Source organism: Lolium rigidum, chromosome 6 (genome assembly GCF_022539505.1).
Source record: "Lolium rigidum isolate FL_2022 chromosome 6, APGP_CSIRO_Lrig_0.1, whole genome shotgun sequence".
In the NCBI taxonomy this organism is placed as follows: domain Eukaryota; kingdom Viridiplantae; phylum Streptophyta; class Magnoliopsida; order Poales; family Poaceae; genus Lolium; species Lolium rigidum.
This window is the reverse complement of record NC_061513.1, coordinates 72,257,807-72,329,536: the sequence shown is the minus strand read 5'-3', so window position 1 is coordinate 72,329,536 and position 71,730 is coordinate 72,257,807. Positions and strand designations below refer to the sequence as shown.

Below are 71,730 nucleotides of genomic sequence, written 5' to 3'. Positions count from 1 at the left end.
GCATGTAGCCATATGCGCCGAAATCGGACGGTGCGGTAGAGGTCTACATACCCCAACGAGTGATGCCTTTAGATTCCCTCAGGTAAAGGCTCGTTCTTGTTACAATGTAAATCGGATCACCTCCATCATGTTATTTATCTTGCAGGGTATTGTAGCCCAAATATCATCATCACGTAGAAGTGGTAGCCAAATCAATTAGTTTTACTTCTTAAGGTAGTGAACACCACCATCCAAGTGATGTTGGTCAATTAACATCTTGCTCGATTTCTAAATCTGGAGCTATCAGTGTTGATACTGAAATCTAACATTGCAGATTACATGGTTTTAGGTATTTCTTGTTCTTCCGGCTTCCTCCCGTCAAGATGAAAGGTCGCAGTTTGGCAAGACCCTACTGTTCTTCCTGGTCGTGTTTCTCTAGGCTTCAGCCACAAAGGGTGACTGTGAGGTGCCAGCAACACCCATCGTTTAAGCACATGCATTGAGAGGTGGATACATTCTTAGATTGCTTAATATTGCAACTGAAATTGTTGGGCTGGTTTCATATCCCACATTTATGCGATTTTTCTGTAAACGAGAAGCTGAGAACTACTTTCACTTCAATTCTGAAGATCTAATTCTAAATTGGCAAAAGCCATATCAGTGTTCATTTTCAATATTGTCATCTCAAAGGTATAACTGTACCTCATTTTGATCATCCCATTATCAAGGTTTTTTTTATTTACAGATTTTCGCCATGAATAGCCTATACATATTTGTTATGATATGCCACTTTAAAGATGGGATCGTACTTAATTTACTATTTCTATTTGCATGCGATCCAGGGGAGCTTCGGTCATGGATGCCAACCGTTCATGTATATGTGCATTCATGGGTCTATACTCTATAGTACTATACTGGCATATGCATCATTCTTGGCTGCCGTTGTTCTCTTAAAAACTCGACCATGTCCTTTTGGGCATTATTTGTGCAGTCTTCAGTTGCGTTTTATTTACCTAATACTAACCACACTAATCATTTTCTAACATTTTCTTGTTCCATGACTTCATTCAGAATATCCTGCAGTGGTTTTCGGTATTGTACAAAATCATGGCCCTTCAGCAGAATCAAATAAAAAACGAGAGAATATGCCAGGCACGAATATGGATGCATCATGAAGGTGCTTTGAAAACATGTATAATTTTTTCTATGTGTAATTTTTTATGCATCATTATTGGTCATTTCTTTGTAGGTGTATTTTTTTATTTGTCGTTGTCATTCTCAGTGTGGTTTGTCCCCTACTCTCTTGTGATTACAAATCATTTATTTAGTTGTACTCTTTCATTGACACAGCAATAAAGGTTGCCTCCTTAGTTTTCCTCTGCTGAACGACTGTGCTGAACTGTCAGGGTGTGTGGATGGTTGCAATGAGATTGTCTGGCAGGTGCCTCCGCCTCCATCACATGTATAAGACTATAAGCGTTTGTATTTGTTCACAAAATTGAGGTTATATTCTAAAATTTGAAGGAGCTATCCTCATTTCCATAAATATAAAGATGAATGGTGATGAAAATTAACTTATTTGATGCACGTATTTCTTTGTTTAGGAAGCATGATTAATTTTACATTTTTATTAAATTTCCTTTTAGGATGCTAGAAACTGATGACGATTCAAGCATTAAATTAAAAAGCTGCAGCTGTGCTACTTAGAGCTGTCATATCAGCAATACTGCCTAAAGTATTTATGTACTCAACTTTTTTGGTGGATGTTATATTTATAGAGATCAATGTTATCTTCATGTCACTGCAGTTTTGTCGAGTGTTATATGCACAAGCAGCTGGAGATGTGAGGAACCGGTATTGCGTGGAAAAGAATTGCTTGTGTTGGAGCTTGGGACAAGGAAGATGCACCATGGCCAAGGCTACAATCTGGTCATCATCTTGCCACCTGCAAGGGTCGCTTGACGTCAACATATCTTACCTAGGCCCAGCCGTTTGTAGCAACACACGTGTTGACACATGGGTACACGCCATAGTACATTTTGATCAAATCTATATATATCTTTGTTGTTTGCTTAGCAACATACATGCCTCTTGAGATAGAGGAATTGATGTGTGTGGCTACATGGTGGAAAATGACAGGTGTGCCATGCTTGACATTCATGGTTGCAAAGAGAACAATCTTTACTATTAAATTGCAGTTGGGGATGGTGTCCACTTTGACATCAAACATTCGACAAATCTCAGCCGTTAAATCGCACTGAAAAAATGCCATCAAACATTGGGAGAAAGAGAACCGTCCAATCATCCATCCACTCACGCCATCCTCCTCATGGAAAGCTATCAATCAATCAAGAAATAATATCAGCGAATTACGTAGAAGCAATCACGGATGGTAACGTCAACAAATTTGGAAAGCGATCCTTGCTACTTCCTCCTAATAAACGCTAATATAGCTACCAAATGGTATCTCCCTTCCCTTGTTATGTTAGCTACCAAATCGTCACACATGTGGCCCAAGGCCGCAGCAAACAATATCATCTTTATCTTTACTATTAAATTGCAGTTGGGGATGGTGTCCACTTTGACATCAAACATTCGACAAATCTCAGCCGTTAAATCGCACTGAAAAAATGCCATCAAACATTGGGAGAAAGAGAACCGTCCAATCATCCATCCACTCACGCCATCCTCCTCATGGAAAGCTATCAATCAATCAAGAAATAATATCAGCGAATTACGTAGAAGCAATCACGGATGGTAACGTCAACAAATTTGGAAAGCGATCCTTGCTACTTCCTCCTAATAAACGCTAATATAGCTACCAAATGGTATCTCCCTTCCCTTGTTATGTTAGCTACCAAATCGTCACACATGTGGCCCAAGGCCGCAGCAAACAATATCATCTTTACTATCATCGCCCAAACAATCGATAACCCCGCCGCCCCATGCCGCTTCCCATTCCTCTCCCTCCGCCGCCTCCTCCTCTCCATTTTCCGCCGCCTCCGCGCTGGCAACGGCGCTCCGGCCATGCGGCCGATGCAGGATCTCCTCCAACTTCTCCTGCGGTTGTGGCTCTCGTGGAGGAGGATAACAAAGATGAGGAGTCACGCAGCATCAAGCTGCCGCCTGCCGCCGATACAGACCTCCTCCTCATCCTCCTCCTCCTGGCCGCAGCGGTCCCCGAACATCCGGCATGTAGCCATATGCGCCGAAATCGGACGGTGCAGTAGAGGTCTACATACCCCAACAGTGATGCCTTTAGATTCCCTCAGGTAAAGGCTCGTTCTTGTTACAATGTAAATCGGATCACCTCCATCATGTTATTTATCTTGCAGGGTATTGTAGCCCAAATATCATCATCACGTAGAAGTGGTAGCCAAATCAATTAGTTTTACTTCTTAAGGTAGTGAACACCACCATCCAAGTGATGTTGGTCAATTAACATCTTGCTCGATTTCTAAATCTGGAGCTATCGGTGTTGATACTTGAAATCTAACATTGCAGATTACATGGTTTTAGGTATTTCTTGTTCTTCCGGCTTCCTCCCGTCAAGATGAAAGGTCGCAGTTTGGCAAGACCCTACTGTTCTTCCTGGTCGTGTTTCTCTAGGCTTCAGCCACAAAGGGTGACTGTGAGGTGCCAGACAACACCCATCGTTTAAGCACATGCATTGAGAGGTGGATACATTCTTAGATTGCTTAATATTGCAACTGAAATTGTTGGGCTGGTTTCATATCCCACATTTATGCGATTTTTCTGTAAACGAGAAGCTGAGAACTACTTTCACTTCAATTCTGAAGATCTAATTCTAAATTGGCAAAAGCCATATCAGTGTTCATTTTCAATATTGTCATCTCAAAGGTATAACTGTACCTCATTTTGATCATCCCATTATCAAGGTTTTTTTTATTTACAGATTTTCGCCATGAATAGCCTATACATATTTGTTATGATATGCCACTTTAAAGATGGGATCGTACTTAATTTACTATTTCTATTTGCATGCGATCCAGGGGAGCTTCGGTCATGGATGCCAACCGTTCATGTATATGTGCATTCATGGGTCTATACTCTATAGTACTATACTGGCATATGCATCATTCTTGGCTGCCGTTGTTCTCTTAAAAACTCGACCATGTCCTTTTGGGCATTATTTGTGCGAGTCTTCGGTTGCGTTTTATTTACCTAATACTAACCACACTAATCATTTTCTAACATTTTCTTGTTCCATGACTTCATTCAGAATATCCTGCAGTGGTTTTCGGTATTGTACAAAATCATGGCCCTTCAGCAGAATCAAATAAAAAACGAGAGAATATGCCGTGCACGAATATGGATGCATCATGAAGGTGCTTTGAAAACATGTATAATTTTTTCTATGTGTAATTTTTTATGCATCATTATTGGTCATTTCTTTGTAGGTGTATTTTTTTATTTGTCGTTGTCATTCTCGGTGTGGTTTGTCCCCTACTCTCTTGTGATTACAAATCATTTATTTAGTTGTACTCTTTCATTGACACGAGCAATAAAGGTTGCCTCCTTAGTTTTCCTCTCGCTGAACGACTGTGCTGAACTGTCGGGTGTGTGGATGGTTGCAATGAGATTGTCTGGCAGGTGCCTCCGCCTCCATCACATGTATAAGACTATAAGCGTTTGTATTTGTTCACAAAATTGAGGTTATATTCTAAAATTTGAAGGAGCTATCCTCATTTCCATAAATATAAAGATGAATGGTGATGAAAATTAACTTATTTGATGCACGTATTTCTTTGTTTAGGAAGCATGATTAATTTTACATTTTTATTAAATTTCCTTTTAGGATGCTAGAAACTGATGACGATTCAAGCATTAAATTAAAAAGCTGCAGCTGTGCTACTTAGAGCTGTCATATCAGCAATACTGCCTAAAGTATTTATGTACTCAACTTTTTTGGTGGATGTTATATTTATAGAGATCAATGTTATCTTCATGTCACTGCAGTTTTGTCGAGTGTTATATGCACAAGCAGCTGGAGATGTGAGGAACCGGTATTGCGTGGAAAAGAATTGCTTGTGTTGGAGCTTGGGACAAGGAAGATGCACCATGGCCAAGGCTACAATCTGGTCATCATCTTGCCACCTGCAAGGGTCGCTTGACGTCAACATATCTTACCTAGGCCCAGCCGTTTGTAGCAACACACGTGTTGACACATGGGTACACGCCATAGTACATTTTGATCAAATCTATATATATCTTTGTTGTTTGCTTAGCAACATACATGCCTCTTGAGATAGAGGAATTGATGTGTGTGGCTACATGGTGGAAAATGACAGGTGTGCCATGCTTGACATTCATGGTTGCAAAGAGAACAACTATATGAGTAATTTACCTCTCTATATAATTGTTTTATATAGCTTCTGGTTCCTTGAAGTCATTTTGACCGGCACATCAAAATAGAGATATTCAAGAACATGCGAAATTAAATCAGTAAGCAAGATGAGAGGCTATAAAAAAAATATCAAAGTTCCCTGTCATCTCATCTACCAAAAATCCCAAAAAAATAAAGAGAGTAAAATATAAAAAAGATATAAATTCATGAAAATCCAAAAGTATATTTTTTTTCTTACAGATACTTCACTTAGGAACAAACAACAATGAAGAAGATCAACATCATGCTTCAGTAGTTTGAGTAACCCAAGCGACAATGATGTCCTCCTTGGTTGACTGTGTTGTCGTTAAAATGTTGATTAAAAGGGTGTCTTTGTTTGTAGCTACTCCGTGCCACCATATTTTCACATGGATTCCGTTTACGTGTGCGGTTGCAAAATTAATTTAAGAAGCCGTGGCAACGCACGGGCATTCAACTAGTCTAAAATAAGTGTCGTGATTTTAGTTAGAGTTTAAATTAGAACTATGATATTTACTATGGATCCGGGGGAGTAGAAAAAATGGCCAATGCTTTGCGAGGAAAAGAAGATGTTTAGCAATCCAAGAAACCTCCCCTATTATTAACCAAACCAAAGTAATCCAAATATTTGCACTACAAAGTTTAGTCCCTAAGTTTTTCCTCGAGATACATTTACCAAACAAAAATACCAAATACCATTCATATAGGTACGATGACATGGTGTGTAGATTGTTGTAAACAATAGAAGCTATTTTCAATTTCCATGGACATTTCAGATTTCAGCGATATGGATTTACCAATTTCCAACTTTCTATACTATGGGGTGAATCCTTCAAGGCATGTAAAATTTCGAGCCAGTTTTCACATGACATTGTGAAGTAGTTAGTATTAGTGGCGGTACTAGGAGTTGTCATATAAGAACTTTAAACGTTCAGGTATTGATGCATAATAACAATTGAATGGTTAGTTGGTATTAGTGGTGGTCCTATGAGCTTGGAGTTGTGATGTTGGAACTTTTAAATTTGAAGTAGAAAACACATACAATTTGAAATGCTTATTGGGTATTTGCAACTTCGGTAGTTCAAAGTTTCAACCTATACACAAAAGGTTAACGGTTTTAGAGTTTCGGAACAAAAGTTGTAAGTTTAGTTAACCTCGCGACTTGTGAATACTTGTGCCTCTTATTTATTAGTTTCGCTTATTCTAAGTCAACTAAGAATTAGCTTAATTCCCAGTCAACTCCTAAGCCATTCGATTGCATCGTGATTTGTGCGAGCTATGAGGTGTAATCGTGAGTTGCAAATTTACAAGTGAGCTTAAATACCTTTGGACTGTTGGATTCATGATAGCCATAAGTTGCATCGTTTGTTCCGGCTGAGATAAATGCTCCGGATCATTGGCCTCCTTCTTTATACCTGCCAGTAATGAGTTGCGACATGAGTTGCAACTGAAATTCGACGACGTCGTCTTGAGAAAGCAAACGACCCGGAGATGTTAGAAGTGCAGCATGCATGGAAAGCATGAAGCTTGCAAATAACCTGAACCTGCGTCGAGTGAAACTAGCGAGTGACTGTGGCCAGTTAGTCCGAGAGATGAAGGCGGCCATGCCAGATTGAGGTTATATTTACTCTATAGTAGGTCAGCATGTTTGGTTTCAAAGTCCACCGACACCGACGGTGTTTGTATAAACATTATGAGTTAATCATTAAGGGTGGGATTCTAGAAAAAGAGCCAATCAATGGCAAGGTGCTCTTAATCCTCACTAGTAGAAAAATGACTTTTAGTCCCGGCTCATAATGGGCTTTGGGCTTTAGTTCCGGTTGTGCAACCCGGACCGCTTTAGTCCCGGTTGATTACGAATCAGGACTAAAGGTCCATCCATGTGGGCTGCAAACGTGCGTCTCCCCGGACTAATATTTTTTGTTTATTTTTTCTAATTTTTTTCCATTCCCTTTTTTCTATTTTTATTCAGAATTTCTATTATTTCAGTTATTTGCATAGTTTAGTTTCTAACTACACTTATCTCTAGTCAAATTACTTACTTGTGGTCAACTTCCCGCTCGGTCACCTATCCTCCCACTACTCCAGCACTAGCACGCTTAACTTCTAAGTTTCATCCCGTCTCGCATCCAAGTGCTTCGCGCGCATGTACATGATACTAGTATGATATTAATCCTATTAACATGTTGGTCGATGTCAGATTTCTTTTATTGTTTGAATTTTAAATAATTATTTTAACAAACAAAAGTAATGATGTAATAATAATCTTGAATCAATAAATAAACATTAACTTTTAATTTGTATTATTTTTAATTTTTAATTTTTATCTTTTAAATATATTTTTTGCCAAACCTAAAACCTAAAAATTGGGTAAAAGTAGTAATCTTTATGTAGGATGCAATTATTAATTTTAATTTTTTTAAAATAATAAAATATAAAATCTATAATTTATAGCAAAAACTAAAATCTTCGTGCTTTCATATTTTCATTTGGAATTTTGAGAATCTAAAAATTTGCTAACCGGGTAACCCGAGTGAATTCGGATGTAAATTTTTCCCAGGATGATTTTGATATATTATACGTTTTTTCCGACGTTGTATGCAAAAGTTTATGCGGTTTTACCATTTTACAAACTTTTTTGCAAAAAATTCAAAATTCGAATTTCTTAATTTCGCCGAATAGTAGGTTGCATAACATACAAGAATCTGAAAACTTTTTATTTTTTTGAGTTTTCTAGCATTTTCTTTTATATTTTACAAAGCAAAAAAAGACGATCCACAGGGGGTTGAAGGATGCGTGGGGAGTAAAAAACCCGAAAAAACCTTTAGTCCCGGTTGGGGCCTGCGCCGGTCGCAGCCTGCCATATACCCCTTTAGTCCCGGTTCCCCACCAGAACCGGGACTAAAGATCCGATTAGTCCCGGGCCAAAGTGTTAGGGGACTAATGGGTTGGGATGGAAGGACTCTTTTCTACTAATGCCTCTCCCACACGCAAATTACTTAACGAGGGTCATACAAGTGGATGACTGATGGGGTGAAAACATCTATTAACGTTATAACTTAGTGCTGTACAGGGTAGCTTCTATCGATATTTTGTGCATCATCAATTTAAATACTCCTGTCAAACTCCCATTATCCTCTTGCATACAATATGCAAACACAACACTAGCACACATTGTTTTTACTCTCATTGGACCCACGATTCATCGTACTTGCACTCACAATTGGGGCTTGCCCGGCGTGGCAAGGTGCAGGCGGTTGGGGCCGACGAGGGCAGCCCGCATACCGCGTCGTTCCCCTGCTCGACCTAGGATTTGGGCAGGGCAGGGTCATGGCGATCCCATCGCTGCGTGTCGAGAGAAGGTCGGCAGAGTAGGGAGGGGACGCAGGAGGTCGCCCCCGGGATGAGTTTGTGTCGCTCGAGGAAGAAGAAGCTCGTACCGCTTCAGGAAATAAAGACGTGGATGGGCAAATTCCATGCAAATACAGATGTCACACCCTCCGAATTGCCCCCTGAACGCCTCCCTGCGGGTGCGGCCTGAAATTGCCAACAGTTTCCACACTCTAATTTCATACGCACCCAAACAAGTGAATTGGAGGCTTAAATTTCAATTTCCCAATTCCTGGCCTAATTCAGTGCATCCAAACACGGATGTGTAATCCAAGAATTCTAGAAAAAATGTCAAAAAAGATGTCTAATCCAAGAATCCTGTGATAGAATGGCAGCAAGCTTTTTACGCACTCTTTTTCATACCAAGGTATCGATAGGAACTAGAAGGTTTTTAATGAGGCGGTTTGTTGACCTAATATAGTGTGTGTTTACCTCAAAAAAATCCATAAAAATGTCCAATTCTTTGCGAGGAGAAAAAGATTTCTAATCGAAGAAATCTCCATGTTATTAACCACAAAAAAACCAAATATTTATACTATGGAGTACAAAGTTTAATACACAAGTTTTGTCAAATACTTCGTCGGACAAAACTTAAACACTACCTAGTCAATATCATACACACATTCATATAACATCACATTACATAAAGATGATCTTGATCATGATAGACAGCTGATGCGCGTAGATGTACACGTCCGTTGGGAACCCCAAGAGGAAGGTATGATGCGCACAGCAGCAAGTTTTCCCTCAGAAAGAAACCAAGGTTATCGAACCAGTAGGAGCCAAGAAGCACGTGAAGGTTGTTGGTGGAGGAATGTAGTGCGGCGCAACACCAGTGAAACCGGCGCCAACGTGGAACCTGCACAACACAATCAAAGTACTTTGCCCCAACGTAACAGTGAGGTTGTCAATCTCACCGGCTTGCTGAAAACAAAGGATTAAGCGTATCGAGTGGAAGATGGTGTTTGTTTGCAAAGAACAGTAAAAGCAGTAGAATGTATTCAGATGTAAAAGAATGGACCGGGGTCCACAGTTCACTAGTGGTGTCTATCTAATAAGATAACTAGCATGTTGGGTGAACAAATTACAGGTGGGCAATTGACAAATAAAGATTCAATACATATTAACGATGATTACTATGTGATTTAATGAGGGCATTACGACAAAGTACATAGACCGCTATCCAGCATGCATCTATGCCTAAATAATCTACCTTCAGGTTATCATCCGAACCCCTTCCAGTATTAAGTTGCGAACAACAGATAATTGCATTAAGTATGGTGCGTAATGTAATCAACACAAATATCCTTAGACAAATCATCAATGTTTTATCCCTAGTAGCAACAGCACATCCACAACCTTAGAACCTACTGTCACGATCTCAGATTCAATGGAGGCATGAACCCACTATCGAGCATAATTACTCCCTCTTGGAGTTACAAGTATCAACTTGGCCAGAGCCTCTACTAGCAACGAAGAGCATGCAAGAACATAAACAACACATATATGATAGATTGATAATCAACTTAACATAGTATTCTCTATTCATCGGATCTCACCAAACACAACATGTAGCATTACAAATAGATGATCTTGATCATGTTAGGCAGCTCACAAGATCTATAACAATGAAAGCACAAGCGGAGAAGACAACCATCTAGCTACTGCTATGGACCCATAGTCCAAGGATGAACTACTCACGCATCAATCCGGAGGTGGGCATGATGATGTAGAGCCCCTCCGGTGATGATTCCCCTCTCCGGCAGGTGCCGGAGGCGATCTCCCGAATCCCCCGAGATGGGATTCGCGGCGGCGGCCTCTCAGTAATGTTTTCCGTATCGTGGCTCTCGGTACAGGGGGTTTCGCGACGGAGGCTTTAAGTAGGCGGAAGGGTAGGTCAAAGGGCGTCACGAGGTGGAGACACCACAGGGCCGCGCCGCCCTGGTGTCTGGCCACCTCGTGGCCCCACTTCGTCTCCTCTTCGGACTTCTGGAAGCTTCGTGCAAAAATAGGACCCTGGGCGTTGATTTCGTCCAATTCCGAGGATATTTCCTTACTAGGATTTCTGAAACCAAAAACAGCAGAAAAACAGCAACTGACACTTCGACATCTTGTTAATAGGTTAGTGCCGGAAAATGTAAAATAACGCTGTAAAGTGTGTATAAATCACTCAAGTATTGTAATAAAAGTAGCATGGAACATAAGAAATTATAGATACGTTTGCGACGTATCAAGCATCCCCAAGCTTAGTTCCTACTCGTCCTCGAGTAGGTAAACGATAACACAAATAATTTCTGAAGTGACATGCTACCAACATAATCTTGATCAACATTATTGTAAAGCATATAAGATGAATGGAGTGATCTGAACAAAAGATTGCTAACAAAGATAATGACTAAGCAAATGAATCATATAGCAAAACTTTTCATGAATAGTACTTTCAAGACAAGTATCAATAAGACTTGCATAAGAGATAACTCATAAGCAATAAATTCATAGTAGAATGCATTGAAGCAACACAAAGGATGATTAAGTTTCAGCAATTGCTTTCAACTTGTAACATGTATATCTCATGGATATTTGTCACCATAGAGTAATATAACAGGTGCAATAAGTAAACATGTAAGAATCAATGCACACGAGTTAACACAAGTGTTTGCTTCTAAGATAGAAGGGAATGGGTAAACTGACTCAACAATAAAGTAAAAGATTGGCCCTTCGCGGAGGGAAGCATTGATTACTATTTTTGTGCTAGAGCTTTTTGTTTTGAAAACATAGAAACAATTTTGTCAACGGTAGTAATAATTCATATGTGCTATGCATAATACTTCCTACAAGTTGCATGCCTCATGCATAGAGTACCAATAGTGCTCGCACCTTGTCTGATGTAGCCCCGCTCACCAACGACACTACATCAAGGCCAACAAGTCCCCCAAGTGGACCAATGACAAGGGCTCGAGTTAAAGCTCTACATGAGAAGGTGAATTCGCTCCTCTCTACCTCTACCTTTGACACCCCCTTGGATGGCTTGCTACTTCATGCAAATACACTATGTTCAATCAGGTACATCGGTCAAGACACAAGCCATGGAGTCCAAGCTAATGGAGGGAGAGCTGGAAATGATGAAGATGGAGATCCAGCGCGCAGGCCGGAACTTCCGCCCTCCAGGGCCGGAACTTCCGCCCAACAGGACCGGAACTTCCGCCCTCCAGGACCGGAACTTCCGCCCAGATGCTGCCCAGATACCGTTCAGCGCCCAGAGAAGTGGAGCCAGCCGGAACTTCCGCCCCGAGGGACCGGAACTTCCGCCCACCCGGAACTTCCGCTCAAGTTCCGCCCAAGTTCCGAAAGTCCGTCAAAACGCCCCTGGATGTTACTGCAAGGAAACGGGCTAATTTCGGAACTTGACCGGAACTTGGCCGGAACTTCCGGCCGGGCCGGAACTTCCGCCCTCCAGGGCCGGAACTTCCGCCCCTGACCGGAACTTCCGCCCAAGTCGGCCGGAACTTCCGCCACCGCGATTTCAGCACAAAGCACTACTTTTCAGCCGTGTAACTTACCTATTCGCCCACCCGACTATAAATAGGCTAGTTGGCTCAGATCTGAGACTAGACTTGTTTAGAACTCAAACCTAACTTTGAGCTTAGTCTCCCTTGGGTATCATCCTCCGTAATCAAGGCACCTTGGTTGTTGACTTTGAATTTGTGGGGTGAGATTCTAGTACTTGTTACTCTCTCTCCCTCCCCAAGTTCATCCTCTCCAATCCCAATCTCTCTCCGGAATTCTCGCCTCGTGCCTCTTCCACGGAGATTCTATTGGCGTGGTCCATCGAGCCACGGAGGTAAGCATCGGGTGTATCGGGTTGGTGTGCGTGCGTGAGTCTCGGAGTTCATCGTGTTCTTCATCCCCTCGCGTTTTCCCATCTCACCCGCTTGGTTTCGAAGTCAATCCGCAAGATCGGGCCACACACGGGGTCTTAGACCACATCATATGGTATCAGCAGCCTTTGGTTTCCGCGGATTTGACCCTCCACCCACCCAATTTCGTCTCTAAAAAAAAAATTTCCAAAAAAAAAAAAAAAATTCCCCAAAAATAGCCCCAAATTGCCTTTGGACGGATCTGTGATTTGGTTGAGTTTTGAGTGGTTTTGGTCCAATAGAAACTTGTCTTTGGTGTTGATCTGCAATTCCCCCACCTTCCCACAGCTTCTAGTGCCAAATTTTCCACGAATTCGAAGATTTTCGGCCCGGATTTCCGCCCAAATCGAAGAACAGCCCGCAGATCTGATTGCGACCGGAAGTTCCGGCCGGCAGGACCGGAAGTTCCGCCCCCGGACCGGAAGTTCCGCCCCTCAGGACCGGAACTTCCGCCTGGCCGAATTTTTCACAGCTAACTTCGTTTTTCGTTTTGGCACTAACCCCTTGTGTTTGGACTTCGTAGTGTGTGCCATTTCAGATAACTCCGCAACATCAACTACGACGACGGCACCCCGAGGATCCAAGCGGTTCATTTGACACTTTCCACCATAGCAAGTTCAAGTTCGTCGGCCACCGTCATAAAGTGGTATAACTTGCACCTAACTTGTAGCCTTAGCTTCCTTTGCGTACCTTTCCTATCGAGAGTGGCTATCTAGTGTTGCGAAGCATTGCGCAAGCGTCCCGACCGTGAGGGTGTGCGTGTGTTGAGCAAAGCTACGAAGCAAGCTCGTGTGAAAAGATAGGCAAAAGAAGTGTGACATACTTACATAGATAGTGAGAAAAAGAAAGCTTCTAAGCATACAAAAAAAAAAGAGTGAAAAAAAAAAGGAGAAAAAGAAAAAGAAAAGAGTGTGAGTGACACCTATACACAAAAGAGTCCAAAGCTTATAAGCAAAAGAGAGAAAAGAGAAGAGAGGCGTCTTGCGCAAATCTTGTTGCTTCTCAATTTTGCAACCAAGCCACGGTCTCTCTTGCGTTAGCGTGACACCGAGCTAGTAGTCTTCGTTAGGACCATTTTTGTTCGTGCTCATTTTCCGTCGCGCTAACCCCATTTTGTCCCACGCGTGCGTTCCACATTGTGAATGCCTTTTGTGATCACCGCTTTTGACTTGTGACTTTTGCATCTTACCCACTTTTAACAACATACTTGATCTTGGATTTGTCTTTTGGTTTTCCACAACACTCGCCTAACACCATATTTGCTAGCTTTTGCGTGTGGTTTTGCGTGTGTCCCCGATACACTTGATCTTACTTTCGGCTTGGTTGATTGCCTCAATACTATCTTACCTTGGTAAGAGTGCGAGGTAGTCTCCTTCCACTAACATACACAACATAGTTCTTGTTCTTCCATCATGGATAGGAGCGGAGATGAAACAAGGGATGGAGAAGTCCTTCGGAACACCGAGAGGTTGGCTACTCAACACAACCTATGGACTCAACGCCAAGAGTTCAAGGAGCAACTATCACTCTTCGAGACCCGCATCGACGAGCAATATGAAGAAGTGGCTCACAACTTCTCCACGGTGAACCAAGACTTGGCTCTCCTCCGTGAAGCTACGGACAACTTGAATGGCCAAATGGCGGCCAATGATGCGAACATGGAGCGACGCATGGATAGCCTCGAGCGCGCCATCACCAACTTGGGTCGTCATCGCCGACACCGCTCTATTTCCTCATCATCAAGCTCGTCACAAGATTACTATTCTCATGGCCACCGTTCGTCATCAAGCTCCTCCTCAAGGCATGAAGACCATCCTCGTCCTCATCGACCACATGCTCGTCAAGAAGACTCTCGCTCTAACTCAAGGAGAGGTGAATTCCATCGCCATGCTCGTCCTCATGAACGACCTCCACAAGAACAAGTTCCTCACCAAGATCGTCATCAAGCGGCTCGCCATGCCCACCATGGGCATGACGACCAACCCCACGACAACGTCTTCCACAACATGGCGCCACATGGTGATGCTCCCGCCCAAGGTCGTCAAGAGCAACCAAGGCGTGATCTCCGGAATCATCCTCGCCATGACCAAAGGGGCCGAGGGCAACCACAACATGATCAAGATGAGAGGGCCATAATTGGGCAACGCCAACAACCTCGCCAAGACCCGCAACAACATCCTCAACATGAGCCAAGTGAAGCTAGTGTTCACCTACAACGCCAACCCAATGCTATGGTTGGTCGTGGAAGACCTCCTCCACCTCCTCAAGTCGCAAGAGATGAAGGCATCCGTCCTCGCCGCCGCAACATGGAAGATGAAGAGAATATGTATGGAAAGCTCAAGTTCAATATGCCCAAGTTCAAGGGTGAAGACGATGCCGAGGCCTACCTCTCATGGGCACTCAAGGTTGACAAGATCTTCCGCATCCACAACTACTCCGGTGCCAAGAAAGTAGCCATGGCCTCCCTCGAGTTTGAAGATTATGCCAACACTTGGTGGGAACAAGTTGTCACCCTTAGGGAAGAAAAGGGTGATCCTCCAATTGATACTTGGGAAGACATGAAGGAGGAGATGCAAGCCCGCTTTGTCCCTACACACTACAAGACCGATCTCTTCAACAAGCTACAAAAGTTGAAGCAAGGCACCAAGACCGTTGAGGAATTCTTCAAGGAGATGGAGTTAACCATGATGAGAGCAAACATCCAAGAGTCCAAGAACCAAACCATCGCTAGGTTCTTCAATGGCCTCAACTACCCCATCAAGAAGATTGTGGAGTTCCAACAATACTCCAACATGGTTGAGTTGGTTCACCAAGCTTCCAAGGCCGAGCGTCAAGTGAATGAGGACATCAAGTACTCCAAGTCCAAGCAATACTTCGCCTCCAAGCTTGCTACATCAACTCCTACAACAAGTGTCAAGCCATCCGCATCCTCTACACCTTCCAAGCAACCTTCCATACAAAGTCGCATGAAGCAAACGGTATCCTCCACCACCTCCTCTAAGGCCTCTACGGGACCCTCCAATGTCACTTGCTTCAAGTGTGGCACCCAAGGCCACAAATCCTTTGAGTGCAAGAACACCAAGGTCATGATCACTATGGAGAATGGTGACATAGAGACTCTAAGTGAAGGTGAATATGAAGCCCTAGTGCAAGCCGCGGTTGCTAATGAGGAAGACTATGATGAAGAAAGTGGAGAAGACCCTCTCTTATGCACACATGATCCAAGCCCTTCTCTTGTGGTCACTCGAGTGCTCACCACTCAACCCCAAGCTATGGAAGACCAAAGATGCAACATCTTCCAAACGCGTGCCGGCATTGGTGGCAAGTCTATCAAGGTCATCATCGATGGTGGGAGTTGCCACAACTTGGCAAGCACCGAGCTATGTGAGAAGCTCAACCTCACGCTTCGCAAGCATCCTCATCCATACCATGTCCAATGGTTGAGTGACAAGGGCAATGTCAAGATTCAACACACCGTCACCGTCAACTTCAAGATAGGACCCTATGAAGACACCGTCGAGTGTGACGTGGTGCCTATGACCGTGTGCCACATGTTGCTTGGCCGCCCATGGCAATTTGACAAGAAGGCCATACATGATGGTTTCTCTAATGCATACACCTTCAAGGTCAAGGACAAGAAGTTCGAGCTTCGCCCAATGACTCCTAGCCAAATCATCGCCGACAATGCGAAGGCTTTAGCGAGGGCACAACACCACATCCACCATAGTGAGTTGAGAGGAGAGGGAGCGACCCACCAAAAAGAGAGTGAGCGCCACCACCCACATATGAGTGAGAGAAAGAGTGTCCTCCTAACCACCAAAAGCGAGTGGAGAGAAGTGAAAGACAACCCATCCACCACCATACACTACGTGCTCATTTGCAAGGGCCTCTCGGCGGAGACTAACGACTTAACCAACATTCCTTCATCTTTGTTGTCTCTTTTGAAGGAGTTCCAAGACGTCTTCCCCGACGAGCTACCACATGGACTACCACCGCTTCGGGGCATCGAGCATCGCATCGACCTCATACCCGGCGCTCCACTACCAAACCGCGCCGCCTACCGCACCAACCCCGAGGACACCAAGGAGATCCAACGCCAAATTCAAGACCTCCTCGCTAAAGGGTATGTCCGAGAAAGCCTTAGCCCTTGTGCCGTTCCCGTCATTCTTGTGCCTAAACCGGATGAGACGCAACGGATGTGTATGGATTGCCGCCCTATCAATGCCATTACCGTCCGTTATCGACATCCCATTCCGCGTTTAGATGATATGTTGGATGAATTGAGTGGTGCCACGATTTTCTCTAAGATTGATTTGCGTAGTGGCTACCACCAAATTCGCATGGCAATTGGTGATGAATGGAAGACGGCATTCAAGACCAAGCTTGGTCTCTATGAATGGCTCGTCATGCCGTTTGGTCTTTCCAATGCTCCTTCCACTTTTATGCGTCTTATGAATCACATCTTGCGACCTCTCATTGGCAAGAGTGTGGTTGTCTACTTTGATGATATCCTCATCTATAGCAAAAATCTCGAGGACCATGTTCAACATGTGAGAGAAGTCCTATGCATCTTGCGCCACGAGAAGCTTTTTGCCAACCTCCCTAAATGCCATTTCGCTCAAAACAAATTGGTTTTTCTTGGTTTTGTGGTTTCCGCCAATGGGATAGAAGTTGATTCTTCCAAAGTTGAGGCCATCCACAATTGGCCCACTCCCACAAATGTTGGCCAAGTGAGAAGCTTCCATGGTCTTGCCGGATTTTACCGCCGTTTTGTGAAAGATTTCAGCACCATTGCTTGCCCTTTAAACGAACTTACAAAAAAGAATGTTCCGTTCGTTTGGGGCAAAGCACAACAAAAAGCTTTTGATGAATTGAAAAAGAGACTCACCGAGGCACCATTACTTGCTCTTCCCGATTTTTCCAAAACATTTGAGATCGAATGCGATGCGAGTGGACTTGGAATCGGTGGTGTCCTCATGCAAAATGGAAAACCCGTGGCATACTATAGTGAGAAGTTGGATGGCGCACGCCTCAACTATCCTATATATGACAAGGAGCTTTATGCTTTAGTTCGTGTTCTTGAAGTTTGGCAACATTACCTTTGGCCAAAAGAGTTTGTCATCCACTCGGATCATGAGTCCTTGAAGTATTTGAAAAGTCAACACAATTTGAACAAGCGACATGCTAAGTGGGTTGAGTTCATAGAGTCCTTCCCTTATGTAATCAAATACAAAAAGGGCAAGGAAAATGTGGTTGCGGATGCACTTTCCCGCAAGATTACTCTTCTACTCACCCGCTTGGAGTTTCACATTTTGGGTCTTGAAGAGATCAAGGAACTTTACCCGTCCGACGCTTTCTTTGGTCCAATCTTTGCCAAGTGTTCCGTTGACCATGGTTTTGATGATTTCTACTTGCATGATGGCTACTTGTTTAAAGCTAACAAAGTTTGCATACCCGAGTCTTCTCTTCGTAAGTTGCTTTTGCAAGAGTCACATGGAGGTGGCCTCATGGGTCATTTTGGACGCGACAAGACTCTTTCGATGCTATCCACACACTACTATTGGCCACGCATGAAGCGAGACGTGGAGCGCCTTTGCAACCGTTGCACCACTTGTTTACAAGCTAAGTCAACATCCAACCCCCATGGTCTTTACATGCCTTTACCCATTCCATATGCACCTTGGTCGGATATAAGCATGGACTTTGTACTTGGCTTACCACGCACAAAACATGGTCATGACTCAATATTTGTGGTAGTGGATAGGTTCTCAAAAATGGCACATTTCATTCCATGTCATAAGAGCGATGATGCTTCACACATTGCTTCGTTGTTTTTCAGGGAAGTGGTTCGCCTACATGGGATACCGGCAAGCATTGTGTCGGATCGAGACGTCAAGTTCATGAGTTATCTTTGGAAGTCGCTAATGGCCAAGTTTGGAGTCAAGCTTTTGTTCTCATCATCCTCGCACCCTCAAACCGATGGACAAACCGAAGTGGTCAATCGAAGCCTCTCCACACTCCTCCGCACACTTGTGAAGAAAAACTTGAAGTCATGGGAAGATTGCATCCCCCACGCGGAGTTCGCCTACAATCGAGCAAAACACTCCACAACATTACGGAGTCCCTTCATGGTCGTCTATGGTTTCGAACCTCCAACGGCACTCGACATCCTTCCACTCCCTCTTCACCAACGGACCAACATGGACTTCGACGAGCGCACCACCGCCATGAAGAAACTACATGAAGAAACAAGAGCAACCATACAAGACCATGTCCTTCGCCAAGCTAACCGCCTCAATGCCAAGAAGAAAGAACGAGTGTTTGAAGAAGGAGACCTTGTTTGGGTTCACCTAAGGAAAGAAAGGTTCCCTCAAGAACGCAACTCCAAGCTCAAGCCAAGAGGAGATGGGCCTTTCAAGGTACTCAAGCGCATCAACAACAACGCCTACGTCATCGACATACCAACATCCAAGTACTTGGTGAGCAACACTTTCAACATCTCGGACCTCTCCCCACATCATGGAGATGAGGAGGAACAAGAGTCGAGGACGACTCTCTCCCAAGGGGGGGGAGATGATGTAGCCCCGCTCACCAACGACACTACATCAAGGCCAACAAGTCCCCCAAGTGGACCAATGACAAGGGCTCGAGTTAAAGCTCTACATGAGAAGGTGAATTCGCTCCTCTCTACCTCTACCTTTGACACCCCCTTGGATGGCTTGCTACTTCATGCAAATACACTATGTTCAATCAGGTACATCGGTCAAGACACAAGCCATGGAGTCCAAGCTAATGGAGGGAGAGCTGGAAATGATGAAGATGGAGATCCAGCGCAGCAGCCGGAACTTCCGCCCTCCGGGGCCGGAACTTCCGCCCAACGGGACCGGAACTTCCGCCCTCCAGGACCGGAACTTCCGCCCAGATGCTGCCCAGATACCGTTCAGCGCCCAGAGAAGTGGAGCCAGCCGGAACTTCCGCCCCGAGGGACCGGAACTTCCGCCCACCCGGAACTTCCGCTCAAGTTCCGCCCAAGTTCCGAAAGTCCGTCAAAACGCCCCTGGATGTTACTGCAAGGAAATGGGCTAATTTCGGAACTTGAACGGAACTTGGCCGGAACTTCCGGCTGGGCCGGAACTTCCGCCTTCCAGGGCCGGAACTTCCGCCCCTGACCGGAACTTCCGCCCAAGTCGGCCGGAACTTCCGCCACCGCGATTTCAGCACAGCACTACTTTTCAGCGTGTAACTTACCTATTCGCCCACCCGACTATAAATAGCCTAGTTGGCTCAGATCTGAGATTAGACTTGTTTAGAACTCAAACCTAACTTTGAGCTTAGTCTCCCTTGGGTATCATCCCTCTGTAATCAAGGCACCTTGGTTGTTGACTTTGAATTTGTGGGGTGAGATTCTAGTACTTGTTACTCTCTCTCCCTCCCCAAGTTCATCCTCTCCAATCCCAATCTCTCTCCGGGAATTCTGCCTCGTGCCTCTTCCACGGAGATTCTATTGGCGTGGTCCATCGAGCCACGGAGGTAAGCATCGGGTGTATCGGGTTGGTGTGCGTGCGTGAGTCTCGGAGTTCATCGTGTTCTTCATCCCCTCGCGTTTTCCCATCTCACCCGCTTGGTTTCGAAGTCAATCCGCAAGATCGGGCCACACACGGGGTCTTAGACCACATCATTGTCCTACTATCTCGGAAAACACGGATTCTCATCGCATAACATATGCTTCAACCAAGTGTCACAAAGGGGTACCTCTATGCCGCCTGTACAAGTGTCTAAGGAGAAAGCACGCATTGGATTTCTCGCTTTTGATTATTCTCAACTTAGACATCCATACCGGGACAACATAGACAACAGATAATGGACTCCTCTTTTTAATGCTTAAGCATTCAACAATAGTTAATATTCTCATAAGAGATTGAGGTTGTATGTCCAAACTGAAACTTCCACCATGATACATGGCTTTAGTTAGCGGCCCAATGTTCTTCTCTAACATATGCATACTCAAACCATTTGATCATGAAATCCACTACTTCAGACAAGACGAACATGCATAGCATCTCACATGATATCCAACAAAGATAAAGTTGATGGCGTCCCCGGAAAACATGGTTACCGCTCAACAAGCAACTTATAAAAATTAAGACACATAACTACATATTCATCACCACAATAGTTTTTAAGCTATTTGTCCCATGAGCTATATATTGTAAAGGTAGAGGAATGAAATTTAAAGGTAGCACTCAAGTAATTTACTTTGGAATGGCAGAAAAATACCACATAATAGGTAGATATGGTGGACACAAATGGCATGAAGTTTGGCTCAAGGTATTTGGATGCACGAGAAGCATTTCCTCCAGTACAAGGTTTGGGCTAGCAAGGTTGTTTGAAGCAAACACAAGTATGAACAGGTACAACAAAACTCACACAAGAACATATTGCAAGCATTATAAGGCTCTACACTGTCTTCCTTGTTGTTCAAACACTTTACCCGAAAATATCTAGACTTAGAGAGATCAATCATGCAAACCAAATTAAACAAGCTCTACAGTAGTTCTTCATTAATGGATTAAACTACATGATGCAAGAGCTTAAACATGATCTAAGAGAGGTCAAACAATTGCCAAATTGTCAAACCATATGCATCATTTTCCAATTCCAACCAAATAGCAATCTAACGAAGCAATTAGCTTTCGTCATGAACATTAAAGCACAATTAAGAACACAAGTGTTCCATAAGAAAAAGCGGAGCGTAATATCTCCAATATAAGGATGGAGAGATCCAACTTTATTCAAAACAAAACAAAAATAAAAACAAACCGACGCTCCAAGTAAAGAACATAAGGATGTGACGGAATAAAAATATAGTTTCACTAGAAGTGACCTGATAATGTTGTCGATGAAGAAGGGGATGCCTTGGGCATCCCCAAGCTTAGATGCTTGAGTCTTCTTAAAATATGCAGGGATGAACCACCGGGGCATCCCCAAGCTTAGACCTTTCACTCTTCTTGATCATAGTATATCATCCTCTTCTCTTGACCCTTGAAAACTTCCTTCACACAAACTTCAAGCAAACTCATGAGAGGGTTAGTGCTTAACCACAAATTCACATATTCAGAGGTGACACAATCATTCTTAACACTTCTGGACATTGCACAAAGCTTCGAAAGTTAATGGAACAAAGAAACTCATTCAACATAGCAAAAGCGGCAATGCGAAATAAAAGACAGAATCTGTCAAAAACGAACGATCCGTAAAGATGCTTCCGGACTCGGGCACTTAACTTGCTCAAATGGAAAAAACTCAAAACTAATGAAATTTGCGTACATATCCGAGGATCACGCTCGTAAATTTGCAGATTTTTTAGATTTTTTTACGGAGACTTATGCCAGAATTCGTGACGGACAGGCAATGATGTTTCGCGCAGCCGATCCCAAATATAACATCAACTTTAGCATAGAAACTTTACTTGGCACAAAAACATGATAAGGAGAGGTTGCTACAGTAGTAAACAACTTCCAAGACTCAACAAAACAAAAATTGCTGTAGTAAAATAAACACATGGGTTATCTCCCAAGAAGTGCTTTTCTTTAACGCCTTTCAGCTAGGCGCGTAAAGTGCAAATCAAGTAACATCAAGAGATGGAGCATTAACATTATTACCTTGGGAGCTGGGAGTTTTCTCAACAATGCATTGTATCCGGTCTATATAAGTAACTCCTCTCTCATTGCTCCTAGGCTTACTATTCTCATCAAACAAATTTTCGAGAACAAGCCAAGCATAGTTATTTTCCAAAGCTTCATGCATCCCTAGTAGTTTACTAGGTATTGGCGCTTTAATTTCCCTACCATCATTAACATTATTAGTATACTTAATTCTATCCATATCCATCTTTTCAAGTATTTGTTTAAAATTAGGAAAGAAACCAAGCCTCTTATGCTTAATAAAAACTTTTCTAGCTTCTTTAACTATATCCTCAAATTCTCTAACAAGGACTTTTAAAACAAAATTTCTCTTTTCTCCCATCTCCATATCCGAAAGTGTAAGAAACATATGTTGTATTATGGGATTGAGATTAACAAATCTAGTTTCTAACATGTGTATCAAGCGAGCAGAAGCATCTTTCATAAGTAGGAGCAGTTTTTAATAATGGTATATCTTCAAAATCTGCATCCATACTAACATGGGTGAAAAATTCTTCTATATTATCTCTTCCAATGATACACCCTCGTCCTACCGGTATCTTTTCCAAAGTAAACTTAGGATTAAGCATGATGAAATAAACAAAAAGTAAACTAGGCAAATAAAGTAAAGACAAGTAACTAATTTTTTTGTGTTTTTGATATAGAGAACAAGACAGTAAATAAAGTAAAGCTAGCAACTAATTTTTTTGTGTTTTGTTTAAGTGCAGCAAACAAAGTAGTAAAATAAAAATAAGCAAGACAAAAACAAAGTAAAGAGATTGAAAGTGGAGACTCCCCTTGCAGTGTGTATTGATCTCCCCGGCAACGGCGCCAGAAAAAGTGCTGCTGGCGTGCAGTTGACGTGGGAGATAGATATTTTTGTGGTGTAACTTTTCTTCAGATCCCCGGCAACGGCGCCGTAAAAGTGCTTGATGCGCGTAGATGTACACGTCCGTTGGGAACCCCAAGAGGAAGGTATGATGCGCACGAGCAGCAAGTTTTCCCTCGGAAAGAAACCAAGGTTATCGAACCGAGTAGGAGCCAAGAAGCACGTGAAGGTTGTTGGTGGAGGAATGTAGTGCGGCGCAACACCGGTGAAACCGGCGCCAACGTGGAACCTACACAACACAATCAAAGTACTTTGCCCCAACGTAACGGTGAGGTTGTCAATCTCACCGGCTTGCTGAAAACAAAGGATTAAGCGTATCGAGTGGAAGATGGTGTTTGTTTGCAAAGAACAGTAAAAGCAGTAGAATGTATTCAGATGTAAAAGAATGGACCGGGATCCACAGTTCACTAGTGGTGTCTTGATGTCTACGTTCCCCCTCCTTTCCTGTAGACAGTGTTGGGCCTCCAAGAGTAGAGGTTTGTAGAACAACAGCAAGTTTCCCTTAAGTGGATCACCCAAGGTTTATCGAACTCAGGGAGGAAGAGGTCAAAGATATCCCTCTCATGCAACCCCGCAACCACAAAGCAAGAAGTCTCTTGTGTCCCCAACACACCAAATAGGTGCACTAGTTCGGCGAAGAGATAGTGAAATACAGGTGGTATGAATATATATGAGCAAGTAGCAACTGTGCCGTGAAAATAGCTTGCTGGCGTGTAGTTGATGGTGGTAGTATTGCAGCAGTAGTAACACGATAGAAACAAGAAACAAGCAGCGATAGCGATATTTAGGAACAAGGCCTAGGGATTACACTTTCACTAGTGGACACTCTCAACATTGATCACATAACAGAATAGATAAATGCATACTCTACACTTTTGTTGGATGATGAACACATTGCGTAGGATTACACGAACCCTCAATGCCGGAGTTAACAAGCTCCACAATAATGCTCATATTCTAGTAACCTTTAGTGTAAGATAGATCAAAAGACTAAACCAAGTACTAGCATAGCATGCACACTCGTCACCTTCATGCATATGTAGGAGGAATAGATCACATCAATATTATCATAGCAATAGTTAACTTCGCAATCTACAAGAGATCATGATCATAGCATAAACCAAGTACTAACACGGTGCACACACTTGTCACCTTTACACACGTGCAGGAGGAATAGAACTACTTTAATAACTTTGCTAGAGTAGCACATAGATAGTAGTGATACAAAACTCATATGAATCTCAATCATGTAAAGCAGCTCATGAGATCATTGTATTGAAGTACATAGTAGAGAGATTAACCACATAGCTACCGGTACAGCCCCGAGCCTCGATAGAGAACTACTCCCTCCTCATGGGAGCAGCAACGGTGATGAAGATGGCGGTGGAGATGGCAGCGGTGTCGATGGAGAAGCCTTCCGGGGCACTTCCCCGCTCCGGCAGGGTGCCGGAACGAGACTCCTGTCCCCCAGATCTTGGCTTCGCGATGGCGGCGGCTCTGGAACTTTTCTCGTATCGTGGCCTTCTCTGTAAGGGTTTTCGATGCAGGGGCTTTAAATAGGCGAAGAGGCGGCGCAGGAGGGTCAAAGGGGCGACCACACCATAGGGTGGCGCGGGCCCAGCCCTGGCCGCGCCACCATGTCATCTGGGGCCCACAGGGCCCCTCCGGCGGCTCTCGGGTGTTCCGGATGCTTCCGGGCAAAATAGGAACCTGGGCGTTGATTTCGTCCAATTCCGAGAATATTTCGTTACTAGGATTTCTGAAACCAAAAACAGCAGAAAACAGGAACTGGCACTTCGGCATCTTGTTAATAGGTTAGTTCCAGAAAATGCATCAAAACGATATAAAGTGTGCATAAAACATGTAGGTATCATCAATAAAGTAGCATGGAACATAAGAAATTATCGATACGTTGGAGACGTATCAGCATCCCCAAGCTTAGTTCTGCTCGTCCCGAGCAGGTAAAACGATAACAAAGATAATTTCTGAAGTGACATGCCATCATAATCTTGATCATACTATTTGTAAACATATGTAATGAATGCATCGATCAAAACAAAGGTAATGTCATGAGTAAACAACTGAATCATAAAGCAAAGACTTTTCATGAATAGTACTTCAAGACAAGCATCAATAAGTCTTGCATAAGAGTTAACTCATAAAGCAATAAATCAAAGTAAAGGCGTTGAAGCAACACATAGGAAGATTAAGTTTCAGCGGTTGCTTTCAACTTATAACATGTATATCTCATGGATATTGTCAACATAAAGTAATATAACAAGTGCAATATGCAAGTATGTAGGAATCAATGCACAGTTCACACAAGTGTTTGCTTCTAAGATAGAAAGAATAGGTAAACTGACTCAACAATAAGGTAAAAGAATGGTCCTTCAAAGAGGAAAGCATCGATTGCTATATTTGTGCTAGAGCTTTGATTTTGAAAACATATAGAGAGCATAAAAGTAAAGTTTTGAGAGGTGTTTGTTGTTGTCAACGAATGGTAATGGGCACTCTAACCCCCTTGCCAGGCAAACCTTCAAAGAGCGGCTCCCATTTTATTTTGTTTTTGGGTGGCACTCCTTCCAACCTTTCTTTCACAAACCATGGCTAACCGAATCCTCGGGTGCCCGCCAACAATCTCATACCATGAAGGAGTGCCTTTTTATTTTAGTTTTATTATGATGACACTCCTCCCCACCTTTGCTTTCTCAAGCCATGGCTAACCGAATCCTTCGGGTGCCGTCCAACAATCACATACCATGGAGGAGTGTCTATTTTTGTTAATTAATTTGGGACTGGGAATCCCATTGCCAACTCTTTCGCAAAATTATTGGATAAGCGGATGAAGCCACTAGTCCATTGGTGAAAGTTGCCCAACAAGATTGAAAGATAAACACCACATACTTCCTCATGAGCTATAAAACATTGACACAAATCAGAGGTGATAAATTTTGAATGGTTTAAAGGTAGCACTCAAGCAATTTACTTTGGAATGGCGGAGAAATACCATGTAGTAGGTAGGTATGGTGGACACAAATGGCATGAATATTGGCTCAAGGATTTTGGATGCATGAGAAGTAATTCCTCTCGATACAAGGTTTAGGCTAGCAAGGTTATTTGAAACAAACACAAGGATGAACCGGTGCAGCAAAACTCACATAAAAGACATATTGTAAACATTATAAGACTCTACACCGTCTTCCTTGTTGTTCAAACTCAATACTAGAAATTATCTAGACCTTAGAGAGACCAATTATGCAAACCAAATTTTAGCAAGCTCTATGTATTTCTTCATTAATAGGTGCAAAGTATATGATGCAAGAGCTTAAACATGAACACAACAATTGCCAAGTATCACATTACCCAAGACATTTTAGAATTACTACATGTAGCATTTTCCAATTCCAACCATATAACAATTTAACGAAGAAGAAACTTCGCCATGAATATTATGAGCTAAGAACACATGTGTTCATACGAACCAGCGGAGCGTGTCTCTCTCCCACACAAGGATGAACTTATTCAGAGAACTAAGATAACAAAACAAAAACAAAAATAAAAGCACACAGACGCTCCAAGTAAAATACATAGGATGTGATGGAATAAAAATATAGTTTCACTAGAAGAAACCTGATAAGTTGTCGATGAAGAAGGGGATGCATTGGGCATCCCCAAGCTTAGATGCTTGAGTCTTCTTGAAATATGCAGGGATGAACCACCGGGGCATCCCCAAGCTTAGACCTTTCACTCTTCTCGATCACATTATATCACCCTCTTCTATTGACCCTTGAAAACTTCCTTCACACCAAACTTCAAGCAAACTCGTTAGAGGGTTAGTGCATAATAAAAAATTCACATGTTCAGAGGTGACACAATCATTCTTAACACTTCTGGACATTGCACAAAACTTCTGAAAGTTAATGGAACAAAGAAACTCATTCAACTTAACAAAAGCGGCAATGCGAAATAAAAGGCAGAATCTGTCAAAAATAGAACAGTCCGTAAAGACGAATTTTAAGATGGCACCAGACTTGCTCAAATGGAAAAACTCAAAACTAATGAAAGTTGCGTACATATCTGAGGATCACGCTCGTAAATTGGCAGATTGTTTCGAATTTTCTACAGAGAACTGTGCCCAGATTCGTGACAGACAGCAATGCTGTTTCTGCGCAGCGATCCCAAATATAACATCAACTTTGACATAGAAACTTTACTTGGCACAAAAACATGATAAGGAGAGGTTGCTACAGTAGTAAACAACTTCCAAGACTTAACAAAACAAAAATTGCTGTAGTAAAATAAACACATGGGTTATCTCCCAAGAAGTTCTTTCTTTATAGCCATTAAGATGGGCTCAGCAATTTTGGTGATGCACCCGCAAGAAATAGTATTTGAAGCAAAAGAGAGCTTCAAGAGGCAAATTCAAAACACATTTAAGTCTAACATGCTTCCTATGCATAGGAATCTTGTAAATAAACAAGTTCATGAAGAGCAAAGTAACAAGCATAGGAAGATAAAACAAGTGTAGCTTCAAAAATTTCAAGCACATAGAGAGGTGTTTTAGTAACATGAAAATTTCTACAACCATATTTTCCTCTCTCATAATAACTTTCAGTAGCATCATGAGCAAACTCAACAATATAACTATCACATAAAGCATTCTTATCATGAGTCTCATGCATAAAATAATTACTACTCCCAACATAAGCATAATCAATTTTATTAGTTGTAGTGGGAGCAAATTCAACAAAGTAGCTATCAAATATAGGAGGTATATTGTAATCATAATCAAATTTATCCTCCATAACAGGTGGTAACAAAAGACTACTATCATTATAATCATCATAAATAGGAGGCAAAGTATCATCAAAGTAAATTTTCTCCTCAATGCTTGGGGGACTAAAAATATCATGCTCATCAAAGCCGGCTTCCCCAAGCTTAGAATTTTCCATAGCATTAGCAACAATGGTGTTCAAAACATTCATACTAATAACATTCCCATTATCATGCATATAAAGTTCCATGGGTTTTTTAATTCTCTCTTCAAACACATCATGTCCTAATTCAAGATAAAGTTCATAAAGATCTCTCATATTTTTGTTGTTTTCCATTATGCCTAACTAGTGTAAACAAGAAACCAAATGTCGCAATTGCAGAGTCTAAAGGAAATAGCTTCGAGTACTTACAATGGCGCCGGGAAAATAGCTTAGTAGCCGAGATCCGGAGTGTGAGTACCTTTTACCTTTCCTCCCCGCAACGGCGCCAGAAATTAGCTTGATGTCTACGTTCCCCCTCCTTTCCTGTAGACAGTGTTGGGCCTCCAAGAGTAGAGGTTTGTAGAACAGCAGCAAGTTTCCCTTAAGTGGATCACCCAAGGTTTATCGAACTCAGGGAGGAAGAGGTCAAAGATATCCCTCTCATGCAACCCCGCAACCACAAAGCAAGAAGTCTCTTGTGTCCCCAACACACCAAATAGGTGCACTAGTTCGGCGAAGAGATAGTGAAATACAGGTGGTATGAATATATATGAGCAGTAGCAACTGTGCCGTAAAATAGCTTGCTGGCGTGTAGTTGATGGTGGTAGTATTGCAGCGAGTAGTAACACGATAGAAACAAGAAACAAGCAGACGATAGCGATATTTAGGAACAAGGCCTAGGGATTACACTTTCACTAGTGGACACTCTCAACATTGATCACATAACGGAATAGATAAATGCATACTCTACACTTTTGTTGGATGATGAACACATTGCGTAGGATTACACGAACCCTCAATGCCGGAGTTAACAAGCTCCACAATAATGCTCATATTCTAGTAACCTTTAGTGTAAGATAGATCAAAAGACTAAACCAAGTACTAGCATAGCATGCACACCGTCACCTTCATGCATATGTAGGAGGAATAGATCACATCAATATTATCATAGCAATAGTTAACTTCGCAATCTACAAGAGATCATGATCATAGCATAAACAAAGTACTAACACGGTGCACACACTGTCACCTTTACACACGTGCAGGAGGAATAGAACTACTTTAATAACTTTGCTAGAGTAGCACATAGATAGTAGTGATACAAAACTCATATGAATCTCAATCATGTAAAGCAGCTCATGAGATCATTGTATTGAAGTACATAGTAGAGAGATTAACCACATAGCTACCGGTACAGCCCCGAGCCTCGATGGAGAACTACTCCCTCCTCATGGGAGCAGCAGCGGTGATGAAGATGGCGGTGGAGATGGCAGCGGTGTCGATGGAGAAGCCTTCCGGGGCACTTCCCCGCTCCGGCAGGGTGCCGGAACAGAGACTCCTGTCCCCCAGATCTTGGCTTCGCGATGGCGGCGGCTCTGGAACTTTTCTCGTATCGTGGCCTTCTCCGTAAGGGTTTTCGATGCAGGGGCTTTAAATAGGCGAAGAGGCGGCGCAGGAGGGTCAAAGGGGCGACCACACCATAGGGTGGCGCGGGCCCAGCCCGGCCGCGCCACCATGTCATCCAGGGCCCACAGGGCCCCCTCCGGCGGCTCTCGGGTGTTCCGGATGCTTCCGGGCAAAATAGGAACCCGGGCGTTGATTTCGTCCAATTCCGAGAATATTTCGTTACTAGGATTTCGAAACCAAAAACAGCAGAAAACAGGAACTGGCACTTCGGCATCTTGTTAATAGGTTAGTTCCAGAAAATGCATCAAAATGATATAAAGTGTGCATAAAACATGTAGGTATCATCAATAAAGTAGCATGGAACATAAGAAATTATCGATACGTTGGAGACGTATCATGTCTCTCCAATAAGATAACTAGCATGCTGGGTGAACAAATTACAGGTGAGCAATTGACAAATAAAGATTCAATACATATCAACGATGATTACTATGTGATTTAATCAGGGCATTACGACAAAGTACATAGACCGCTATCCAAGCATGCATCTATGCCTAAATAATCCACCTTCGAAGTTATCATCCGAACCCCTTCCGGTATTAAGTTGCGAACAACGAGATAATTGCATTAAGTATGGTGCGTAATGTAATCAACACAAATATCCTTAGACAAAGCATCAATGTTTTATCCCTAGTAGCAACAAAGCACATCCACAACCTTAGAACCTACTGTCACGATCCCAGATTCAATGGAGGCATGAACCCACTATCGAGCATAATTACTCCCTCTTGGAGTTACAAGTATCAACTTGGCCAGAGCCTCTACTAGCAACGAAGAGCATACAAGAACATAAACAACACATATATGATAGATTGATAATCAACTTAACATAGTATTCTCTATTCATCGGATCTCACCAAACACAACATGTAGCATTACAAATAGATGATCTTGATCATGTTAGGCAGCTCACAAGATCTATAACAATGAAAGCACAAGCGGAGAAGACAACCATCTAGCTACTCGCTATGGACCCATAGTCCAAGGATGAACTACTCACGCATCAATCCGGAGGCGGGCATGATGATTTAGAGCCCCTCCGGTGATGATTCCCCTCTCCGGCAGGGTGCCGGAGGCGATCTCCTGAATCCCCCGAGATGGGATTCGCGGCGGCGGCCTCTCAGTAATGTTTTCCGTATCGTGGCTCTCGGTACAGGGGTTTCGCGACGGAGGCTTTAAGTAGGCGGAAGGGTAGGTCAAAGGGCGTCACGAGGTGGCGACACCACAGGGCCGCGCGGCCCAGGCCCAGGCCGCGCCGCCCTGGTGTCTGGCCGCCTCGTGGCCCCACTTCGTCTCCTCTTCGGACTTCTGGAAGCTTCGTGCAAAAATAGGACCCTGGGCGTTGATTTCGTCCAATTCCGAGAATATTTCCTTACTAGGATTTCTGAAACCAAAAACAGCAGAAAAACAAGAATCGGCACTTCGGCATCTTGTTAATAGGTTAGTGCCGGAAAATGTAAAATAACGCTGTAAAGTGTGTATAAATCACTCAAGTATTGTAATAAAAGTAGCATGGAACATAAGAAATTATAGATACGTTTGCGACGTATCAACATCTCACAAGATCTAAACATGAAGTATATGGAGGAGAAGACAACCATCTAGCTACTGCTATGGACTCGTAGTTCAGAGATGAACTACTCACGCATCACTTCGGAGATGGGCATGGTGATGAAGTGGCCTCCGATGATGATCTCCCTCTCTTGCGAGGTGCCGGGAAGAGCTTTAGAAACCTCCCGAACTAGGGTCGACGATGGCGGCGGCTTCGGAACTTTTTGTGGATGGAGGCTCGGGTTTTTAGGTTTTTCTCGAGGATGTGAATTTATAGGCGAAAGGGCGAGGTCGGTGGGCGCCCGAGGGGCCCACACCATACCTAGGCGCGGCCAGGGGGTGGGCCGCGCCTAGGGGTGGTGTGGCCACCTCTTGGCTCTTCTCCGTCTCCCCTTTGGACTCCGTCTTCGTGACAGTAAAATAGGGACTTCGGTTTTTATTTTGTCCAATTTCGAGAATATTTCCTATACAACTTTTTTGAAATACAAAAACATTAGAAACAGAAACTGGCACTGTGGCATCTTGTTAATAGGTTAGGTCCAGAAAATGCATAATAATGTCACGAAGTGTAAACAAAACATATGGTAATTGGTGTAAAACAAGCATGGAGCATGAAAAATTATAGATACGTTTGCAACGTATCAGTGGGAAAGAACTGCCATGCCTAGCAGCTCTAGTTCCTCACCGACGGACGGCCATGAGGAGGAGTGGGAGGCCGACGACGGCCAGGAGGAGGAGGGGGAGGCCGTCGCCGACGACGGCCATAAGGAGGAGGAAGAAGAGGAAGAGGATGGAGATTTCCAGGTGGAGACGGCTGGAGACGGCTGAGGAGGCGGCGGCAAAGAAGGAGGCAAGGGCCCGGGCGAAGGCGGCTGAGGAGGCGAGCACCGACAACGACGAATACAACAAGGAGTACTCGTCGGAGGGGGACACAAGCTCCTTGGATGCGTCGAACGCCACTACCTCTTTGGAAAAGGTGACGAGCAGGAAGCGCCTCTGTGAGGACGACGAGGCGGGGCCATAAAAAAGTAGTTTAAAAATTAGTTTGAACATATTTTTTCGCAATTTTAATGTTTAATTTGTTTCAGTATGTTGAACTACTTTGAAAATCTCGATTGTACCTACAAATCCATTCTCTATATTGAAATGAAAATGCAAAAAATGAGTTATTTTAATGTTTGGGGGGCGCGTTTGGGAGCCGCGGCTGGCAGCGATGCGCCCGAACGCGGCACGAAGCGGAGGTGTCGCCCAAACGCTTGATCCGACGCTGTTTGGGGACGCGACCGGAGATGCTCTTAGTCTCCAAATCATATACGTCTATATATAACCCTTAAGGTAGTACATACATAAATTAGGAATTCATGTACTTTGATAGGAGGTAGTACATCCATTGTTGTGCCCTTCATAAATGAAAACTCGTGCGTCGCCCCGGACTAGGCCTCGACCTGAACCACTCATTCGCCTCGACATAGTCGGCGATGCGTAGGGCACCAGTCTTCTTTGGCGAAGACTCCGACGCAGGCAGCAACAACACTGGTCACAATTTGTTTGGCAACGATGGCTGATATGGCGATGAAGACTCGAATGGCTAGCCGGTTTTCGAGGATATGCCTTGCTCTCAGCACACCGCTGATGAGGTATTATTTAGCTCAAAAATGATGTCTTTCACATTGGATTGTATGCAAATGGCGGGCATGTGCTAGATTGGGTTCACTTGGCCATCATACTACATTCCAAAATGATGTCTTTTCCATTAAACAAGGTCACACAAAAGATCAATCTCGAGGAGGCTAAGGTTGAAGCCGCCAAAGTCACTGCCCAAGCCCCCCTCATCCTTCCCATGAACGAGTCGCCGCAAGCCACAATGACCAAGATGAAGGAGCATCCTAAGACCTTGAAGGCCGACACTTCCACCATAGATGATGATACCAAGGCGTGGTACAAGATGGCCCATTGGCCCGTGCTCGTATCTTGAAGTAGATTATGGCAACATCTACGGCAGAGTAGGCCACACCATCGATGCAGCAACCACCATCGACAAAAGTTCTACCTCCAACGCATGAGGAGCCAACACCAGTTGTCATCGACGAACCACCGGCCTCCTCCATTTGATTCCCTCTACCCGGTTTGTAATATGATGTGCCAGACTTGTTGATGTTTTGGTAGCCAGCGCGTGGCCAATGAATTTGATTTGAGACCTTTGATTTGAATATGTGCGCCTTCGTGGCGTAATTTAAACTATGATTTGGTTTTCCTATTTTTTTGAGGCTTGATCTTTAGAGGGTCAATTTGAGGGATGCCGGTGGGGGGAGCTGACCTCCAAACCGCGACAACTTTGCAGGGCGCTCCTGAAATGCTCTATATGGTGCTTTTGCCGGCCTTTATTTGGAGAACATGGTGGGATGCTCAAACAAAATCTTAGTGGCCACGTAGGGTGAAGAATGCTACAATGTGCCCATCATAAATGAAAACTAGAGTGGAAGATCACCCTGACAAGCATGTTATCTTTCCAAATTTTGGAAAAGATATGCTATTTTTTTTTGAAAAAAGGAGTATTTTGAAATGCTTAAAATTCATTCACAATCGTCAGCTTCACTCCCGCTGCTATTGAGGAGGAATGTTACACTACATGTATCGTTAGAAATAGACTACAACCTTCTTGTATCCTAAGTCTTTAGACATCTTAGCCTCCAAGTCATATACATCTATATATACCCCTTGACGTAGTAAACACAAAAATTAGGAATTCATCTACTTTGATATGAGGTAGTACATTCGTTGTCGTGCCCTTCATAAATGAAAACTTGAGTGGAAGATCGCCTTGACACGCCTACTCTCTTTGCAATTTCAGAAAAAGCATGCTGATCCATTTTTAAAAGCATGAGTACTTTGGAATGCTCATATTGCGGTATGCTAATTATCGTGAATTGATGTTCCTTTTGTAAATTAGGTTCTCAATTCGACTCCTCTAAAAGATAAATTTGCAATTCAACGCAATGAGAAAGGGTGATAAAGGGGTGCCAGGCGCAAAATTAATTAGTTTATCACCGACGTGACACAAAAAGCACCCTGATGTCAGTCATCAACGATTATGAGCATTTGTTAATTAGCTGCATTACTGAATAAAGCATGCCCGCTAGTTGATGGTGACATCACCATGGCAAAATATTCTAAAACCCTACAATGAGTACATACTCCTGCGGCCCTACTAATCCTGATCTAATCTAAGTACATCCTGTCAACAAAGATGAAACAACATCCCTAGGAAAACAAAAATGAAACAGCAGATGATGCCTGCCCCTCGTTGGAAAATCACGTGGTCTCATCAAGGACTTATCCGGAATTAGCTCCCAGAAGTGGAAGCACGTCGCCATGATTTGTTCTCCAAAAAAGTTTATCTACTCGGGTCACCGTCGGCAACTGCTCCAATCCGCCTCGTCCATGCTGTTGCACGAGCGAATCCAGGGGCTGACACTGCCACGTGGGCCGCACGCGTCAAGACCCACATCCTGCTATATTTAACAACGTGGGCCCCGCCCCCGACCCTAATCCCAATTATTAAGAAAATTAAGGACTATTCCACCTACGAAAAAATTAACACTACGAAAAAGCATAGTTTGGATCTTAAAGTTCCAGATAAATTACAAGTGAGTCCATACCAGACCAGACGCCGGGCCCGCGGACCAGAGAGGAGTAATTCCTGCGCCAGAGGCCGCAATAATAAAAGTCATAAAACCCTAGAGGGTTCTGCGAGCGCGGACGATCTCGTCCGCCGATTGCCCCATCGGACGGCTGCGCTTGCCGGCAGAGCTCGTGCTTATCACTCCGCCGTCTCCTTCCTCGGGCTCCGTTCCTGACTGTGCTGCTGCTGCTGCTTTACTGTGCGCTCTCTCCCCCCATCCCCTTCTCGTCGTGAAGCTTCCCAAAATGGCGAAATCGCCGGCCGATCGGAGCCCAATCTGAGCCTGGTCACCCCGCAACAGCGCCTTTCTGGCCCGATCTCCCGAATCCCCAAAAGCGCCCGAGCTGAAAATGGCCGCCACTGTCCCGATCGGGCTCGCGACGCGCGATTCGGCGGTGCTTTGGCCCGGGGGCTGCAGGTTTTGCGAACACTGAGCCGTGCTTACTCTGGTGCGTGCTCTGGTGTCCCGCAGAGAGAGCTGCGTCCTCTGGGTAATCGGCGGTGCGTCTTTTGTAGTACGAGCTTTCCATTTCTGTTATGTTGCTTATTTTGCGTGATTTGGTGGGTTGTCTTTCCAGGGTTGGTGGCGATGCACGAGGAGATGGGCGGCGTGGGAGAGGACGACGAGTTTGAGGCGCTGCTCCGCGGCGGCGGCGGCGGCGGCGGAGCGCGTCGGCGAGGCGAGGAGGCCAGCGTTCCGGAGCGGGGGCTCAGCATGTTCCGGAGCGGGTCGGCGCCGCCGACCATAGAGGGTTCGCTGAACGCCATCAGCGGCCTTCGCCTCGGCGGCGGCGAGGCGACCCGGGCCGCCGCCGCCGCCGTTCCTGATGCCGAGGAGTTGAACGGGCATGGTGGACTCCTGTCGGAGGAGGAGCTCCGGGCTGACCCTGCCTACCTGTCGTACTACTACTCGCACGCCAATCTTAACCCCAGGCTGCCGCCGCCGGTCCTAACGAAGGAGGACTGGCGGTCAACACAGCGGCTCAAGGCAGGGGTGGTCGGTGGGATTGGGGACCGGAGGAAGACGGTGCAGGAGGAGGCTGCACCGGGGATGTCGCTGTTCCCGCAGAATCCTGGTTTTGATCGGGATGGCGATGCGAGGAAGGCTGCCGGCGGTGCTGGAGAGTGGGTGGATAGAGGAGGTGATGGGCTCATTGGCATATCATTAGGACGGCAACGCAGCTTTGCTGACATGCTTCAGGTTAGTCACGGTTGGTTCTGCTAAGGTTGCTATTTGTTGTCATAGATTCATAGTTGAGGTTTATCTACTAGGTTAGTGGTATGAAGCTTACTGGTCTTTGGTCTATGTTGTCTGCTTACTGTATATCCTATAATTTTGGGATTTAGATTCCCTCCCTTTGTTCCAGTAGACAGGCCCTAGCCATTCCCAGCACTGTATCCAGTTAGAAGCTGGATTGTCTTGATAAAGGGGTGATAAGTTCATTGTCTGGCGAGGAGTTTGTGTTCCTTCCCTGCCCAAGTTTGGGCACCTGTGAGGGCATGTTGGATGGACAAGCTAGGTGGTACAGATCCCATAACAGAAAGTGGTGTGGATTTGTGGTTTGCACAATCATGCGAAATTTAGTTTATGTACTCGATAGAACGGTATCCTCAAGATATATGCAACTTGTAACTAATGGAGTTTCTCCGTGAATCAACTGTCAAGAAGTTCCCTACCTGGTGTCGACAAAATTCCTTTTTGCATCACTAGTGAGGATGAATGGCCATTTGGTTGGTTATGCTTTGCTTGAACTTTAACAACTTGCGCATTTAAGGAGTGGGCTTTGATCTGACACAGTTTCTAATACCGTCACCTTTCCCCCAAAATTGTGGTAGAAAAAAAGCATTTTCTTCGAAGAAAGCGTGCGCTGAATAAGTCTTAAGAGTTGCAACTTCAAGACAACTGTGTTCCATTTTCATTTTCTGCTGTAAGCAAGATCTTATTTCCTCTTGGTAGCTGATACTCCAGCAGTTTAATTTATCCTTACATCAGTTACATTTTTTCTTCATATTTTAGAACCTTAATTTACTGATTTCTTGTGCCGTTCTATGTTTCCATGGATAAATGATTTAGTGTACTTTGCGTAATTTCAGGATAACCTTGGTCACAGAACACCTACTTCAGAGCACCCCTCTCGTGCAACCAGTCGCAGTTCATTTCTTGACAACCAGGAGCCACTTAATTATTCGGAGAACCAATACTCTATGCATAATGACACTTTGGATGCACGTCACTCTGTTGGAAATGCGCAAAGTGTCAGTGGCTTTTCCAATATTAATGCATCTGCATCTCAAACTTTTGCTTCTGTTCTGGGTTCATCGGCTTCAAGGAATGCTACACCAGATCCTCATTATGTCCCTAGGGTTCCTAGCCCTGGCCTTCCACCTGTTGGTGTTAGGGTTGGTTCTAATGACAAGAGACTGAATGGCTCGTCATCATCGTTCAACACAGTTTCCTCAAAAGCGCTTGAGCCTGATGATATCTTAACTGCACTATCTAGCATGAACTTATCTAAAGGTGGTACTCTGAATGACAATAACAACATTAGCCAACCAACGTTTCAGAGAGAGATAAGCGATCACCGTAATTTTTCTCTTGCCCCGCAAGTTGCTCAAGTCAACAATAGGCAACATTCTGTTATGTTGGAAGCGGGGGCTGAATATTTGGGTATACCATCAATTTCACAACCATCAAATTCTTCATTTGCTGATGTTAATACTAATGCCACTAATCTAGCAGACTTAAGAAATCCCACTGACACACAATTTGATGGACATGGGGAGATGCAGAGGTCTTCTACTCTTTCTGCTCGCTCATATCAGAAGTCACCACCATCTTCTAATGCAACTCCAGGTGGTTCTCCTGCTCAACATCAGAATCTTGATGGAATGAATCCAGCATTTTTGAACTATGGGCTTGGTGGATATCCACTCAATCCGGGTTTCAACTCTGCGATGATGAATTATATGGGTTCAGGTAGCATGTCTCCTGTGTTTGAAAGTGCTGCTGCTGCATCTGCTATAGGCTCACTTGGGCCAGATTCAAGAAACTTTGGTAACAATATTCTATCGCCACCTACCTTAAGTCTATCAGATCTGCATAACATTGGTAGATCCAATAATCAAACTGTCAGTGGTCTTCAGTCGCCTCTCTCTGATCCGTTTTATGCACAGTACTTGAAGGCAGCTCAATATACAGCGCAGGGAGCAGCCAGCTTCAGTGATCCTTCCTTGGAAAGAGGTTTCATGGCTAGTTCATATGCTGATCTAACACCAGTTCAGAAAGCCTATGTTGAAGCTTTACTTCAGCAGAAGCAATATGGAATGCCAGTTCTAGGTAAATCAGCAGTCTCAAATCAGGGTTATTATGGCAATTCGGCTTTTGGCATGGGCATGACGTACCCTGGAAGCCCTTTGGGAAGTCCTGTTGCTTCCCCATCAGGTCCTGGTAGTCCATTTAGGCTTGGTGAGCGGAACCCGAGGTTTCCTACTAACATGAGAAGCTTGAGTGGTTGGAACGCTGATCCTAGTGGCTACATGAATGACAACTTTCCTTCTTCTCTTTTGGATGAATTCAAAAGCAATAAGGCCAGAAGTTTTGACCTTGCTGAGATTGCTGGGAATGTGGTTGAGTTCAGGTATACTTGGTCATTTCATACATTTGCAATACCGATGTTTGCTTTAATCGATAACTAATAGGTATGATCCATAATATGGCCATCTATAAAGCATCACTTTACAAAATAACCCCTCCATCCTATGTCATGATTTTACCACTTGGTTCCTTTTACCAGTTTATATCTTGCCCTCTTAAAGAAAGCTGAGTGTTTCTTCACTCTATAATCTCAGACCCTGCCCACATGGCAACATGGTTTTGCCTCTCATCCTATTGTTCTTAATTTTCTCTTCTAACCTCTTCTCATCACCCTTGACCATGGAGAGTGGCCACAAGTGGTTCTTTGTGCTCACACTTGCTTCCCATGACGTAGCTCCACCTCTGTCACACCGAGCACCGCTATAGCAAGCAGGAGCCTCATTTCAGGGTGTTGCGCCTAGACTTGATTACTGGCTGGAGATGCATCTACGGTACTTGCACATATGGTGTGGATCCTTCTGTCCAAAATGCACGAGGTAGAGGGAGTCGCTCGGTGGTATGGCATGGACCGGGCTTCACTATCCTCATGAGATGATTTGAGGAAGTAGCTGCTGGTCTCGGTGAAAAGAATCATGGGTTGGGGGAATATATGCTAGCCTGGTGTCATCTTTCTTTATTGTCATCTGAGCACTCAAATATTAGAAAGATAGTAAACATCTACACTAGCACAACAAGTAGAGCTTGAAATCGTGGATGACAAATTGAAGGAGCTCAGCTCTAGTGACATTCTGTAGAGGGGCTTATAAATGGATAGTCCCTATATAGTACGATCTTTCAAAGCAGTCTGCCACCTTATTCTCTGCAGTAGTTGATGTGTTAAGGAAAAAGACTGAACGTGAAGAGCACTACTGCACCTTTTGTGTTTGAGAGCTCTTGTGTTTCCACAATATTGTATTCAATTGTAATGCACTGAACTCGTCATGCGAGTTCATAATTCATCTAACATCTTGTTTGTGCCCCAATCCTTCGCAGTAATGATGGTACTTCTCTTACTAATAGTTTAGTTAGTGACACATTCTAAATTCTCATGTGATGTTTGCTTCAATTGTGCAGTGCTGACCAATATGGAAGTCGTTTCATACAGCAGAAACTGGAAACTGCGACAGTTGAGGAAAAGAACATGGTTTTTGAGGAGATCATGCCTCATGCTCTCTCATTGATGACTGATGTCTTTGGGAACTATGTAGTGCAGAAGGTATTCATTAGTGAGACCCTGGTGCTGCTCACTTGAGATTGGGGACACTAAATTATTTGTTCAATTTCTAGCATCTTCTAAATTTTATTTTGGTAACAATGCCATGACTTACTTCTATTTTTTAATTCAGTTTTTTGAGCATGGGAGCTCCTCACAACGCAGGGAGTTGGCTGATCAACTGTTCGGACATGTACTAGCTCTCAGCCTTCAGATGTATGGCTGTCGAGTTATCCAAAAGGTAATACATAGTACATATTTTTTCCCAAGTTCCATAAGTTCTTTTATTTCAAAAAGATCTTAGGATTGCTGACTAAGTCTTATATGTGTATGCACATCACTGAAGGCAATAGAGGTGGTTGACCTAGACCAGAAGACAAAAATGGTTACTGAGCTTGATGGTCATATCATGAGATGCGTGCGTGATCAAAATGGAAACCATGTTATCCAGAAATGTATTGAATGTATACCAGAAGATTCGGTTCAGTTTATTATCTCGACATTCTACGGTCAAGTTGTTCCACTGTCCACTCACCCCTATGGCTGCAGAGTCATACAGGTTGATCTTTTAATTCTGAACTAATCAATTCTTCTACTCCTAATTTTATCTTTAGAAAATTAGCCCAGTTCCATCTTAGTTAAACTCATGATTTATTTCTTTACTCAGAGAGTGCTGGAGCATTGCACTGATCCAAAAACACAGCAAATTGTAATGGATGAAATATTGCAATCTGTATGCATGTTAGCACAAGACCAATATGGAAATTATGTTGTCCAGGTTTGTTACATCTTATGGATTGATGTGGCATTCTGATATAATGTTTTTCAGCAGTTTTGTTACAGCTACATTGACCTTGTATGAATTGAGATCTATCTATATATCACTTCTACGATAATTGACCGTAGTTCGGATCTGAAACATACATATAATCCTATATAGTATGATTTGATGCCAGAATGTGGAAACTCAACCATTGACTCTCTTGGAATTAGAGATGCAAGTGGGTCACTATTAGGGTACCCTTTGCCCTCTTTAGTGCAAAAAATGAACTAACTTCTCCAAAGTGTGATGTCATCAGAGAAGTCAATTGATTTGTTGAACTAAAGAGGGTAGATGGTACCCTAAGATCGGCCCACTTGCATCTGTACTTGGAATTGAAGATAATGAAATTTAAAGGCAGTTGAGGTATGCCATTAAAGAATAATCCATCTAATCTTGCCCAAATTGACTTGTAAAATAAAAAGTACATGGTGTATGCTGTCCAAGAAAGTACTCCCTCCGTTCCATATTAGTTGTCACTGATTTGGATGCATCTAATCACATTTTGTGTATGGCTACATCCGAATCTGTGACAACTAATATGTAACGGAGAAAGTAATTTATTGGCTGTAATAAAGTAATTTTTGTCTGTAACAAAATTGGACAGCTTAGCCCATGCATGTGCTGACAATTTTGATTGGTTACATAATGATGAGTGCTTGTGTATCACCTTTTCTCGTGAAGATCTTGATCAAGTGAGGCATGTATAACCATACATGTGATACAACTGCTTGTGCTGGACCATGTCTCTGAGTTCACATTTGTGCCTGATCATGTTACTGTAATGTTCTGAATGATTATTTAAGTGGACTTTTTGTGTTATTCATACCTAATAACTTTTGACGACTAGTGAAGTGCTGTTATTCAGGATGTCATGCGATGATGGCAAAACACACATCTGCACTAATCCATCCTGTTGAACTGAAATATGATGATATCACGCTAATTTGGGAAGAATAAAACTCGCAATTGTTTCTGTTGATGTTGCAAGTAAAGAATATAATGTTACTTGATTACAGACTGAAGGAATGAATTAATATGGAAAATTCTACCAAGTACGGAGTAATTCATTAATCATGGTGTCTTTTCAACATCAACTTCCTGTTGCAACTCCTGTACTACAACTGCTTGAAGTCGAGGCAAAATGGTGCTGTCCATTTGCGACTTTAATTACCAAGGGCCTTTTCTACAACTATATTAGTATTAGTACCGAAATGCTTTAAACGGGAAATAGCTAATGTAGAATTTATCTGATCTATAAGTGCTCTACATGGCCGGATCAAAGCTCTCACTCCGTCCCATGAAACATGTCTTACATGCATCCAAATTTAGACACATACATCCAAGTTTAGACAAATCTAAGACATCTTTCATGGTACAAAGGAGTATATTTTGTATTTCCTTTGCAATTATGTTAACAGAGCTGATATCTATTATTCTTGTGCAGCATGTTATGCAGCACGGGAAGCCTGATGAGCGATCTTTCATTATTGAAAAATTAGCTGGACAGATCATTCAAATGAGCCAACAGAAATTTGCCTCAAATGTTATTGAGAAGTGTTTAACATTCGGAGGCCCTTCAGAGCGGGAGGTTATCATAAACGAAATGCTTGGAACTACTGATGAAAATGAACCTCTCCAGGTTTTCCTTATGATCTCTTTGTTCGATTTCATACAATTTTATGTAGTTTACACTTTTTAAATAGGAGCGATAGGGGAAATCATTCCACATTTGAAGTTAATGTATTTTAGCATATACTCCCTCTGTTTGCAGCTTTTTCTAGATACAGATGTATCTACATATTAAAATGTGGCTAGAAAATCTCATGGGCTGAATTTATTGGGGCCAGCAGTTTTCAAGATTTTATCTGAGTGGTCACTATGAAAATCAATCTTTTTCAAGAAAGCCATAATATATTAGAGTACAATGAAAAATTTGAAATAAAAACACTATTTAGATAGAACATTGTAATTTACGACTGGTTAGAGGTGTGCTACTGTGCTTGCAACAGGCTTTTAGATCGGTTAGAAAGGAAACACATTATTTACGTTGTAGACATACTTGTGAGTTTAGGATATATACACATTTGTAGCGGTTGATCTTGAACTACGGTTTACCTTTGCGAGAAGATTTATGGACTTCCCTTGATATTTTCTTTGTGCTGAACGGTATGACAGATTTTCCCAGTTACACATAATATCATACATTCATTTTGACATATATGCTGTAGGTTTGATATATTTCTGTGTTTGCTACATGCGAGAACTTGTCTTCTACTACCTCTGTCCATAAAAGGCTGTCGCAAGTTTGTCTAAATTTAGATGTATCTAGACACTCTTTAGTGTATTTAGTGTATAAATACAGCAGAATTTTTGACAAATCTCTGACATCCTTATGTGGACGGAGGGAGTATTTTTTTCTATTAAAGAGTGGTTTGTGAACATCTCTCTAGCTTCTTTACTTTACTTAATAAGTAATGGTTAGTTAATCTAACAGCTACATTTAGAGGAACATGCCAGTTTTTACTTAGTATACTACACAAAATACATTCGTTTCATAATTCATAAAGTGTAACATTTGGTACTCAGTACCTTGAAAACTGTGGTTAGAAATGCTTTAGTGGCCAAATGGATGATAATTGCATTTTAAAAGCTTCAAAGCTTCAAAATTTCCAAAACATCTTACATGTATATGCGAGAATACACTATAAATCTGCAAGTTTCATGAGAAAATGTTTTTATTATTGGCTGCATAAAGAAAAAGTTGTGATATAACGAATACGAGTATACGACTATGACACAGTTTTATCTATTCATTGTGTATCACAGTTTATTTATTGTGAATGCACATTTTTAGCTGTGCCAAATTTATAGCTTATTCTCTAAATTGTCTTATCAAGAAGAGCCGTTCAACTATCTGACCTCTCTACCTTGAATCTGTGCAGGCCATGATGAAGGATCAGTTTGGTAACTATGTTGTACAGAAAGTACTAGAGACTTGTGATGATCAGCAGAGAGAGTTGATTCTTTCACGAATAAAAGTTCACCTAAATGCGCTGAAGAAATATACATATGGGAAGCACATCGTTGCTCGAGTAGAAAAACTTGTTGCTGCTGGTGGTAAGCTTCAATGTTCATCTTCTGTCCTGTATCTGAATAATTAAGTTGGTGGCATTTCTACCGATTAATCTCCCTTCTTCTGGACCTTTTCTAACGTGTTTTATGTATACTCCACATCCAGAGAGGAGGATTGGACTTCAGTCACAGTATCCTTCGTAGTGGCATAGAAATGACCTTGTACAGCTAACCATGGCTGCCCAGATCTACCTTCTGCTGCTTGCTTTGGGCTGCTGCAAGCCAAGTTGAAAAAATAAATAAACATGTTGTACTCAGAACTTTGTACATTTTGTAGTTTGAGCATATTAGTAGTGCAAGGGTTTGGCTCAGAGTTTGTTTACCTGATGCCGCTGCAGAGAAGATAGGCATCCTGTACAAGTTATTTAGGTGTACAAAAAGGAGGAAAGGCTATTTTGCGAGACTGTACAAATCTGCGATCCTGAGAAATCTACCGGCTGTTTATTTAGGATAAAGTTTTATTGCTGTCCCATGTTCGTAAGAATGCTGTCACAACTGATGTAATGGTTCCAGCTTATCCAGTTAGTTTTCTCTGTTTCTCCCTTTGATGTCTACTGCTCTTGTTGTCTCAACATTTGGGCAGCCCTTTATTATCAAATATTCAAAAATCATATTTTAAAGTTTCAAAAAAATTTGAAAAAAAATCATAGAGGTAGCCAATGATGTATACTACAGAGGCATAAAACCTTAATACGGATTTCTTTATGTTCTAGGGTATATAATTCGTCAGATTTTGTGTAGACTAGAAAGCAAGTAGTTTGTACTCAGATTTCACAGTTTGTTGCATACATTATTTTTTTCAGAATTTTTTGAACTTCAAAATATAATTGCTAAACCTTTGAAAATAAAGGGCTACTTGTAGCCACATTCATATTTGAGTTTCGGCTCAACATCCCCTTTATGTCGCTGTGACCAAAGTTATTTAGCCTTTGGAACAACATAATTGACTTTATTTCATGATATTTGAATGTTATGGAGCACTGCGTCATCAACAAATGGAATGCTGTTAATCTGGGATGGGGCAAAAGAAGTTATTGGCTTGGAACTGCTCACATGTGGTAATCGGGGATTCACGTGTTGCGCGTTCCTGCCACGAGTCCGTGACGTGCTGCACACATCCAACGACCGTGGGCTACCGTTCTCACGTGAAGCATCGGCGTTTTTCGTGTGACCACTCTGGTGTACACGTTTCTCGGTCCAATTGCTGCTGAGTGCTGAGATCTTGTTTGATTTACATGGCTGAAACATTAGAATATGAAAAGTAGAAACATGACATAAATACAACGCAAAACAGATGAGGAAATGCTAAGTTGTTTTGCAGACAAACTAATGGAAAATTATAACGAGAGAGAACATTTGGATTTTAGTCTCCTGGAGCGGACGACTTCCCATCCGTCTAATTATTTTAGCGAACCATGTATGATAACTGCCACTAAAATAATTAGTAAAAATAAGTTGCCTCGTGGCAATATCTGGTTGTCCAAAACCATTAGCTCTGAAAAACAGCTGCACAATGTTGACGTCCCTACTAATTTAGAGTCAAGCCCTAGACTAATGTCCCCAACATAGGTACTGTATTTCATGCGCGCGATTTTTTTTCTTCAACAAACAAATACATTGCCCAAGAGGGCGGAGGACTGATCTAAAATATCATCCATGTTGGCTAAAAACATTCTTAGCCAAGTGCTGCAAGTGCATACACACCACCGGAAATAGCTGGCAATATTAGCTGTAGCGGTTCAGAGGTTACACTTGTCAAGAATTGTAATTCTATCTGTACAATGTTTATGAGTTGAATGAAAATTAAGGTGCTCGACGCCCTAGCTAGCAATATTCCGGCTGCTTCCGGCTGCCAATGAACTGACCACGAGTTGAACCAATGTGTACACTGGTAAATAGCATGCATAAGATGCATGATTGTCTCGTACATAAGGGTAAATTGGAATCATAGAACTGCTAACCAAGAAAAAAAATAGGGATCCATTTCTCAGCACCATTTGAATCAAATTAACGTGCAGAATTACCAAAGTGATGTTATATGTGTACTAGGTATTACTCAGGTTATTTGCTGTCTTGTGTGCCTCGCTTAGACTAGTACCCGTGTATTGGGTACACACTCATGTGAGATTTTAATATTTTGGTGTCTTCATTCATTCCTATATTTCAAAGAATTGACGAGGTGGTTGGCACAGGTGGGATAGTTATACTTCCATCACATCATGAATGAAATATCAGGTTTAACGATTTGCATGTCTCGTTAAAATGGTGTATTTTTTTAGGGATGCGAAGTCCTCCTTGAAACGAGAAATTTGTCACCCCTTCCTCAATATTTAAACTCTACGAGTTAAGCATTAAGGCGGCATCGATCTCTAGCACGCATCTCCTATTAGAGTGCTTCTCACCTTGCATGCCTCCCTCTTGTTTGTTCGCCATCCACTTCCTACTAGATAACTACTCGTTCTAAGGGCCTTCCTCCTGCCCGCCTCCTTATCATCATCTACTCTTCCTTGTGCTGCGATCATCCTCCGCCTAGATGGTGGCCAAAAGATGTTACGTACGTCATGGACATCCTATCGCCAGGTCGAGCTCTAGTTTGTGCTACCCAACTCTGGCATAAATGGGCCTATGATTGCCTGTCTTAGCTTAGACAAGGCTATGAAGAATCCAATTAGGGGGACGTCCTGTTCATCAAACGTTGGTAGTGAGAGGTTAACGTACTTGTGATGTTCTATTGTTTAGTATGTTGTTCCGGCATATTGTTTCTTATTTATTGCATACACGCTTTCCATATGTTATATGATTTCTCTCGTAAATGTCGCATTTATAGGGCACTATCGTTTTCACGATGTTGCATACATTGGGTTTCTATGTTAAATATCTCGCAATCAGTTTTCTCAACAATTTGTTGCATGTATAATTATGTTATGGGTGTGTCTACAATGTTGCAACATTTTTGCACTTTTTTATAGATCATGTAAAAAAAGATTGTGACAATGTTGCATTCATGCAAAAAGTATCACACACAGGAATTTGATGTTGCCAGACATAGTGATGAGTCTTCGGACGAAAGCTCGTCCTCGTAGTCGGACATGACCAATGACGGCAACACCCGTGGGCGCCATATGCTTCTTGAAGTCGTCGTCGTGGCAGTGCTCTCGCTCCTCCACCTTGGATCTCCGAGGGAAACCCTAGATCCCACGCGGTTGGGCGGGGGCGGCACTCTGGTGTCGTTTGCCTCTTGGGGCCTCGCCTTGGATCTCCACCGGCCGGAGGGAGTAGTGGAGTGTGTTGGTGGTTGACGATGACGATTTTGCGTCTTTGGCTAGGCGGTGCGCGACCTTGGGACGGTGTGGATGCGGGAGCGATGGCTCTTGTCTATCGCCTCCGCCGTGTTGCATTGAGGTGTTAGAGTGTTGGCCTTGATCATTTTTGGGCGACTTGGTCATCGACTCGTGGGGGTGTGTGGCCTCGGGACTGGCGTCAATGTTACAATGGCGGCTCTGGATGTTCGCATCCGGCGTCGGCTTTTGTTGTTTGGGTGATTTGGTCGTCTCCCGAATTTTTGGCCGGTTTTTCTTATGAACTGTCCACCTCTTTTTCATTATAACACCATTGCTAGGTTGGAAAAACAAACAAACATAGTGATGAGCTGAGTCAGTGTGGCAGCCCGACTGACTCGCTCCACGCCCCTGACCGGAGCAAGTGAGGAGCAGCCCAGCCCAGCCACGCAAACCCTCCCCGCGACGCCCGCCCACGGATCACCGGAGCTTCACTCGCGTCGTCAGAAATCCAATCCGAAAAATATCCAGACCTCCTTCTCTCCTTCCAGCTGAAAGCTGATCCAGGGCAGGGACCCACCCCGTCCTCACAAACCTGACCCCGCCGGGAAAGAGCAGTTGCCATGCTATCCCCTCGCATCATCCGGCCCCAGCCGCGCCACGGCACGGCCTCCGCCGGCTCCTCCTCGTCGCGGCGCCACATGGTGGACGCCGCCAGCGCGCGCGGCGGCGGCGTGCCCGAGTGGGAGGTCGGCCTCCCCTCGGCCGCCGAGCTGACGCCGGTCTCGCAGCCGCTCATCCCGCCGTTGCTCGCCGCGGCCTTCGGGATCGGCCCCGCGGACGCGTTCACGCTCCCACCCCCACTCGACGCCCGCTTTCTCCACGACTCCCCGACTTCCCACCTCTCCTCCTCCCGGTTCGACGACGACGCCTACCACGACAACTCCTCCGACGACGAGGAGGGGGAGGGCGAGACCGAGGACGCCGCCGCCGCCGGCGGCGGCCGCGGCGAGAAGAAGGCGCGGATGGTGTGGACGCCCTCGCTGCACCACCGCTTCGTCGAGGCCGTCGACCGCCTCGGCGAGAAGGGCGCCGTGCCCAAGGCCATCGTGCGCCTCATGAACGTCGACGGCCTCACCCGGGAGAACGTCGCCAGCCACCTCCAGAAGTACCGCCTCTACCTCAAGCGCTCGCGCGCCCACGGCGGCGTCGCCACCGCCACCGCCACGCAGCCGCCTCAGATGCCCCCGCCGTCGCCGCCCTACTTCCCGCGCTTCGCCGCGCAACCGCCTCGGGACGGTTACTGCCCATTTGTTTCGTACGAGAAGATCGGGTGCGATTAAGCAGTAAGCTCAATGCTCTGCGATTTTTTTTTGCCTTTCGAAGAAATCGTATTGAATTTTGTTTGAGTACATAAGGTGAGAACAACTCCACTGTAACATAGTATTCAAAATTTTGAACGCAACATCTCGTTGGTCTAAACAATGGAAATTCTCAACTGAACCCAAAATATAAAGCTGTTAGGCTGTGCTTGTTGATTAGTTTACACTTTTTCTTTGCCAACTGTTTTGGTTACACTTCTGATACTCTGTGGGCAATTTGTTTACTAGATTATTATAAAGAATCGGACACATGACTCATTATTGTTGGAGTCAGAAGTTCTTATGAATACATGGCAAAATTTAGTAGAAACTATGTTCAGTAATGTGGTTGCGCTAACACCTTATGCACATAGCATCTTACTCTTTAGAACATTTCAGTTCAATGAGGGAACTTCTGCTGACTTGTTGCAATAATTAGCTGTGATTGGTTGTTGGAGTATTCTAGATTTTGCTTTGCTGGAGTACAGTATTTGAATGTATGGTTTGGTACCTGACTACCTGAGAGGAGTACTTGGCCGTTGCCAACTTTGTACTACCAGTTTTTTCTTGAAATGAATTGGTCATTTTGTTGGGGAATTGACTATCTGTGAAGCGGTCAATCCTTGACGGGGAATTGATTCATCTTTACAATGATGTACGCTCTTTCACTGAATTAACATGCATAGACTGTGGTTTGTGACTAAATCTGAATCTAGTTCTATTATATTCCTCATTCAGGGACTCTTTGGTTCAAAGGATATTGGAAATTTTTTGTAGGATTCCAATCCATAGGAATTTTTCCTATATAGTCCATTTGGTTTAAAAGAATGAACCTTCTAAAATTCCTATGAATTTCTTTCCAACACCATAATCCCATAGGACACAAGCGCCTCAGGACACATCAAGCAGGAACGGTTACCGCACATTTATGCCCTACGAGTAGCTCGGATGCAATTAATAAGTAAGTTCATTTTTTCCAGTTGCAGATCGTATCAAATTTTTTTTCCCATAGAAAAGATGAGAATCACTTTACAACAGATTCAAAATTTTCAACGTGATCCCTCGTTCGGAAAAAAGAAGGAAAAATGGAATTTTCAATACATGTGCCGTGAAAAGGCAGCTGGGTGGAAACATTCCAGGAATAGGTACACTTCAGTTTGATACAACATCAAACCAACTGAATCCTAAACATAAAGCTGTTAGGCTATGCTTGCTGATTAGTTTACACTTCTAATACTGCACTTCTGTTGGCACTTTGTTTACTAGATTTTATTCTAAAGAAACAGACAACTTTGATGTCAATATGTCATGCTTATGTATGTGTTAGCTACTTTTCATGTTTCCCACACATGATTCATTGTTATTGGAATCAAAAGATTTACACGTATACATGGAATTTTTTTAGTAGAAACTATTTTCAGTGTGCAGCTGGGCTGATAACGGAAGCGACTTTATGTCCAGAGCATCTTACTCTTAGAGCATTTTTAAGGGACTCTTTGAGCATTTCAATTCTTTGAGGGAACTTCTGTATTGCTGCAATAATTAGCTGTGATTGGTTGTTGGAGTATTTCGGATTTTCCTTTGCTGAAGTAGATTATTTGGATGTATGGCCAGTACCTGGTAGGAGCACTTGGTTGTTGCCACCTCTGTACCAATTTTTGTTAAACAAATTGATCATTTATATGAGGAATTTGACTCTTTCTGAACCTTGCCAATTTGGAATTAATTGCTCTTTACAATGGTGTACACACTTTCACTGAATTAACATGCATAGACTGTGGCTTGAGGTTTGTGACTAAATCTGAATCTGGTAGTACTATTTTCCACATTCATGGTGGTAGGGAAGGCATGACGTCTAACCTTAATTGTTCTCCAGCAGTTTAGTACCTTAAATTTCCCCTAATTTTTGTTGCCACTTAGCTACTGGATACTGGGAGAAAATTCTAAGGTGCAGAACTAAGTAAAAAAAGATGAATCTTCTGTCATGAAAATAAATCACCTGTTCTCCAAACTTTCACTAGGATCACATGATGTGCTTTCGATGGATTATGGTTGCTCATGGAAGACTTTCGAAACATAACAAATAAAGTACTATGACAATGCTTCTTAAACCCAAGAATCACTTGGGTTGCCTTCATATTTCAAGTGTTCGTGTGAGTTCCAGACATTTAAAGACCGTTCTCTAAATGTAATTATGATTTTAAAAGATAGGTAGCTAGTAAAATTCTGTAGCAAAGGAATTGTAATTTGTTCTCCGATAGATTAGTTGACGCAGCTCATAGGATGATACTCAGTCTGGTTAATCTACTGTAATTTCCTACATGTTAACAACTATCGTCCTCTGAATTTGAGTAATGTACCCACAGACTGGTTGACATACTGGACAGTTTGCAGCCCTGAAAGTCTGGTGATTGGAACTGAATACAGTGAGGGGAGACTAAGAAACCATACTGTATCAGTCAGGACGAACTTGAGGAGGATAAGCTATCTATAAATTTGAGCCGTACGTGGAAGAGTACAACTAGTATCAGCTGTCTACAAGCTACAGTAGTCAAGGCGAATGTGAGGAGCAATTGATTCTTTAGGATCCGAAAGTGTGCTACTGATGATGACTTTCGGTTCACGTAAGTACAAATTACTTATGGTGAGGTGGTTACAACTGTGTGGCATTGTTGGCATATTTATATGAACATGGCTCTCCTTTTTTCAGTCTCTAATGTGTTCAAAGCACTTTTTTTCAATGGAGGCAAAAGATTTTTTTTTTTTTTTTTTGAAAGAAAGGCAAAAGATTTGCCTTAATTCATTAAATAAGGAGAAATCATGGAACACAGTTTTAGAGTTACAACCACACCGAGGAAAAAAAGTCTATTCTCCCGCAATCAGAAGACCCAAATGTTTCGCACCGGCTAGAACCCAAGTTCTAGCTTCCGTCTTTTTTTTTTTTTTTTTTTTTTGAAAGAAAGGCAAAAGATTTATCTCATCCATTAATTAAGAAGATGTTCGGCTAATTAGCAAAAAAGTGGATGAAATGAACCCTTCAAAATTCGTATGGACTGCTTTCCTACACTACAATCTCATAGGACACAAGCGCCTCAGGACACATTAAACTGGAACGGTTACCGCACATTTATGCCCTACGAGTACCTCAGATGCTATTAAACAGTAAGTTCAATGTTGTGCAATTTTTCCCCATTGGAGATCGTATAGAATTTTGTTTCCCGTAGAGAAGGTGAGAACCACTCTACTGTAACATCTCCAAAATTTTCAACGCAATCTCTCGTCCAGAAAAAAAGGAAAAAGGGAATTCTCAATACATGTGCTGTGAAAAGGCAGCTGGCAGGAAACATTCCAGGAATAGGTACCACTAGCAAGCAAAGGCGCGGCGTCACGCCGCGCCCATCGAGGCTATGAAGTGAGAATTCAGGAGGCATGGCATTGTAACATGCAAGACTATTCGGTTGTGACGCGGCCTAGAAGCTTAGTGCATCGTCTCCTCTATTTTTGGCGGTTAGCTATAGCAGGTAGTGTTGTTAACCATGTGGCGTTGCGTTTGTACCGTGGTACTTGTGTGGCGTTGTGTTGTATCGTGGTGCCCAGGCCATCTTGGTCCTTCTTCTATGCGATTGATACACCTTCCAAGGTGTATCCTCGAAAAAAAACCTGCTACACCATTTTTCATCTATTGCAAGTATCTTTTAGCTCTTTCTCGGTACATATCAATAGAGAAAGTCATCTCGATACTAAAGGTTAAGCTCAATACATTTCCCTTTCTTTGTAGGAGGAAGTCATTCAAATATGTAGTTTAGATAACCAAATAAATTGTGGATTCGAAGACTAATATGGCAAAGCAGAGCTAACTACACCGAGGGAGTAAAATGCAAAAAAATTAAAGAATACTTTGATGCACAAATCTGAAAGTTATTAATTCTGTTAGCAAGAAATTCGAGAATGCAATTCCAACTGTCATAGTGTACTAAGAGACATTCAAAGAGTGGTATCACAACCAAATGAGAAGTGCAAAATTTTGCATATAGAAGATATCAACTAACACCAAACAACAGATCAAGAACATCAGGTATGTAAAAATGTGATGGCCTGAAAATGACAAACTGATCAACCAAACAACAGTTAGGTCAACTTCCTTGAGCACTGGCAACAATTTTCAGAAAGTAACACAATATATGTCCATAACTTTCCTTAATTTTACCACCAATACTTGAGAACTTTACTTTCTGAAGTCTACAATTGTCAAAGTAAGGATTTTTTTGTGCTAGATCTGACGATTATTTTTGTCTCGCTAAGAGAATATCTTCAACTTGCTAACAAAATCAAAATGTGTTTTTCTTTTGGTTGGAAGTGAGAACACAGTTTTAAGTTCAGAACTACCACTTATACCTCTAAAATCTAAGAGCACACAGTTCTTGCTCTATCTTGGTGGTTTTTGCAGAAGATCTTTTTGGACACCACAAGGCTGGTCGCAAAATACATAGATAATCTACTCGTTGGGCTCTGGAATTACATAAAGATGGAAAGCTTGTTTTGCTCCTGGCTGCTGAAGAACATATCCGCATGGGAACTTCCTGCAAGAAAAAAGGAAATAGTAAATCGGATGGGTTTCCTACTATCTGTGAACGTATTCTCGACAACAATATTACCTTACAGTTGGGAAAAGGCCAAAACAGAATAGAACAGGAACAAGTGGATGCAAAGATAAAATTTAATCATAAGGCAATGATGCTTGCTCGTGTCATTTTAAAAGCTGCTGAAGACCTTGATTCATACATTCAAAATTATCTAGAGGTATCACATTGTTTGTAGTTCCAGTTACAGTGCCTCTATTTACTAAATTTGCATGCACTGACATAAACTAATCCCTGTGTTAAAAAAAACTAATCACTGTTTTTTTGGTAATTTATGAATTAGCCTGATCGATATAAAAAATGCTATAAATACTGTCACTTATTGAGATAAATAACAACATGTGTAATCTATCCAGAACAGGTTAGCATCTGAAATTAAATGTTATATGTGTAGTTCAGTTTACTCAAATTTGGGAGTAGCGATAGCTCACCATTCGGAACCATTCTGTGTGTAGGCTTTCTTGTTCAGTTAAATAGCGTGAAAGATCAAAACATAAATGGGAGATTTGATTACAGTTTCAATGCACTATGATCTGTTTATCTTTGTTAGATTGGTTTCAGGCTTTGAGCTAGAACTCAGTATATTATTCCCGTAAATAGGAGAAGGGAAAGAAAAGTTCAGTGGTTGAATATCTATGTTAATCTTATACAATGTTTAAAAACTATAACCATTGTACACCTCTGAAGAGAATATCAGAATATAAAGTAGTAAAAGTTAGAACCAGTGTGATTCTTTGTATTTCAGCTGTTCAGGAATTACGGATGTCTGGTAAGATAAGATGTTCAATGAATCGGGGGAATCATGTTACACTTTAAACTTATACTTTTTCAATAGTCTATCGTGCAATGGTCATGACAACAAATATATAAGATAACAATATGGTAATTACATACCATGTGAAAAAAAAAGACACCAGGGTACATGTCCGTGTCTATCATTAAGTCTGAACCTAACAGTACTACATGAATCTATCTCAATCAAAATTATCCAACCATATGTATCATGAAATTAATCTTGAATTCTTGAAAAAAATCTTGCGTGCTTGTTCCACACACAAAACTCCAGTACACCAAAGCACCATTTTGTATAAAATTTCATCAATTAGCCAGCGAAATAAAAAATTGTGGGTTGATTTGCCAATAATTTTTTACCACAATGAGCAATAACACGGAATCTCTAAAACAACCATTTAAGCCAACCTAAATGGTCCCTTGTTCATTTTTCTATCTATGATAGATAACAGGGGCATATAACTATAAGTACGGACAAGTAAAAGTAGTGCAAATATGTACTTATTCCTCTCCAAAGTTGTAAAGAACATAGAGTTAAACATATAAGATTATTGCATCAAACATAAAAGAATATAGAAATATACTGTAGCGCAATTAAATTGCCAGTTAGCTAGGCAAATTCCCTCTTTTGAGAGTCCATATCAATTGTTAGTAGTGCGCCATGGCCATGAAGGTCTATCATGCAGACCAAAAGAGGACACAATGTGCCCATCCAGATGAACATTGACTAATAGCACGAAATAAGAGGATCACCATTCCACCAACAGTAACACTGGATGTACATCTTCCAAATGGTGATGGAGAAGTTAACATTGACAGTAGCACGAAATAAGAGGACCACCATTCACTAACATCACTGGATATCTCTTTGGCAATTGGTTTGAATAAAAGGCAGGACTGACGGGCCTGCATGGTTACTTCTGCCTGCACAATTTTTTCCCATTTGAGCAATGTCTTTATTTTCCTCAAAGAAAATAGCAATGTCTCATTTCTGTAGGTTGTTCGTTTTGTATCTCAGTGAAACGATGAAAATAAGAAAGAGGAAAGAGAGAACACCGGAGCTCTGATATCAGGGCAGTCGCGGGAGCAGACGCGGAGGCGAGCAGAGTCCTCTCCTGCGGCGGCGGTCTGCGGTGGCTGATGTGGCTGGCCGGAGCCCTTTCCTGCACCGCGCCACGGCGGTAATTCGGCCAACATCAGTTGTGCTCGCGGGAGCAGACGCAGGCGGAGTCCTCTCCTACGACGGCGGTTGGCAGTGGCTGGTGTGGGCGGCGGAGCCGTCTCCTGCACCAGGGCGTCGTGTTGGTTCAAGGTGGAGTCCTTTCCTACGGCGGCGGTTGGTGTTGGCTGCAGGCGGCTGGAGCCGTCTCCTACGTCGGGGCATGGTGACGTGGTGGTGGTTCAGGTCCTGCCACTCGGCCCTTAGCACCGGCAGCGGCGGTGCGAACAGGCGTATTAGGGAGGGGCAAGATGGGGCGCCACCGAGAGAAGGAAGGAAACCGGTCAGCGGAAAGTACTTCCGGCGGACCTTGAGTACCCAGGAGTACATCAAATCCGATATGCAACTAATCGAGTAATCGGTAGTTCGGTACGTTCTTCTTTCTTGGGTCACTGAAAACGATTTTTCGTATGTGCTACTACTGCTATCTAGTTAGTCCAGCTAGCTTGGATTTTGTCCTTTTCAATTAGAGAGAGAAAATCTTTGCACTTTGAGTTCTATCTTCAGTTGATTAAACACAGTTCCAAGTTCTCTCTGCACAATAAGCTAAGGCCAATGTAGATTTAGAGCACAGACCTGGGAGTACAACTTCCTTGAGGCTTGAGAGAGATGGTAGCTCCGAAAGCGACTGGCTGTTGATTTCTACAGAACAAAACTTCAAGAGCTCGAACGGCGTACCCCTTCATACTTCAACGACAACACAGCATTTACATTCTCCATCTCGATCCAGAGCCTAACACCACGGTGTAGAACGTTAGCAGCCGAGGAACACTATTTCTGACACTGCAATGAAATGCCATCCCGTGGACCATCAATCATATGATCAGGTCTGTCCATGAACAATAACAATCAAAGGAAGAAAAAAGTAGACGCAACAGGACATATAATCCATGTATTTTCATCACAAATGAGCATATCCATTGGGTGCAGCACCATACACACGTAGAATTGGATTGAAATACGATGATACATTGGTGATACTAAACATAGTACAGACGCGTATAACTGAATTGAAATACAGTGTTACATTGGTGATACTAAACATGGTAGAGGCGGGAAGCAATTCAGATAAGTTGGTCAAGCGTGTGGTGTCCTAACAATGGATCTGCACGACCTAAATAATGAACCAGTATGAATAAATTGAAGCTTCATTCTTCTGGCATGCCCGACGATGGGAATCTGCTGCAAAGCAAGATCTAGTTCTTCAGGGGCATGGATACCATATGAACAGAGCATAGCTTGATATGGTAAGAACTTTGTTCTCTCAAACGAAATGGTGAAGACTAATATGTCTTTGGCTTGATGCGGGCACTGTCAAAAATGGTAGCAAGCAAGATTTCAAGTCTGTGTGCAAAGTTTGAATTAAATCAACAGAGCCTATACCTCAAAATTAAATCTCCTCTATTCCGGCGACTTCCTTTGGGAGCTATTCCATGTCCCTGATGAAATCTAGCAGCCTGGATTTCACCACCAATATGTAGAAAGCTTCTCAAATTCCTAGAGAAGGAATAGCGAATTGATTTATGTTATCATCATAACTGACTCCCACTTCTGATGAATAAAATACAAAAACAGATTCCCTTAATTCATTGCTATAGATACCTATATGATCATTCCCTTGAAAAATGCAGTATTGTATTTCTCTTTCCAATACCATAAGTAAACTTCAAACATCAGTACATAAGCACCAAGATAAATGCCGCACGGCTCATGAATCTCTCTGCTAGAAATTCCTATAATTGCAGAACTTCACCCTATAAATTTGTCATGTGTCTATAAACATCCAGAAAGTTGTCTAGCAAACATTGTCGTTATCATGACAACAAAATAATATGGTGGAAATTCAATCGAATTAATTCAATTTACACAAGAAACATAAGATCTCCAGGGAACCAAAAATAACAACTACTTTTCTGTCCAAGGTGCTACGGCGTGAAAAACGCTGGCATGAACAAAAAAAAACTACACACATTAAATTTCACCTGAACATTAGAGTAAATAAGAAAATATTTAATCTCCAGCTATCAAAATCCAAGTATGCAGCTATCTCCACCAACTCCCCAAAGCCCCAAACAGCAGTTGCAAGTATTGTAAAAAAGAGAAGGCAAAGTCAATCATTAATGAGTTCTTATTATCACTTTTGCAAACAACATAAAAGTGGAGAATGCGCTATAAAAGACCTAAACATTACATATCCATTGTTTTCCTTCAAACCCTTCCTACCAATAATCAACCGAGAAGATCAATTTTTTTTAGAGTTCGTGTCAAACTAAATGGAGAAAGATGGAAACAAAAAGTATTTATAAATCAGAGAACCAAGCAAAAGAACAGCATAAACAGGATCACCATTGATAAACTGCAATAGAAGCCCCAGGTGAACTTTTTTAGGCTTCATAGACATATGATCGAACAGTTTTGCATGCACAAATTTATGTACATCAGGGAGAGAGGAGCAGCAACACCTGCCATGTGTGTGAGAGAGGAACAAACAACAACACATGTGCTAGAGGGAGGGGACACCATCTGCAGCTATATGGTGCAGCACATACACAAAAGAGAGAGTAGCTGCCACATAACGCGCGCAAGAAAAAGCAGCAGCACCGGGTGAAGATAGCAATGTAGGAGCTTGCTGAAATAGTTTCCTGTGTAGTGTCAAGTGGTTCAGTTGATCAGTGGGCTGAAAAAACTTCAGTTTCGTCTAACGAATATATATACTATTCATGTATTTTTGTTCATGTACAAAATGTCACCTTGAGGAGTGGCTCTCTTTCTATAGAGTATCTGGAGCAGGATTATGACCCAATGCTTCATCCAGCGCGTCGATCATCAAGGTGGCTTTCCAGGAGCACAATCTGCATCCGAACATTATAATAATCTTGTTATACCAAAGTGATGGACAAATTCACCATCTAAACATAAAAACTTGTGCCAGTTCTTTCAAGATTCAGGATCTGATACCTCTTGCATGTGAGCTAAGAACACACAAAATCGGTTCTTGCCTCTTTTCTCAGATTTCTGTGCGTCGCTCTTGAGCTGGATTCCCTTATTGGCTTCACCGTGTAGTTGAGAGTTTCAGTTTCTACCATGCTGGAACAGACCACATGAAAAAAAAACGCTCAGTACTGAGAACCAGTGGTATATAGTATAGAAGACAAACAATAAGAACTCACCAACTTCTGCTGATTCAGTGCTTTCTGTGAGAATGCATCCCTGGCATTTTTCTCCTCTAAATCACTTTCATTACACAAGGAATAAAATGTTTCCTAAATATCATTTGTTGGCATCAACATGAAAAGCGAACACAAAAGTTTGCAGGGGAAAATATCATATTTCAAACCTTTTGGAGTACTTGTGCCTAGCTAGGATGTACAATATAAAACTACACGGATGAAGAAATCTAATGAACCAGAAACAACACCTCAGCGTCATCTTCGTTGCCAGCTGAAAGTGAAACAGAGAAGATGACAGACAGAAAGAATAATAAGAAGCCAATTGGGATAGATGTAGATACTGCAAAAATCAGTGGTATTTGCAAATAGTAATTTCAGACCTGCACTACCAACCCCTCTAGAGATGTTGAAGGGCAATGCTAAAAGGAGATAATTGTGTTGGTTTACTAAAAGCAAATGCATCTCGTACATACCAGCAGATGTGACATTGGTGCCTTCAATCGGCCACAGCACCTAAAAAAATGCAGTGACATCATAAGCATGGTTTCAGTACAGAAAACAGAGGATCGCAGCAGCTGCTGCAGATATAAAACCTGATCCAATCCTTTGTGAACTCTACTGTAAAGAGCAAACTAAGGGGAAAATACCTTAAATTCAGTTTGGAGGATTAGATTTCTTGAGGGGATTGGGATTCCTGTGACTTCTCCATGGATATGGGTTGAAATAGAAAGGGGGTGGAAAGAAATTCCCACATGGAGCACATGGAGGCGGCCGGGCTCCATCGGAGCTGCTCCTCACGGCGCACACTGACCTCCTCTTGGCTGTCCCCGATCTCCGGCGCCATGCCGAGGTTCTTGATGATGTACCGCACGGCGCCTCTAACACGAAGTCGCGGCTGCGCGACCCCGTCGCGCCCTTGGAGATCGTGCCTAGGAACTGCCGCGCAGAGATTCGCCGAGGCCGACCACCGCGCCGGCGACGGCCATCTGGTTGGCGATCTTGCTGCTCTGGCCGCTGCCGGGAGGGCCCATGTAGGCCTGCCGAGATGCGAGAAGAGCGGCGCGAGCCAGGCCACCACGGCCTCGTCCCCGCCGGCGAGGATGGCGAGCGTGCTGTCGCGGACGCCTATGTCGCCGCCGGAAAAAATGGGTGCGCCGACGGCGTGGCAGTTAACGGAGGCTCCGCTGCGACGACCTCGGGAAGGATGGGGAGGAGGAGAGATTTTTTGTTTTAACTGAAGGAGAGAAAATCTTGGCTGAAAGCGGTGAGCCACGAACCGACCGACAAAACAAAGCGGTGGGCAGAAAATTGTCTAGGAAACCCCACCACTATCTAGCAAGGTCATAGCTACGACCACACTGGAGAAAATACCAAGGCAGCCCACTACTGAAGTCTAGGAACGGCAGGCCGGCAGCACAGGTAATTAAAATTTCCCCAAAATGCTACACAACCGCAAACTGTACACAAGATAACCCATGCAGAAATCAAGCCATCCTACCACTGTAGATTTGAAAGAAGCTCAAAATTCTAAGAAAAATCGAAGTTGTTAAGGTTTAATATAGTACTTATTCAGTTTCATACAACACCAAACCAACTGAATCCAAAACATAAAGCTGTTAGACTATGCTTGTTGATTAATTTACACTTCTAATAGTGCACTTCAGTTGGCACTTTGTTATAGGTATACATGGAATTTTTTTGTAGAAACTATTTTCAGTGTGCGGCTGGGCTGATAACGGAAGCAACTTTATGTCCACAGTATCTTACTCTTAGAGCATTTTTTAAGGGACTCTTTGAGCATTTCAATTCTTTGAGGGAACTTCTTCTGTATTGTTTGTTGCAATAATTAGCTGTGATTGGTTTTTGGAGTATTTCAGAATTTGCTTTGCTGAAGTAGAGTATTTGGATGTATGGTCAGTACCTGATTACCTGGTAGGAGCACTTGGCAGTTGCCATCTCTGTACAAATTTTTGTTGAACAAATCGATTAATTTCTTGACGAATTAATTGCTCTTTACAATGGTGTACACACTTTCACTGAATTAACATGCATAGACTGTGCCTTGGGGTTTGTGACTAAATCTGAATCTGGTACTCCCTCCGCCCAAGAAAAACTATATACATTTGTATCTAGAAGAAGTTGAGCAGTAGGGAAAGAGGGAGTACTACTACTTTCCACATTTGGATGTATGGTCAGTACCTGATTACCTGGTAGGAGCACTTGGCAGTTGCCATCTCTGTACAAATTTTTGTTGAACAAATCGATTAATTTCTTGACGAATTAATTGCTCTTTACAATGGTGTACACACTTTCACTGAATTAACATGCATAGACTGTGCCTTGGGGTTTGTGACTAAATCTGAATCTGGTACTCCCTCCGCCCCAGAAAAACTATATACATTTGTATCTAGAAGAAGTTGAGCAGTAGGGAAAGAGGGAGTACTACTACTTTCCACATTCATGATGTTAGGGAAGGCATGACGTCTAACCTTCATTGTTCTCCAGCAGTTTAGTACACCCGATGCATCCATAGTAGAGAGCAGTAATATGGAATCGGAGGTAGTACCTAAACTGTCCGCTAATTTTTGTTGCCACTTAGCAATACTGGAAGAAAATGAAGGGCAGTGTACTAAGGCGCAGAGCTAAGGAAAACAGATGCATCTTCTGTCATGTAAATAATTCACCTGTTCTTCAAACTTTCACTAGGATCACATGATGTACTTTCCATGGATATGGTTTCTCATCGAAGAGACTTGGCTATGATGTTTCGAAGCATAACGAGTAAACTATGACAATGCTTATTAAACCAAAGAATCATTTGGGTTGCCTTCATATTTCAAGTTCTCGTGTGACTTCCAGCGGTTTAAAGACTGTTCTTTGAATGTAATAAATATGATTTTAAAAGATAAGTAGCTAGTAAAATTCTGTAGCAAAGGAATTGTAATTTGTTCTCCAAGAGATTAGTTGATGCGGCTCATAGGCTGATACTCAGTCTGGTTAATCTATTTTAATTCCTTTCATGTTAATGGGGTGCGGCTAGTTTTGAACTTCGAACAACTATCATCCTCCCGCAGACTGGTTGACGTACTGAACGGTTTGCAGCCCTGAAAGTCTGGTGATTGCGAACTGAATATTGCGAGGGGATACTGTATCAGTTAGGACGAACTTGAAGAAGATAAGCTATCTATAAATTGGAGCCGTACGTGGAAGAGTACAGCTAGTACCAGCTGTCTACAAGCTTCAGTAGTCACGGCGAATGCGAGGAGGAATTGATTTTTTAGGATCCGAAGGTGTCTTACTGATGATGACTTTCAGTTCACGTAAGTACAAATTACTTATGGTGAGGTGGTCACTGCAGTGTGGCATTGTTGACACATAATATGACCCATATTTATATGAGAAACCAAAATTTGTAGAACATGGTTCTCCCTTTTTCAGTCTCAACAACAACAACAACAACAATAATAACAAAAAAAAAAAAACAATGCCCATAGAAGACCCGACAACAACTAAGCACAAACTCAAAACCATCGGCAATATCTTTAAAGCACTTTGGCATGTCACAAAAAAAATTCGATGTTCGAGTTGGCCAAAACGAGAGTGAACCTGTAGGGTTTCTATAGAGTTCAGGCTTCTAGCTTGTTTATATTTCCTTTCTTGATGCGTTGCATTTTTAACCCTATAACTATGCCCCCTCCCCCCGGCAGAGCGTCCGCCTTTCGTCGTAAAAAAAATCTATGGTGATGGCAACGAATACAACTATCTTGCACATGAAGGCTATAGATCCATACCTCATTTTATCCAGGGTAAATTTGTATCCACTACTTTGTGATGAATGCCATCTATCTGAGTCAGATGTTGGCTGAGTTGACTTGGCATGTACCTCTATTAAAAATTTGTTGGCTGAGTTGACTTGGCATGTACCTCTATTAATAATATGGACCCTTCATCCATTAGGGAAAGAAGTCTATTCATCGTAACCTAAACCTCCGACATTTATTATTGATCCGGGAGTAGTAGTAATCCGCTTTCATCTTGTATTTTTTCGGTGTTACACTCTTAAATAGAGGATGTAATTTAATTTAAACCCCGGACATTTATTAGAGGACTTGCAATGGAGGTTCGAGTCTCTGTATTGTTGAGGGGCTTGCTTGGTGTTCTATGTTTCGCAACATCAATATGCAAGTGGGGGTGGTACCATGGGTGAAATTCAGAGTCTTACCTTTCAATGTGGAAATCCAAGGTCTATCTTTAGCTGGTTGTGTCTGGCAATGGCCTTGTTGAAAGCATTGTTTTGAGAGCGGAGACTATCTTCAAGGGTGAAAACCTAAGATATTTTGATCGGGCGATGATGGCGCTTGTACACTGTTTTCTTCTTGGAGGCGTCGCTTTTTAGAGAGCCTAGAGTTCAGATGTTGTTATGGTGGTGGATGTATTGTTGTTGCTATGGCTGGAACACCGTAGCGGGAATTTTTTTCTTCTTAGTTTTCTTTTTTATCTGTATTGCGTAGTTGCAGATTGATATCTTCTTGATATTAATATATTTCTTTTATAGGAAAAGATAGTGGCAGATGCACATAATCCCAAGGAGGTGAATTGGATATCGGGAAAAGTTAACTTTCTTTGTATATCACATAATTTCACCACATATGCACCCGTAAAACAAGGATTTATATTTGTTGCGGCATCATATGGCTCCATGGTCGCCTCTGCTCTAGCCCCGCCACTAATTGTGGATGCTTCTAGCTCGTATCTTCTGGTCGTTAGTCTCTAATTAGATAGAGGTGTCATAAATAGTTGGCAGAGTTTCAGATAGTTAGTTGTCCGATCTCCATCATCATGTACTGTTATCTAAGTGCCTGATTTACATATTCCTCTCGAGTTGAATACTCCACCGGAATTCGGTGCCGACTATGTTCTGTCGTCCCATTCTCCTCGACACATTACACGACATGCTAGAGCCCACAGAAATGCTTCCCAAATCACAGCGCACCACCAAAGAGAGAAAAGAAGCTGCAGAAAAAGTCAGAAGCTAACAAATGTTTAATACGCGAGCAGATCAGAATGCTTGGCTTGAGCGGGTTGTACGCGCATATCTGCATCTGCTGAAGCTTGAAGCTCGTCAACTGCATGCGATGCGAGCCTGACGGCAGAGTTGAATAGTGGCCGCGATGCTGGCGTGCGATGGCCACGAAACGCGGTGAGCGGGCGGGCGAAAGTGCCGTCTTGACGAGCGCACTATTTATTCCAAGCGCGGGAAACAGGCGGTGGTGCGCATTGACCGGACTAGCGAGAGTGAGAGAGGTGGTGACGACGGCCATGGAAAGCTACAGCTTTGAAAATATGCAGTATTTATTTGGCTCACAGGATTAGTACTGCCCCATTTCGGTTTACAGGTCTAGCGACGAATATCTTTAGGTTAGGCATGTCGAGCCGGCCCGACACAAATCGGTCGGGAAAACTGACCGCTTGCATCCCTTTGCGTGCGTTTCTGTTTGCGTCTGGGATGTCCCTGGCGGTCCGACGTATAAAAAAGATAAATACTTTTTTATTCATTAGAGCACATGATTTACATAATTACAAAAATTCAGAAAAAACTTAGAAGCTAAAAAGGGCTAGCAATGCATGCTAAAAACTAGCCATGGACTATTGCTTGTCGTCGCTGACCAGGTCGATGACCTTCGGCATCCGCCATGGCAGCTGGTAAACCGGCGGTGGAGGAGGAAAGGGAGCGGTGACGACAACCCGGATCCCAGGCCGGCGCTGGAGCAGGAGACGGCGTGTGCGCGTGGGTGTGTTTCAGCATGGCGGAGGAGTCGCCGGCCTCCCCTGCACCAACGAGGATTCACGAAGCTAGACGGCGAGGCCATCCCACGTAGCGAGCTAGTCGAGCTCGCTATTGGATGGCAATGGCCTCCTCCTCGCTGATTTCCAGCGGCTGAGTCGACGGTGAGCTCGTGGTTGAAGAAGTCTACGTCGCCGAGGTATCCCCCGCTCAATGACGTGGGTAGAACTACCACGTCCCGAACAAGATCTAATTGTACGAGGTCAACGCGAACGCAGGATCGTCGCGCAGATCCGGCGGCAAGATGGCTCAGTGGCATCGTACGTCGTGGCGGCACTCTCGTTCCTCACGTGGCACGGGAGGGACCGACACACGGCTTGAGTTCAGATACTAGCCTCCTCCTGGCAAGCCTGCATCCCCCCATGGCACCAGCCTCCTCCCGTGATGCGGCTTCTTGCGGGAACCTGAGCCGCCGACCTTGTGGTCATTATTCGCCTTGCAATACGACCAGCCCTTCCCCATGGCGTAGATGGGTCAAATCATGTAGCGTATATGGAGTTAACTGTATCGTCTATTTTGGCATCAAGAAGTGCAGCGACAGAACAGATTCTCCATCCAAAACCCTAAACAAAATTTCTTAGATTTCGACCCTAGATTTTCAAACGAGCTCGTCCGCTATAATTTACAAACTTTTGCAAAAGAGGAACTAAACGTTCATAAAACGCTACATAAAGCTAACCCGGGATCTATACTACATCATCGGGACTTGGAGCGGCGTCAACGGTCATCGGCGGCAGAGCTTCACACGTGGTTGTCGTCGGTGTCCTCATCGGAGAAGTCCAACTCATTGTTCGAGTAGTCGACAATCACGTAGCCGTGCCGCGCCATCTTCGAGCGGATGGACGCACTCTTGGCCCTCAAAATTCCATGCTCCTCCTCTTCAGCGGCGACACGGGCACACTTGGCCTTCTCACACACGTCGGTGACGACCATCGTGAGGGAGTTGCGCCAGGCCATGGCAAGGTGACCTGCCTCCCGAGCGGTGTTGTCCTCCTCATCCGTGCTCGAGTCGAGCTCGATCGACAGCAGCAGAGGAAGCCTGCACGACACTAGCATGATCACCCGACCCGAAGCTGAGGACAGCCCCGCCTCGCCGCCATGTGCATGCGGGAGGATGCCTTATTCATTGGAATGGATGGACTATAAGTTTTATATTACAAAACATATATTGTTATAAACTTTAGATGAGATATTTTCTGACAATGTAATTTTAGGGTTATATAATTTTTATATTATATAGTTAATTGACGATCTAAGTATACACTCGTCAGGACCAATAAACCGGATAGTGGGAGTATATAAAAATAGAAGGAGTGATTTATTGGTACATGGCACACCGTCAAATCTTATAAAGTAACTAGGAGCATGTGCTATAACTAGCTCTTCTATGAAAGCCATGTCTCACATTTTTCATGTCTCTATCCTCTGCATGTACAAATTTATCATGTAAGCAGGCTATAATTCCACTCTTGTACTTGCTCTAAACCGGAATAGAGAGTACTAGTACTCTAGTAGCCATTAGGATTAGAAAACGTGCATGTTCTTGGCTGACCTCACAACGTACTGGCACGCTCTTGCTTCCATTGACTGGCAACTTCCGTGAGTTGTGGCTTGTGACTTGGACACTAAACTAGGGCCGGAAAGTGTTAGATTAGCTTCGAGCCATGTGAGTTAGACCGCTTCTTCTGAGTAGGTTATCTCTTTTGCGCTGTAGGTTCTTTAAGTAAGATCGGCTTGATATGTTTTCCTAACTGTTGAGCTAACCAATTTGTTTATGGCCTCTTTAGCTAGCTAGCTAAGCTACTGCTACGGAGATGCATGCGGCGACTAAGATAAAGCGCGCCGCGTGTGGGTTCAGACTGTTCTTCGGTGCCATGCCAATACGACCGTAGATGGATTCAGCCACTTGGCAGAGGGATTCTGCCACTTGGCCGAGGAATTCTGAATGTCAATCCTGAATCTTTTGGATGGATCCAGGCTGAATTCATTCGGATGGAGCGTTTGCTGATGACGAAGTGTTTACGGCAATAGTATTTTGTTTCCATGAAGTGTAACAAGAGAGAGAGAGTATTTTTTACAAGAGACTTTTTTTTGTCTCTCAAGAAAATTGCATATTTTTTGTCACTTACTTTCTCCAAACCTATTCGATCTCATACCTGATCCGAAGCGGTTCTTGAGCTAACATGGCGTTGTTTTTGACTTAGCATGCAGTCAAATTTGGCATACCCCTAGTTTATTCTTCCTCCTTATCATGGATATTTCGTGTATAGTTGGTGAGTAGATCCTCGCCTCGTCGGACACTGCTCCTCTGACATTGCTTCGACAAGCGAGGATGCTACAATACCTTATGTTGCACCTGAGCCATTGGATCACAGATGGAAGGATGAGATCTATTTGGACTACAGCCTAGTTATTATGGCGAACTGTGACACTATATTGTGTACTAGTATAGTACATGTATTATGTAGTAGTAATTTTATCATCAAATTTGTGCCGCTTTATATCGAATGGTTTGGCAAAACTCCAGTGTTTTTGCCATCGAGGATCGTCGGAAGGAAGAAAACCCTAGCCACCACACTAGGGGAGTATTTTTTAGGCGCTCTCTTTGGCAGTGCATTATTAGTCGAACCATATTTAGATTGAGTATATACAGATGACGAGTCAAGTATTTTTCACCAGCTTCCCTTTTGGCACTCTCACGGCACATACACCGTGTGGTGTTAACGTGCATTTTCAGAACCTGGATACAACACAACCCGATTAAACTTACTATACCACTAAGTTACATAGTTACATGATCACTAAGTTACAAAAATGTCGGGAGGAGGGGGAGGGGGGGGGGGGGGGTTCCTTTAGATTGTTCATGTAGAACTTATCATTTTTGCGTAAGCAATATACTTTCAAATTTAGGTATGAAAAATGACATGCCCGTAAATACAAATTCGTGTATGTTGTAAATGCGAAAAATAGATTTGAATTATTTTAAGACCAAAAAATACTGATTTTTAGCCTGCACATTAAACCGGGTTTCGCTGAACCTAGATGCCCGCTGCCGTATTTCTACGTGTGGAGATAGAGACCAAACTATTCAACTCCGGTAGCTGAGAGCCCAAGACTTTGCATACCATCCAGCACACGATAAAAGAGCCGTGCCGGCAAGAATTTCCTGCCTGATTCAACAATTCCCCACAAATTTCAAAGAATGAATAGTGTATTTGTACAATCTGTCTGACAACTTATACTACACTGGACACTGTCAGCAGCGTGAGACCGACACGCGGGCCGGCATGACAGTCTCAAACCGCTGACAGTAACCAAAGAGGGGTTTTCCCCCTCCAAATTTCAAACTACAGTCTACACTACTACTAAACGCGTGGAACACAACAGTAATACTACTACTCCTCCCGTTCTAACCTGAGCTAAACCACCCCCAAAAAATCAACTCTTCAAATCAATGCTTTGACAAACGAAGCCAAGAAAAATTAAAGAACAATGGTTTGGACTTTGGACATGATCGCCGTTGAACGTTTCAACGGACGGACGTGTGCCTGACGGAGCCGCGCCGCCGCTCCTCGTACCAGCAGATGCAGCTGAGCGCGACGAGCACCTCGACGATGGCCGCCTCCGCCTTCTCCTTGTCCGCCCAGCGCAGCGTCTGCAGCGCGTAGACGCGCGTCCCGCCGTCGAAGCGCCGCGTCCGGTCCATGGTCCGCTCCGCCTGCCACTGCACCGTGTGGTGCGCCATGGGGCCGAGCCACGCCATGATCCGCGCCACCGCCTCCTTCCACCCGTCCGCCAGCCCGGCGTCGAGCGGGCCCGGGTCCCGCCACCAGTCGCGCAGCTTGGACCGCACCGCCGCCCGGAGCTTCCCGGGCAGCATCTCGTACATCTCGGCCCGCTCCGCGTTGGCCTCCTCCTGCCGCCCCTCGGCCTCCATCTGCAGCAGCTCCTCCGCGGACACGATCACGTTCGCGTACTGCTGCTCCAGCCCCGCGCCGCCGAGGGTGCTGGGCGGCGCGTCCAGCAGCTTGCGCCAGTCCACGCCGGGCTTGTGCCCCGACAGCGGCCTCAGCCCGATGATCGGGCACGAGTTGCTTAGGTGCTGCTGCATCGGCGGGTAGACTCGGGCCTGCTGCGCCCCGAGCTCCCGCTCCCGCCGCGTGATCGGGCCCGACGACGCCCTCGCCTTCCCCGCCCGCGGGCTCAGCAGCTTTGACAGCCTGGCCTGGACGCTGTCGCCGGCGGTGCACGGCATCGGCGGGGGCAGGCCGGGCACGTAGTGCCCGAAGACGGTGCAGATGCGGACGAACACGGCGCAGGCGGCGCGCGCCATGAGGCCGACGGCCTTCTCGTAGCTCTTGCTCCACAGCGACTCCTCCTTGAGGCGCCGCACCTTGATCAGCTGCGTCTTGATCTCCTGGCGCAGCGAGTCGGCGCCGAACGTGTCGCCTCCTCCTCCACCGGTCAAGAGGTGCGTGGGCGGGTCGGTGGTGAGCTTGGCCGGGATGGGCCCGCTGTGGCGGATCCAGCCGCGGGAGGTGAGCTTGCGCTCGTCGGCCTCCAGCTCGCCGAGCGCCTCCATCTCGGAGCAGAGCCTGGAGGTGGCCGCCACGAGGCGCTCCATCTTCTTGGCCTTGACCTTGAGCCCCTTGGCGACGAGCGGGTCGATGCGCGCGTCGTGCGCGCCGGCCTTGAGGCTGGCGTAGACGCCCCCGAAGTCGATCCCGCAGCGCAGGCCGAGCCGCGCCACGGCGGCGGCGGCGGCGTCGAGCGACAGGACCAGCTCGGCGCAGGCGAGGCGGAGGAGGAAGGCCTGGTCGGTGGAGTTGAGGTAGGACACGCCCGAGGAGCGCATGGCGTCGGAGCGCAGCCGGGAGACCTCCTGCTCCGAGAGCGAGCGGTGCAGCGAGAGCAGCCTGGACATGGCCGCCGCCGCCTCGAAGGCCAGGATCCCCAGCGAGGCCTGCGGCACCGCGGGGAGCCGGAAGTCCACCGGCAGCCACGAGGCCGCCAGCTTCTGCGCAACCATCGGTCGTTGCTCGATCCCACGTAACAGCAGCAGCAGCAGCAGCTCGAGATGGATGGATCGGTCGGTCGGTTGTTGGCGGGATTCTGGTGAACGAACGTACGTGAAGCTTGGATTGCTTTCGATCGTCTTGTTATATGAGGAGGAGCGGACAATCAAGCCATGGATGAATGATTCGCGAGCTGGCTTCCTCGCCGGCTCGTCGACGCGCTTGCGGGTACGAGTTTGGTTGGGTTGGTTGGTATGGTCGTCACAAACTTTCTTATATACTGCAACTGCAAGGTTGGTAATCTGAAGGTCGGGGATGGCGATTGTGTGCGAGGGTTAAGTAGCAGTAGTAGAAGAAGAGCAGAGGGCAGCGTGCGTCGGGATGAGAAGGAGAAGACACGGTCGCCGGGTGGGAAAGCACAGCCGAAACGGTAGGCGCGGTACCTAGCTTGCCAGACGACGGAACGACCGTCTGTTGCGGCGTTTTGTTTTGTTTGATTTTCGAGTGTTCGTTCCGGCGTGGGGTGGGGCCACGTCCTCGCCTGTTATTTTATGCCGTAATCGGCCTGGCTCGGTCCGAGGTTACGGCCGCTGAGAGCTGCTTCAACCAATCCATGGGCTCGGGATCTATGCTCTACCTATAGCCATCGTCGACAATAAAATTAAGGGTTTCTTCAGTGCGAGTCTGGGATCATCACGGATTCGCGGGGGAATTGATCTCTTCCCGCGAAATTTCCCAGACATTTTCCAAGTAGGATCCATTCTAGTAGTATGCCCGTTTTGGGTTTTCGTCGTCGATGAAGCAAGGTTCAGGAATCAGGAACATGGCTGTATTCAGGCAATACTGCCCATGCTCTTTAGGCAAAGATGCACCAAGCTAACATGGATCGTGCACATGGCCTAGTGAGCATTCAGTGGCGTATTGTAGTACAAGGCCGGCATCTACATGCATGCATGCATGCATGCATGTGTGCGTGTTACTTACCACCTAAGATACTGTTGTAAGATGGATGGTACTACTCAATCAAAAGATTCACCTCCACCAACTCGTTTTCTCTTCCACGAAAGAATATCGCCGCCTCTTCCAAACCTAGCCGCACCTTCGCACTCCTCCGGCCTGCCTCGCTGGTGTCGGGAGGGACAGGAAACCCGATCTATATGTGGAGTGTTAGGTTGATCTCCACCACGTACGAGTCCAACGGCTCGACGTGCCCTTTGATCGCGCCCTGATCGGCGACGTCTAACCGTTTACTGGTTGGTGGGCCCCTGTCACCTGTGCTATATAAAGTGGTGGGAGCCTGTGGCGCGCATCATGAGGTTGCCGTGAGCTGCCACTTGCCCCACCGAGATGACCCACCGATTAGGGTTAGCACAGTGACGACGGGAAGCTCCACCGCCACCACTCCCTCACCCATCCGCCGCCTTCACAATTTCAACGTCGACGGGTTCGTTATTCTCTAGGGAGAAGGTAAATGCTCACATTATTTCTCTATCCCGACACAGTTTCTACCCTGGACGATCTAGCGACCTTAACATGGAGTTCTTAGAAAAAGTAGTTTTTCAATAGATTAAGTTAGGGTTTTGATACCATCTTTTTTTCGCCTCCGCATCAATGGAGATTGCAGCGTCTACAATGAGTGATTTTCGGTCCTTCGTTCTTCGATGAGATCTCTTTCCCGACGTCAATGATGGTGTTGTTAAGTAAATATCTCTATGTATGATCCTTTAATTAGATCTTGCTTCGCCAGATCGTTTTTTAGATCTTTTCTCATGGTTGGTGCGAGTAGGATTGTCCTTGCAATATTTATTCCGGCTGCTCGTCCTCAATAATGGTGATTCGTACTCTCGGTTCCCCAGCGATGTCGACCAAGCTATTCCGTTGCTTTTCCCTAACATACTCGTGTCTGTACTATTACCGATGTTAATTGACTACTTGAATGGGTACACAGCCTTGACATTATGGCTTAAATTAAAATTATGGAAAAACCTTCGTTGTTATTTCAAGATTGTGGTTTGGTATTTACATTCGTCTGCCTTCAGGAAACTAAAAAAGTTGTGTCGTGGAATAAAAAGAGTTCGAAGACCTTGATGATTTGCTCTTTTTATACTTTACTTTGTAACTGCCAAAGACAAATCGTATATCTCTATTCTCTACCATGTACTATTTACTAGTATACATATATATGGTATTGATTGTAGAAACAAAAACTCAGAGAATTCGATCCCCATATACCCTCGACTAGTACCATCGCATAAGTAAATGTTTACTCAACGAGTGTACTAGGTAACTAAGTAAGTGAATGGAGATTTGTAGCTCTTGAGCTCGAGCGATTCCGTTGTTTTTTTATTAGAAAATCATATTTATAAATTTTATTTTATTTTATCCTAGAATAGAAAGTCAGTTGTAGCCAATGGTGCTTTACACAAACGTGTATACTTTATATTCTTAGCAACACAAAAATGATAAACGTACAGATCTGGCTATGCTTATTTTGAAATCTCTACTTTTATCAAATTTTGTCATATTTATGTAAGAATCTCACGTTGGGGTTTTCCATACTTATAGGATACGTCATCGACTATGTGAATTATGTAAGCACTGTACTTTTCAGTTTGGGAGATAAATAATCATATACACATCCATGTAAATTAACCAAGTCTACTGTTTTTTTTTTCATTTTCAGAGACG

General features: G+C 43.7%; 4 protein-coding genes and 1 long non-coding RNA gene across 14 annotated transcripts; 2 read left to right on the top strand and 3 right to left on the bottom strand.

Annotated features, from left to right (window-relative positions):
- The first annotated feature begins 35,097 nt into the window (after positions 1–35,097).
- Positions 35,098–44,259, top strand: LOC124666650 (pumilio homolog 2-like). Of its 2 annotated transcripts, XM_047203985.1 has the most exons (11): positions 35,098–35,411; positions 35,499–36,121; positions 37,015–37,588; positions 37,661–38,558; positions 39,629–39,770; positions 39,901–40,008; positions 40,114–40,326; positions 40,435–40,545; positions 42,035–42,229; positions 43,533–43,707; positions 43,829–44,259. In XM_047203985.1, the coding sequence occupies exons 2-11, from the start codon at positions 35,510–35,512 to the stop codon at positions 43,864–43,866; spliced, it is 3,066 nt and encodes a 1,021-aa protein (XP_047059941.1). In that variant the 5' UTR covers positions 35,098–35,411; positions 35,499–35,509; the 3' UTR covers positions 43,867–44,259. The 2 variants fall into 2 exon arrangements, with proteins under 2 accessions (XP_047059941.1, XP_047059940.1); XM_047203984.1 differs by having other exon boundaries at positions 37,015–38,558.
- A 3,364-nt stretch (positions 44,260–47,623) lies between these two features.
- LOC124662796 (transcription factor PCL1-like) lies at positions 47,624–48,232 on the top strand (the record flags this gene model as incomplete). The annotated part of the gene is made up of 1 exon (XM_047200589.1): positions 47,624–48,232. A coding segment is annotated over exon 1 (609 nt), but the record flags the coding sequence as incomplete, so codon positions are not given.
- A 4,313-nt stretch (positions 48,233–52,545) lies between these two features.
- LOC124661657 lies at positions 52,546–55,788 on the bottom strand. Its single transcript, XR_006990256.1, has 2 exons — positions 55,589–55,788; positions 52,546–52,941 (listed from the first exon to the last, which is right to left on the bottom strand). It is a non-coding gene; the product is annotated as an uncharacterized LOC124661657 (long non-coding RNA).
- A 90-nt stretch (positions 55,789–55,878) lies between these two features.
- Positions 55,879–59,228, bottom strand: LOC124661656. 9 transcript variants are annotated; one of them, XM_047199532.1, is made up of 7 exons: positions 58,830–59,228; positions 58,563–58,695; positions 58,431–58,453; positions 58,183–58,275; positions 57,971–58,099; positions 57,763–57,864; positions 55,879–57,654 (listed from the first exon to the last, which is right to left on the bottom strand). In XM_047199532.1, exons 1-5 carry the CDS (start codon positions 58,962–58,964, stop codon positions 58,085–58,087), a joined length of 399 nt encoding a protein of 132 aa, XP_047055488.1. In that variant the 5' UTR covers positions 58,965–59,228; the 3' UTR covers positions 55,879–57,654; positions 57,763–57,864; positions 57,971–58,084. The 9 variants fall into 9 exon arrangements, 2 of the variants coding, with proteins under 2 accessions (XP_047055488.1, XP_047055489.1); XM_047199533.1 differs by having other exon boundaries at positions 58,656–58,695; XR_006990254.1 differs by having other exon boundaries at positions 58,350–58,695.
- Positions 59,229–67,536: 8,308 nt separating this feature from the next.
- On the bottom strand, positions 67,537–69,457 carry LOC124665211. Its single transcript, XM_047202629.1, has one exon. The coding sequence runs from the start codon at positions 69,054–69,056 to the stop codon at positions 67,557–67,559; it is 1,500 nt and encodes a 499-aa protein (XP_047058585.1). The 5' UTR covers positions 69,057–69,457; the 3' UTR covers positions 67,537–67,556.
- Positions 69,458–71,730: the final 2,273 nt, after the last annotated feature.

Bases quoted from the DNA above. Each gene is read 5' to 3' on its own strand.
- LOC124666650 (XM_047203984.1), top strand. From the start codon at position 35,510: ATGCACGAGGAGATGGGCGGCGTGGGAGAGGACGACGAGTTTGAGGCG. The intron at 38,559-39,628 runs GTATACTTGGTC...TCAATTGTGCAG, and splicing joins GGGAATGTGGTTGAGTTCAG to TGCTGACCAATATGGAAGTC. The intron at 39,771-39,900 runs GTATTCATTAGT...TTTTTAATTCAG, and splicing joins GGAACTATGTAGTGCAGAAG to TTTTTTGAGCATGGGAGCTC.
- LOC124661656 (XM_047199532.1), bottom strand. From the start codon at position 58,964: ATGGAGCCCGGCCGCCTCCATGTGCTCCATGTGGGAATTTCTTTCCAC. The intron at 58,696-58,829 runs GTATTTTCCCCT...GCATTTTTTTAG, and splicing joins TCCTCCAAACTGAATTTAAG to GTGCTGTGGCCGATTGAAGG. The intron at 58,454-58,562 runs GTCTGAAATTAC...TTTCACTTTCAG, and splicing joins TAGAGGGGTTGGTAGTGCAG to CTGGCAACGAAGATGACGCT.
- LOC124665211 (XM_047202629.1), bottom strand. From the start codon at position 69,056: ATGGTTGCGCAGAAGCTGGCGGCCTCGTGGCTGCCGGTGGACTTCCGG.